Raw genomic sequence first — 72,089 nt, 5'->3', positions numbered from 1 at the left:
GTTCTCCCTCCGGCTGGCATTTCATTCTCCAAGGTTGACGATCTCTGCTCATGCCAGGCTGTTGAAAAGAGAGACGGGACCGCTCGGAAAAGGAGCGGTTAGTTTCGAAGGTATCAGCCAACCTGGCTGCCTCCAATGCAGTGGTTAAGTCACGATCCTGCAGAAAGACTCGAACCTCTGGTCCCACAGAGTCCAGCAGTTATCAATCAGAATAAGCTGTACCAGCTCCTCAAAGGTAGAGACACCACTTGCTTTATACCAGCTGGTAAAAGCTTTGGTTTGCTGTCTCACAAAGTCCACTAGGGATTGACCAAGCTGCCGCCTGCTTAATTTAAAAAGCTTACCGTATTTGGCTGGGATACATGTATATGCTCCCAACACTGTGGTCTTCACTACTTGATAATCAGAAAATTCAGCGTCATTTAATACTGACGTAAATTCCTGTGCCTTACCCAATAATGCTGTATGAACCAACGATGCCCAATGTTGTTCCGGCCACCTCAAGGCTCGAGCCTGATTTTCGAAGCTTTCGAAAAATTGTTCTGGTTCGGCCTCATTGAAGCGGGGAACAAGCTGTACTGCTTTTTGTAAACTAAAATCATTTACAGAATGCGAAAACTGCCTCCTTTCTCTTTCCCCATCAAATTCTTCCCTTGCGAATGCTCTCTGTTCCCTAGTTTGCTCAAGATTGATTTTTGCCAGCTCAAGTGCCAACGACGCTGATTCACCCTGAGACAACCCAGCTGCACTATACTGACCATTTTGCTCCGTAGGTGTATCATCTTCCTCGTGCGAGAACATAGGAGTTTTTGCCCTAGCTCCCGTAGAGGGAGGAGTCTGATGTGCCATCTCTTCTTCTATAAGTTTGTCAGCAATCAGTGAACGCAGTTGCGCAGCTGTGAGAGTGCGTTTGTATTTAATGCCAATGGAACGAGCAATTTGCCAACAACGCTGTAGGGACAATTTAGGTAGGTTATGCAAAGTATATGCCGACACCAGACGTCTGACTCGTCTAGGTGGCATAAGTTATTCGCTATGCACAGTAAGATTGCAGAATACCCCTACGTAACACGTTAATTTGCAGAACACGCTTAGCTATGCACAGTACTATTGCAAAATACGCATACAAGCAAAGCCGGCTGCAAAATTCTCCACACCGAACAGGCTAGTAACAACTGACACGCAAAATTTGTAAAGCAATGCCAGACAGCTACACTGTTCTAGAAGATTGACCTTAGCGAAGCGAGCACACCGAACAAGCTAGTAGCGAGCTGTTGAACGATCACACAATAGCAAGGCTGACCATAAAGCAACTGACACGCAAAATTTGTAAAGCAATGCCAGACAGCAAGCTGCACAATGTTCCTGCTACGAGCTTCACCCTAAGCTCAACCGTTTCTCTAAGTCCAGCTCCAGCTCTCGGACAGGCTACCCATATTACAACCCAGGAATCCAAATGGCCTGTTATCCCGGGTGTAATGGGAGCAAAATAAACACAGCAGAAAAAGTTTAGACTTATATTATCCTTCACCAATTTAGAACAGCAATATGTACACTATGTACAGTGATAAGTATAGTGCACTCCACGATAAGCAAGGCAGAAATAGAAGCCACAAGATAGCAGACCGTGCTTCAACCAGCTCTAGAATGGGAATGACAAGGGCAGACAGGAGAGCGGTACCCACATAACCTCTGCGATTGCCAAAATCATCTTATTGGCTAGAACCTGGTCACTAGTTGAACGACGGGGCCCCATCATCAACTCTTAGCAACCTGGTTCGCTGGTTGGGGGAGATAGCCTGTAAATGAGGGTGTGTACATGCGCCGAATAAAGGTTACGTACTCTTTGCATGCCACACCCATAGACATGTGTCCATGTGAAGATGTGTTTATGTTGTGTTCTTGTCCCCTACGCTAAACTTGTAGGGTGTCATACAGTGCCTTGGAAAATCGAAATTAATTAAGTTTAATTCGAGGATCAAATTTATTATTATTGAATAAAAAGGCACAATACCGTGACTAGGACAATACACAAATAACCCACACATAGGATAAAGAAACTTATTATTATTATTTTATTATTATTATTATTATTATTATTATTATTATTATTATTATTATTATTATTATTATTATTATTATTATTACTATTATTATTATTCCACTAGGTCCTGACGTGACAGGAGGGGATGGAGTATACTCCAGGTACTTGGTTTACGTCCCCAGTGGTAGAAGTGCCTACACCCTTCAGGTCAACGTCTCCTCTACATCCTCCTCCAAGATCGTGGGTACCACCAGCAACACTAAACCAGGTCACTACTCTCCCTATTTTCATAGCATTGACGGGGAAGCGCCTTAGGTATTACACAACACCTGTGAAATGGGATTCAATAAATTTATAATCCAATGAAAGGCAGGTCAAATCTAAAGTCAAAGATTTATTTCCACATGATACAACACGATACAATGTTTGTACAAAGATGGATGACATTTACTTGTGCATGCAATGTGACCAGCTCTTACTGTATTTTCCGGCATATAAGGCGCATTAGTTTTTCCACAAAAAGTCTTGGAAAATCAACCTGCGCCTTATATCCTCAAGGTCAAGGTCAAGGATAGGCTTTGGGTTACGCTTTAGCGTACAGTAAGAGAATAATTAACCCTTGAATATGGTTACTGATTTATCATTATGATACTTCTGTAGTGCGCCTTATATGCTGGAAAATAGGGTAATTTGCACGACTAACAACATAGTCACACAAAATCCCCAGAGCTCACCAACTAGAGGTGGCAGTGTACTACACTATGTGCGAAGGTATATGAAAATTTGTCTTAAACGCACTGTATGCATAGTGGCTTTTGTTTGCGCCTATCAGTGTTCATTTTTTTAGTATACCGTATTATTATTATTATTATTATTATTATTATTATTATTATTATTATTATTATTATTATTATTATTAGGTGCTTGGCGGAAATGAGTGATGATATATAGTTTACAGTGTATAATGTTAACTGAATTTTGCAATGTTCATTTTTTTTCGGCCAAATTGCTAAAAAAAATTTCTTGAGGGTTAATTTGGGCTCTAACCCAACCCAACCTAACCCAGTTCAGTCAAACCCAACCCAACCCAAACCAAGCAAACCTAACCTAAATTAATCGAACGTGATCGTACCGAAATGTCATCTAACAGTTATAGTAAATCCTGATTCATCAGTGGTAGTCACATTACCTTGATTCATCAGTGGTAGTCACATTACCTTGATTCATCAGTGGTAGTCACATTACCTTGATTCATCAGTGGTAGTCACATTACCCTGATTCATCAGTGGTAGTCACATTACCTTGATTCATCAGTGGTAGTCACATTACCTTGATTCATCAGTGGTAGTCACATTACCCTGATTCATCAGTGGTAGTCACATTACCTTGATTCATCAGTGGTAGTCACATTACCTTGATTCATCAGTGGTAGTCACATTACCCTGATTCATCAGTGGTAGTCACATTACCTTGATTCATCAGTGGTAGTCACATTACCTTGATTCATCAGTGGTAGTCACATTACCCTGATTCATCAGTGGTAGTCACATTACCTTGATTCATCAGTGGTAGTCACATTACCCTGATTCATCAGTGGTAGTCACATTACCTTGATTCATCAGTGGTAGTCACATTACCCTGATTCATCAGTGGTAGTCACATTACCCTGATTCATCAGTGGTAGTCACATTACCTTGATTCATCAGTGGTAGTCACATTACCTTGATTCATCAGTGGTAGTCACATTACCCTGATTCATCAGTGGTAGTCACATTACCTTGATTCATCAGTGGTAGTCACATTACCTTGATTCATCAGTGGTAGTCACATTACCTTGATTCATCAGTGGTAGTCACATTACCTTGATTCATCAGTGGTAGTCACATTACCCTGATTCATCAGTGGTAGTCACATTACCTTGATTCATCAGTGGTAGTCACATTACCTTGATTCATCAGTGGTAGTCACATTACCTTGATTCATCAGTGGTAGTCACATTACCTTGATTCATCAGTGGTAGTCACATTACCTTGATTCATCAGTGGTAGTCACATTACCTTGATTCATCAGTGGTAGTCACATTACCCTGATTCATCAGTGGTAGTCACATTACCCTGATTCATCAGTGGTAGTCACATTACCCTGATTCATCAGTGGTAGTCACATTACCCTGATTCATCAGTGGTAGTCACATTACCTTGATTCATCAGTGGTAGTCACATTACCCTGATTCATCAGTGGTAGTCACATTACCTTGATTCATCAGTGGTAGTCACATTACCTTGATTCATCAGTGGTAGTCACATTACCCTGATTCATCAGTGGTAGTCACATTACCCTGATTCATCAGTGGTAGTCACATTACCCTGATTCATCAGTGGTAGTCACATTACCCTGATTCATCAGTGGTAGTCACATTACCTTGATTCATCAGTGGTAGTCACATTACCTTGATTCATCAGTGGTAGTCACATTACCTTGATTCATCAGTGGTAGTCACATTACCTTGATTCATCAGTGGTAGTCACATTACCTTGATTCATCAGTGGTAGTCACATTACCCTGATTCATCAGTGGTAGTCACATTACCCTGATTCATCAGTGGTAGTCACATTACCCTGATTCATCAGTGGTAGTCACATTACTCTGATTCATCAGTGGTAGTCACATTACCCTGATTCATCAGTGGTAGTCACATTACCCTGATTCATCAGTGGTAGTCACATTACCCTGATTCATCAGTGGTAGTCACATTACCCTGATTCATCAGTGGTAGTCACATTACCCTGATTCATCAGTGGTAGTCACATTACCCTGATTCATCAGTGGTAGTCACATTACCCTGATTCATCAGTGGTAGTCACATTACCCTGATTCATCAGTGGTAGTCACATTACCCTGATTCATCAGTGGTAGTCACATTACCCTGATTCATCAGTGGTAGTCACATTACCCTGATTCATCAGTGGTAGTCACATTACCCTGATTCATCAGTGGTAGTCACATTACCCTGATTCATCAGTGGTAGTCACATTACCCTGATTCATCAGTGGTAGTCACATTACCCTGATTCATCAGTGGTAGTCACATTACCCTGATTCATCAGTGGTAGTCACATTACCCTGATTCATCAGTGGTAGTCACATTACCCTGATTCATCAGTGGTAGTCACATTACCCTGATTCATCAGTGGTAGTCACATTACCCTGATTCATCAGTGGTAGTCACATTACCCTGATTCATCAGTGGTAGTCACATTACCCTGATTCATCAATGGTAGTCACATTACCCTGATTCATCAGTGGTAGTCACATTACCCTGATTCATCAGTGGTAGTCACATTACCCTGATTCATCAGTGGTAGTCACATTACCCTGATTCATCAGTGGTAGTCACATTACCCTGATTCATCAGTGGTAGTCACATTACCCTGATTCATCAGTGGTAGTCACATTACCCTGATTCATCAGTGGTAGTCACATTACCCTGATTCATCAGTGGTAGTCACATTACTGTCGCATAAATCATTCCAAAGTGTTAAAACACTCTTCATCTTCACCAAAGTTGCAAACTGTCATGGAAGGTAAATTCTTATAATTTACAGTGGGTAAACATTCCTGTAACTTGCTTGTTTATCAGCAGAATATTAGCAGAACGACTGGGATGAATGCTGGTGCTGAGTCACCGGTGTGTGATAAACTACACAGAAGGGGATGTCCGCTTTAGCGAAAACCCGTTGTATGGAAAGTGACTGATGCAACGGACCATATCCGTTGTATCGAGGAACTCGTAGACACGAACGTCCAGTGTAGAGTACTGAGTCGCTACAGTATTACAGTTCAATACAGTAAATTACAGCGCAGTACCTGAAAACATGAGTTAAAAATTATGCATAATCTTCCTCTCGTAAAAGTATTTGTGTGACTGACATCTCCTAGGATAACAATTCGTACATTAAATCAATATTTGCGCCTGAATTGGGATGCGTTGTTAGGTATAATAAAAAAGTAAGTAAATGGCTGAGTTTCACCAAGTAACTGACGTGAATATTAACCAGTATTATATAAAAAAAAAAGCCAAATATTTGTAAAGTGCTGGAATCTTATCTTAAATTCTTAACTAACTGTGTGTATTGTGTTTCCTGATGGCGGTACAGATCTCACCTGCTGTGGTAGTTCGCTCCCCATACACCTCCTCCCTGCTCAAGACTTCACTGCAAACTATGTTTCTGTGGTTAGTTATTCTTCACCTTCTGTATGTTGTACACACATCTAGGAAACTTTAATGTGGTTGACGAGCATGATCCAAGGACATAATTTTATTATTATTATTATTATTATTATTATTATTATTATTATTATTATTATTATTATTATTATTATCATGGGGAAGTGCAAAGCCCTTAAGGGTCATGCAAGGGGTAACTGGATGGGAGGTAATTAAGTTTAATCTATAGGAGAGGAACAGATCCTTTTTCTTGGATCAAGAGCCTTTCACGGGCATGAAGGCTTCCCTCCTTCCCATAATGAAGAACCAGTGACATTAACGACAGTAGGGTTTAGGAACATTATCCTCGCATATAATATAATGGCACGATGCAGGAATGAGGTAACTGATGCAGGAGTGAGCCAGGTGAGGTAGGAATGAGGCACGTGGTGAAGGAGTGAGGTAGCTGATGTAGAAGTGAGGCAGGTGATGTAGGAGAGAGGCAGGTGGTGTAGGGTTGAGGTAGGCAATGTAGGGATAACTGAATAAGTAAGTTTATTTAGGTATACACAATTACAGTTACATAGAATTATCATACATAGCAGTATATGTGTAGAGAACCTGGGATAACCCAAAAAAGTCAGAGTGACTTATTTCCATTGGGGTCCTTTATAATTACCGAGATGCCTGTAGAGACCTCGGGTAACTATTAGGAGTCTGTTTTATGTTGTACACACTATTATTACTACTCTATTACTACTACTACTACTATTATTACCACCAATATCATAACTACTACTATCACTACTACTATTATTACCACCAATATTATAACTACTACTATCACCACTACTACTATAACTACTACTACTACTATTGCTGCTGCTCCTGCTGTTGCTATCACTATTTCTACTTCTGCTACCACAATTACTTCTTCTGCTACCACCACCACCACTACTACTACTACTACTACTACTACTACTACTACTACTACTACTACTACTACTACTACTACAAGTGAAGGAGGTGGTGTTGCAGATGGGGTCAGCTGTCGTGGTGAAGGTACCAGGTCTGTTAGACATCTTTCCACCAGCTCGGGTCACTGACCTACGTGCCCACACCTCTGAAGACCAGGTCATCCTCACCTTCACTGCTCCCGGGGATGACCTCGACCGTGGGTATGGTAAGTTATCGCTTAACTTTTTTTTTTTAACAAGTCGGCCATCTCCCACCGAGGCAGGGTGACCCAAAAAGAAAGAAAATCCCCCCCAAAAAAATACTTTCATCATCATTCAACACTTTCACCTCACACATAATCACTGTTTTTGCAGAGATGCTCAGAACACAACAGTTTAGAAGCATATACGTATAAAGATACACAACATATCCCTCCAAACTGCCAATATCCCAAACCCCTCCTTTAGAGTGCAGGCATTGTACTTCCTATTTCCAGAACTCAAGTCCGGCTATATGAAAATAACCGGTTTCCCTGAATCCCTTCACTAAATATTACCCTGCTCACACTCCAACAGCTCGTCAGGTCCCAAATACCACTCGTCTCCATTCACTCCTATCGAACACGCTTATGCACGCCTGCTGGAAGTCCAAGCTCCTCGCCCACAAAACCTCTCTTACCCCTTCCTTATCTTATTTAAATAATCGCCCTTAAGTCAACCCTATATTATCGCCTTCAAGTAGTAATCTGTTATCACATAGCGGCCTCAGCTCACAGCTGACGGACCAGGGTTCGATTTCAGGACGAACGGAAGTGTTGGGCATGTTTACTGACACTGCTACCCTTGTTCACCACCTAGCAGCAAGGCAGGCAATATGGTGCGGTATTTCTTCTTCCGTGTTTTCGCACCTGTCAGAAATACCTTCCTGTAATTTCGTACCTTTATGTTAAGCATACATGCTGGTCTGACAAATGGTTATTACCTGGAGTTTACCTGGAGAGAGTTCCGGGGGTCAACGCCCCCGCGGCCCGGTCTTTGACCAGGCCTCATGGTGGATCAGAGCCTGATCAACCAGGCTGTTACTGCTGGCTGCACGCAATCCAACGTACGAGCCACAGCCCCAGCACATGCAAAGTCGTGAAAATCGGGAAGAGCGAAGAGGACTGGAAACAGATACAGGCTCAGGGGACAAAGGCTACAAACCTCCCTCAAAGAGAAGGATCTCGGGGTGAGCACAGTTCCGAGCAGATCACTATGAAGTACACGTCAACCAATTATCCTCACCAGTAAAACACGCGTCTGGCAAATCTAAGGTTAGCTTTAAGAAATCTAAACAAGGAGTCATTCACGACTCTGCATGTGACATATGTCAGGTCCATCTTGGAGTATGCAGCACCAGTGTAGAACCCGTATCTGGTAAAGACTTTCAAGAAGTTGAAAAAGGTGCAAAGGTTTGCAGCAAGTCTGCTCAGCAACACAGCCGGGTGCATGCACTCGCATCTCCGGGTGCATACACTCGCATCTCCGGGTGCATACACTCGCATCTCCGGGTGCATACACTCGCATCTCCATTGTCGGAGTTCACAGACTCGAAGCTAAAGAATTACAACAATACTAATCCTGGAGACTAAAGGAGCTAAATCTGATGACATTAGAAGACAGACCAGAAGTGACACGACAATAAGGTTCCATATACCTAGATAAATTGACAGGGTAGTCAGTCAGACTGTTTGAGAAAGGCGGTAATCAGGTACACGAGGGCACAGCTGGAAGTTAAAAACACAGATGAGTCACAGGAATGTTAGGGATACTTTAAAGTTGACAGGAAGCGGAGTGACCTTCATAGCAAATTGGAAGAGGCAACATCCACACGCAGCTTTAAGACTAAGCATGATAGGACTCACGCAGCCAGGTGAGGAGAAAGCCAGTAACGAAGAGACGGGGCCAGAAGCAGAGGTTTGATCCCTGCAACCACAGGTGAATACACAACATATTAAATAGTGAAGCTTAGGACACCACAGGCATTGTTCTATTATTGAAGCTAGAGATAATTCCAGATAGATAATTACAAGTAGATAAATACAGATAGATAATAAGCACAATAAAGTTTCTAATATTTTCTTTTAATTTGAAATATTACAATAGTGACTGAATTATTCCGAGATACTTGCCACAATAATGCATTACCTTTTCTGTACAGCAATGGAGTATCGTGTGTTTTGGAGTGATGATGGTGATAAGTGGATGCTGGTGGATACTGCCATCTATGTTGTGGTGGAGGGTGGCAGTGTGGCCCAAGTGATGGTGTCGCCACTTTTATGTGACCAGCTAGTGCACTACCGCGTGAGGGCGAGAGACACCCGCATGCAGGAAGGCCAAGATTCCAACGTGGCCTCTGTTCAGTCCTCCTGCAGCTCCCTCACAACTTTCGTCCCAACGGACTCTCCCACAGATGATTGTCCTTCTCACGCTGGTGCTATATGTGGAGCATTCTTCGGGGGACTAGTAACTGGTGTTCTCATTGCAGCCTTGGCTTACTTCCTCTACTTTAGGTTCTGTAAGACATCAGACAAGGCTTTGCCAACCAGTAGTCACTTGAAGCAGAGCAATGTACAAAATAGTACTACCAACCGGCTAAATACCTCCTACACAAACCCTGCTTTCTCGAATGACTCCGGGAACTCACATCGAAGCACACCTGATCAGAATCGAGCGTTGTCATCCCATCCTCCTCCCCGAGAATCCATTCAGACTAGCTATAGAGACAGAGGCTCGAGGAACCTTGCGAAGCCTGAAGCACAGATCACCCAAACCAGATCACCTTCAGGAACCACTCAGACAAAACCACTTTCCATACAGATCAATCAGACCAGTAATCCTATAGTACAGGCCAATCAGACTAGGCCTCTTTCAGCACAGATTCCTCAACATAGGCCTCCTGTAGAGATCACTCAGCCTAGGCCTCTTGCAGCACAGATCCCTCAACATGGGCCTCCTGTAGAGATCACTCAGCCTAGGCCTCCTTCATCACAGATCCTTCAACATAGTCCTCCTGTAGAGATCACTCAGCCTAGGCCTCCTTCAGCACAGATCCCTCAACATAGGCCTCCTGCAGAGATCACTCAGCCAAGGCCTCTTCCAGCACAGGTCACTCATACAAGACGACCTTCAGCAAATGTCACCCTGAATAAGTCTAATTCAGTAGAGGTGAGTCAGACCAGAAAGTTATCGTCAAATCCAAGCGTGCCGCCTCAGCTTCCCAGGCAATATTCAGTACATGCCACACCTCCGGCTGTTCCACCACAAGCGGGATACATCAGCGATGAAGATGATGCTAACGATGACACAGCTTCGCAGACCTCTGAACTAATATACGACACTGCCTACTCTTAACTCCCTCGTGACCTGCTCAGGTTATAAATCAAACTCTGTTGTGCTTCGAACAATTCACTACCAACCCACAAATTAGAAATTAAGTAATGTTTCTGTCCATCATAAACATTATCACCTAGTGACTTAATGGTCGAAAATGGATCAAAACATTCAGTTTCCATTTCCAGGTTAAATAAACCGGAGCTGATGTGTAAATTGTATCATGAATATATACTGTGTATGTTTACTTACCTCATCATATTATTAATGGAATCCGGTACCGACAAATTGATGAGTAAGACACATACAACACTTAGGTATCTTTATTGACGTAATGTTTCGCTTGTGCTGCAGACTTCATCAGTCAAATATAGAAATACAGAGATGAATTACAAACCTGGAGATAGTAGACAGAATGGAGAGGAAGTATGAGTATTTGCTTTAGGATAAGAGACTGATAATTATCTTCCATCAAGTGTGATGGACTGATCACCCCACACTACCTCTCCACTTACTCTACTCTTTCCAACATCGTCAATCATCTCTGTCCAACTGGTGAAGCTTGTGTCTTGTGGTTCAGTTACATGTGTAATTTACAACCTTGCCATTTATTCTTGGTGTAGTCCTGTTGAAGGGCTTATTTTTCTATACTCTCTCCCTATGCCACGTGGTATTTTATATACCATATTTAATATCCTTTCTTTGCTCTCCTTGTGCACACTTTCACTTATATGAGCTTGTGAGAGTAAAGTCTATCTTTTGGGTAGTACGTAAGGTGTTTACACTTGTAAGTCATGCTGAGATGTTGTAGATTAATAAGTTATCACTGCATTGTGATGTTTGTACCCCTCTAAGAAGATTTGGTAAGTCACAGTGCCTTCTTGGGTCACCTTACCAATTTTCACGAACAACATAGCTAGATAAGCCATTCATGAAAATTATGTATGCAGACGAAAATGTGTGGAGGCCTCCATAATTCCTGCCATTAATATTACCTCACAGAAACCCGGCAGTTTTAACATATGCAAGTCAATATCAACTTTCTGTAATACTGAGGCTGCAAAAAGAGCAGCTACTGTCTCTTTAAGCTTCATGAAATCCAAGTCATTCACAGGTGGCATGAAAGAGAAACTGAAACAAATCTGAAAATGAATCAGATACATGATCCATGTCAAGTAAGACATCAGCGGTTCCTCTTTCTAAATCACTTTCCCCAAAACAACCATAATAAATCGTAACCAAAACTTCGTTCTGAAGCCAAACAGGATGGCTTAAATTGTACTGATTCCTTTGTCACATAACACTCCTCCACAAATCGTGCGTGTTGACGGCTATGTTCATCAACCCATTGGTGCAGCTGGTAGTGGCACTGTTGTCATACAAAGTGAAGGCTTCCACATAGAAACTGGAGTATGAATCAACGCTTAAGCTTCCACTCTCAATTGAACTGTTTGCCGTCAAGTGCGTCCATGTATCTAAGGATGATACCTAACTGTAACTGATTATATCTATCGTCCATACATTCTCTTGACTCAGAGAGTTCCAATTGTGGCATGCTTGTGTTAGAAGCCAGACACAGGTATGGTTGACCTGTAGACAATGGAATCAGAGTCCACCTTCAGTGAATTCCATTTCACCAGGAGCTGATCTACTATGAAACTAATGAAGATTAAGCTTCAGGGCCCCTGTTCCCAGAGGGGCCCAGAAGTGACTTTAGTCCACAATGCTTAAAAATGTTGGGTCTACTGTATGAGATGGGGCTGCGAAGGGGCCCCCATAACAGTTCAAGCTTCAGGGCCCTAAAAATGTAGGTCCGCCACCGCATTACACACTAGTCTTCAAATGCATGATATAATTGATGAACTGGCCTTCAAGGAGGGAGTGAATTACAATTTTAGGTTGTCAACTAATAGTTTCAGGACAATACAAAGAAAAGAACTACAACTGAACTTCATTGACTTGAGACTGAATGAAGTTGACACCAGTCAGTTATTGCCCACGAAATCTTAATGACACGATTGCAAACAAAACATGCAGGAGGAACCACGTGTCTATGGTTCATCAAATAATATCAGCAGACCCTTGGATGTCGCTACTGTCTGGATTCTACTGAGCTACAATATCTCTTTTAATTTGCATCAACATTTTATGTAGACATAACTGAAGGTAAACTTTGAAAGTAGTTCATTATCACTGTAACTTGCTTAGTTACCATTGCACGGTGCCTGGTCCCTGGACCCATTATGTGTCTGCAATCTTTTGACTACCATCCACAATATGTTTATAGGGTGTACAATAAAACTATTAAACTAACAAAATCTCTTGTCGTATCCTTGTTGAAGAACTTATTCTTGTCTACCCTGTCTATGCCCCATGGTGTCTGGCATGTGGAGTTCACATCCTCCTCTTGTTCTTAATGTGAATGCATTCACCTATATGAACTTGCGGGACTGAACCCTATCTCCTAGGAATTAAGGTGCCTAAACCTGTAAGTTATAAAGGGGATGTTGTAGTTAAATTCCCTATCACTGGATGTCCATATCCTTCCGAAAAAAATGGTGAGCCACCTTGCTTTGTTGAGTAAGTAAGCAAGTAAGTAAGTGAGTGAGTTAGGTCACTCTGCCAATATTCGTGAATAACTAACCAGGCCAAGTCAGTCAGTCATGAAAATGATCTATGCAGACGGAAATCAATATACATTTTTTTTGTGATCGAAGGACAAAACTTACTAGTCACAGCCTCAAACACCTCGTAATGAATCTTTGTTAACTGGTCAACTGACAGTGCAGATGCATCTACCTGGCTCGAAACACCTCTCACCATCACACCAGCTTGGTCATGATAGATATTTCATACTCTGATTGCCTACAAAGCTTTATTTCCCAGTCTGATGCATGCACAGCTCTGTTACCCAGTCTGATTGCATGCACAGATCTGTCAATATTATAAATGTGCACAATGGCTGCGACAGCCAAGATGAGTTGAACAGTATGACGCATCTTCACTTGGGTTTTCGAAAATATTCTGACCACTGAACGACCATTTCCAAACTCACGGGAGAACGTAAAAAAAGGGAGTATTGCAGTACGCCCACAAGCCCACACTAGGTAGGTCTAACTCACACCCACCCATGCACCCATCTAACCTGTTGAAAGAATATTATTATGGGTGGTAGTAAGTACGTTTATTCAGGTGTACACAAATACAGCATATGTGTAGAGAACCTGGGATAACCCAAAAAAGTCAGAGAGACTTATTTCCATTGGGGTCTTTTAAGCAATAGTAATGTGTCTATGTTGATTATGGGACTTTCCGGGACCCTGCTGATATATAATGATTAATTTATTTGTAAAACATTATTGTTTTTGTAATCATACATTATTTTTGTGAATAAAATTTGGGGTGATTTATAATGATACGATCACAGCCTCGGAGGCCAAGTCAGCCTCATGTAAGGATAAAATTTTGACACGTAAAGAAGAAGAAATGGAGAAAAAGAACAAGAACAAGAAGGAAAAGTTTATTCTCTATAAGGATTACAATGCTGAGTTTACAGAAATTTGGTTATTGTGTGGTTTACATGTAGTAAAATAGTGAAGGAAAAGAAGAAGATAAAAGAAGGAAAGGAATAATAATGAAAATAATAATAATAATAATAATAATCATAATAATAATAATAATAATAACAATAATAGTAATAATAATAATAATAATAATAATAATAATAATAATAATAATAATAATAATAATAATAATAATAATAATAATAATAATAATAATAATAATAATAATAATAATAATAATAATAATAATAATAATAATAAGAAGAAGAAGAAGAAGAAGAAGAAGAAGAACATAAGAACATAAGAACGAAGGAACACTGCAGAAGGCCTACTGGCCCATGCGAGGCAGGTCCAAGTCTCCTACCGGCTTAAGCCAATGCACCCAACCTAGTCAGGTCAGGTCACATTGACTTAAGGGAGGAACACGGCAACCGACCTGGTAGCACAAGCTATCAGGTCTAACTCACACCCACCCACATCTACTCATGTATTTATCCAACCTATTTTTAAAGCTACACAACGTTCTGGCCTCTATAACGGTACTTGGGAGTTTGTTCCACTCATCCACAACTCTATTACCAAACCAGTACTTTCCTATATCCTTCCTGAATCTGAATTTTTCCAACTTAAAACCATTGCTGCGAGTCCTGTCTAGGCTAGATATTTTCAGCACACTATTTACATCCCCTTTATTTATTCCTGTCTTCCATTTATACACCTCAATCATATCCCCCCTAATTCTACGTCTTTCTAGAGAGTGCAGTTTCAGGGCCCTTAGTCTATCCTCATACGGAAGGTTTCTGATACATGGGATCAACTTTGTCATCCTCCTTTGTACATTTTCCAGAGAATTTATATCCATTCTGTAATACGGTGACCAAAACTGTGCAGCATAATCTAAATGAGGCCTAACCAAGGATGTATAGAGTTGAAGAACAACCTGAGGACTCCTATTATTTATGCTTCTTGATATGAAGCCAAGGATTCTATTAGCTTTATTGCGAACACTTATGCACTGTTGTCTTGGTTTCAGATTACTGCTAATCAGAACTCCTAAATCTTTTTCGCAATCCGTAATATTAAGATCTACATTATTTAGTTTATATGTGGCATGGTTATTGTCCTGTCCAACATTTAGAACTTTGCATTTGTCTATATTAAACTGCATCTGCCACTTCTCCGACCACTGCATCAATCTATTCAAATCTTCCTGGAATGCTCGAATGTCCTCGTCAGAATGAATTCGACGGCCTATTTTGGTGTCATCGGCAAACTTGCCGATGTCGCTCTTTATGCCCTCATCTATGTCGTTTATGTAGATTGTGAACAGCAGGGGGCCCAACACTGACCCCTGTGGAACACCGCTCGTGACGCTTCCCCACTCTGATTTCTCCCCATTTATGCAAACTCTCTGCTGCCTATTTGTCAACCATGCCTCTATCCAGGAAAAAATTTCTCCTCCTATTCCATGTGCTTTAATTTTCCTCAATAGTCTCTGATGTGGGACCCTGTCAAAAGCCTTACTGAAGTCCATATACACAATATCATATTCATTACCATGATCTACCTCCTCAAATACCTTAGTGAAAAAAGTTAATAAATTCGTAAGGCAGGAACGCCCCTTTGTAAAACCATGCTGAGATTCGTTGATTAATTTATGCTTTTCAAGGTGGCTACGAACTGCCTCGGCAATTATTGATTCCATAAATTTTCCCACTATGGAGGTTAGGCTTATTGGTCTATAGTTCGAAGCTAAGGACCTGTCACCTGTTTTGAAAATAGGTATCACATTTGCCATTTTCCACTTATCTGGCACCATGCCAGTTTGTAGTGATATGTTGAAAAGATTAGCCAAAGGTGTGCTAAGCTCCTCTTTACATTCCTTTAGAACCCTTGCATACAGTTCATCAGGGCCTGGGGATTTGTTAGGTTTTAATTTATCTATTTGCCTAAGGACCATGTCACTTGTGACCCTAATCGTGCACAGTTTATTATCGTCCTGTTCTACATAATTTATCATTACTGGAATATCGCTGGTATCCTCCTGTGTAAAAACTGAGAGGAAGTATGTGTTAAAAATTCTACACATTTCCTTATCACTGTCAGTGAGCTGACCCGAGGAACTTTTGAGTGGGCCTATCTTGTCCCTGATCTTACTTCTGTATACCTGAAAGAATCCTTTTGGGTTAGTCTTCGATTCTCTTGCAACTTTAACCTCATGTAAACGAAAAAGAAAATGAGAAGAAACAAAAGAAATTATACTAAGTTTCAATAAACAACTTCAGATTTTCACACTTTTTATTAGAGTAAGTTTTTTTTAGGTACATTATTATTATTATAATCAAGGGGGAAGCGCTAAACCCGGAGGATTATACAGCGCCTGGGGGGGATGTGGAAGGCATTCAGGCTTAATTCAGGGAACTGGAGCACAGATCCAATTCCCTAAATCAAGAGCCCCTCACCAACATCAAGGAACCTTCCTTAAGGGGTTTTTAGGTACAAGTACACATAAATACAATTACACAAATTATTATATAAATAGTAAAGTGTGTAAATTATCTAGGATAACCCACTACTGTCCTTGAGTAACTTACATGTAAATAAACCAAGACTGAATCAGTAAATTCAAACAATCTAACTTATTTTCTTTATTGGTAATATTAACCAGGAGGGTTAATCTAAACCATACCCCCGGCCGGGATTGAACACGCGGTCATAGAGTCTCAAAACTCCAGCCCGTCGCGTTAGCTAACGCGACGGGCTGGAGTTTTGAGACTCTATGACCGTGCGTTCAATCCCGGCCGGAGGTATGGTTTATTTGCAATCGTGTCATTACGATTTCTTGAGTCAGGGTTAATCTAGCGCACTCATCTCACACACTGAGGTCCGTGGTTCAATCCCCGGTACAGGTGGAAACATTAGGACGTGTTTCCTTAAGACACCTAAAACAGTAAAATAGGTACCTGGGTATTAATTGACTGGTGTGGGTCGCATCCTGGGATAAAAGTGACCTAATTTGTCAGAAATGCTCAGCATAACAAGAGGCTTTCTATATAGTAGTATGTCATTGATGTCAGACAAGTCTGTATACCTTTTACATGTACTTGTAATAATAATAATAATTATATATCGTAACACTGAGGACCTTTACAGCCTTAATGATCCTAAGTAAGTAAGTAAGTAAGTAAGTAAGTAAGTAAATTTATTCAGGTATACACAAATACAGTTACATAGAATTATCATACATAGCAGCATATGTGTAGAGAACCTAGGATAACCCAAAAAAGTCAGACGGAGTGACTTATTTCCATTGGGGTCCTTACTTATTTCCATATAAGCTGTAAGCCCCATTAACTAACCATTGCCCAAAAAACAGCAGGCTTTCAAATTACACGTATATTTAAGTTAAATAAAACATGATTGATCTTATTTATGGATAATTTTATTATATAGCATCCCAATGGAAATAAGTCACCTTGTCTAAATTTTTGGGTTATCCTGGTGGGTAATTTTCACATATGTTACTATGTATGATAATTTGTGTAGTTGTATTTATGTGTACTTGTGCATAAATATATTTACTCACATTGTGTAGTAAATTGAGGTTGACTTGGACAGGACAGCAGCAGCAGCAGCAGCAGCAGCAGCAGTAGAGGCGGCGGGAAGCAGCACTCTCCGTGCCTCTTACATTTTTCTAGATTTTTTCATCCATTTACGATGGTGTTCCCTGAGAGTGGCACTCGCACGAGGGTTAATGGTGCCACACTGACCCAGCACACTGGGTGCCAGGTGGTGCTGCTAGGAGAGGTAAACCAGGTGAGCTCATATAAGGATCCCCATTTGGAAATCAAAGACCCTAATGTAAATAAGTCACTTTGTCTGACTTTTTTTTGTGTTATCGTCGGTAATCTACATATATATTGCTATGTATGATAATTTATGTAACTGTATTTATGTGTATCTGTACCTGGATAAACTTATTTACTTAGGTATTAAGTAATGCCCCTAAATGATTATTCTTTTGCCTGTGAATGACCATGTATAAAAATTTCGAGGCACTGGCAGTCACTTAAGTTATTTTCACGGAATATGTCCATAAATGGGGAATGTGTCCATAAATGGGGTTAAATCCCAGTGGGGATCAGTAACAAGTGGCGTTTAATATATGGTAGAGGGTTTGGGTTACAAGTAAAAGGACCCGGGTTCGATCTCTAATGGGGGCGAGTCCAGTTAACAAAGACCCCAATGAATATGTCACTGATTTTTTTTTTTTTTGGGGGGGGGGGGAGTTTATCCTTGGTAATTTACACGTTACTATGTATGATAATGTAGTCACCATTAAGGAAGGTTCCTTGATGATAGTGAGAAGCTTTTGATCTGAGGAATTGGATCTGTGGTGCTCTTCCTTGGATTGTACCTGAATGCCTCCCATTCCCTCAGGCACTGTATAACCCCTATGCGTTTAGTGCTCTCCGGGAATAAAAGAAGCAAGATCGCCAACCACCTAGATACCCATCAGCTACAAAACCCAGGACAACACGGGTTTAGAGCAAGTTGCTCCTGCCTGTTGCAGCTACTGGACCACTATGACAAGGTCCTGGATGCTGTAGAGGATAAACAAAATGCAGGTGTAATATACACAGACCCTGCAAAAGCTTTCAACAAGTGTGACCATGGTGTAATAGCACACAAAATGCGTGAAAAAGGAATAACAGGAAAAGTTGATACATGAATCTATAACTTCCTTACAAATAGAACACAAAGAGTAATAGTAAACAGAGTAAACTCCCAGGTGGCCACAGTAAAAAGCTGTTCCACAAGGCACAGTACTTGCTCTCATTCTATTCCTCATCCACATTTCAGACATAGACAGAGATGTAAGCCATAGCTCTGTGTCTTCCTTTGCAGATGACGCCCAGATTGCCATGGCAGTGTCCTCCATCGAAGACACAACAAGACTCCAAGCAGACAACCAAATCTTCAAATGGGCCACTCAAAATAACATGAAGTTCAACGAGGAGAAATTTCAACTACTCAGATATGGAAAGCTTGAGGAAATTAAAAATGTATCAGGGTATACGACAAATTCTAGCCACACAATAGAGCAAAAAAGAACCGTGAAGGACCTGGGAGTGATAATGTCAGAGAATCTCGCCTTCAAAGACCACAACAATATATCTACCTCATCTGCTAGGAAAATGATAGGATGGATAATGAGAACCTTCAAAACTAGGGACACCAAGCCCATGATGATTCTCTTCAACTCTCTTGTTCTCTCTAGTCTAGAATACTTCTGTGCACTAATGGTCCCCTTCAAGGCTGGAGAAACTGCAGACCTGGAGAGTGTACAAAGAACTTTCACGGCACTCTTAAGTACGATAAGGCACTTAAATTACTGGGAACTGTTGAAGGTCCTTGATCTGTATCCCTTGGAATGCAGGCGAGAGAGATGCATGATAATATACACTTGGAAGGTCCTTGAGGGATTGGTACCAAACCTGCACACGAAAATCACTCCCTATGAAAACAAAACTCGGCATGAGATGTAACATTCCCCAGATGAAAAGCAGGGGCACCACAAGTACATTGAGAGACAACACAATAAGTGTCCGGGGCCCAAGACTGTTCAACTGCCTTCCAGCATACTTAAGGGGGATTACCAGTAGACCCCTGGCTGTCTTCAAGAAGGCACTGGACAGGCACCTAAAGTCAGTACCTGACTAACCGGGCTGTGGTTTGTACGTCAGTTTGTGTGTAGCCAGCAGTAACAGCCTGGTTGATCAGACCCTGATCCACCATGAGGCCTGGTCTCAGACTCAGCTGTGGGGGCATTGGCTCCCGACACCCTCTCCAGGTAAGCCCACTTTGTCTGGCTTTTTTGAGGGGGTTATCCTAGGTAATTTATACATATTACTGTGTATATCTTTACTACAAGTACATGTACAAGGTATACAGTCCTAGCTGACATCAGTGACATACTACTATATAGAAAGCTGCTTCTTATACAGGGCATTTTGGGCAAATTAGGCCAGTTTTGTCCCAGGATGACCCACACCAGTCCACTAACACCCAGGTACCCATTTTAGTGATGGGTTTACATGGCCAACTGGTGTAAGGAAACACGCCTGATGTTTCTACCCTCGCTGAGAGTTGAACCTGGACCCTCGCCATGTGAAGCCACCAGGCCACGGTGTACTTATACCTGAATAAACTTACTATCAATGATGGACTGGTAATACCAGACAGTACATTTGAATACCAGTCACACCATTGAATTTTTGGGAAACAAATATGGTTTAATGAAGACATTTCACCTGCTGAGTTTCATCAAGTCACAAATAGATGTTTATGACTTGATGAAGCCCACTGCATGTACAAAATATCTTTAATTCCACCAGTACATGATACAGCTTTTACAGACCTAGTTACCATCATTGACATGCTGTATAGAAAGTCCCTGGTTATGTGGAGCATTTCTGGCAGCTTAGGTTAATCTTGTCTCCCAGGATGGAACCTACAGCAGTTGACTGACACCCAGGTTCCTGCTTGCTGCTAGGTGAACAGGTATAGAAGGTAAAGGTTCCATTAAAGTTCTTTTGTGTGTATTATCATGTCAGTATCTCGTAACATTATTTATCCAGTGGATTATTGCATTCATTTGTTATGAATTTTCAGAACCTCTTGGGTATGTTGTAATGCATGTTTGAATAAGAATGTAAAGGTCATAAACTGTGACATGTATGGGATGGATTCATTGATATATTAGTTATACCAAACACTATATTCTAGGTTAAGAAGTCAGATTAAAATACAGTAGTACAGGCAATTCTTTGTTAGTGCTGTTCATTTGTTTTTGAAAATCAGAGCTAAATGAAAAGCATTTCCCATTTAAAATTAATGTCGAGTCCATTAGTGCATTCCCTGAAACTCTATAAGTAAGTAATATTTTATATCTGTGATACTAAAACAAAAAATATAGTTAACATTTATTAACTAATGCAGTACATTATAGAAAAAATTATTACATAATAAAATATTTAGTGTACAATATAATTATGTATAGTATAAAGAATGCCATGAAATGCTTAGGGAGCTAGTAATTAGAGGTAGGGAGTTTGGGAGACACTGTTGAGTAGTCGGAGCTGTGGCCATTGTCAGGGTTGGGCTTCACTAGTTGCTGCTACTCTCGTTAGATATGGCTGTCATAGCTAAGCATCAGCTGCTCCAGCGAGAAGTAATCGCTGGTGAGAGTGAAGCAAGTGCTCAACAGCGTAATATCACAAATTTAGAGCATACCTGGAGTTTACCTGGAGATAGTTCCGGGGGTCAATGCCCCCGCGGCCCGGTCTGTGACCAGGCCTCCTTAGGTCAGTGTCCCAGGATGCGACCCACACCAGTCGACTAACACCCAGGTACCCATTTTACTGATGGGGAACATAGACAACAGGTGGAAAGAAACACGTCCAATGTTTCTACTCTGGCTGGGAATCGAACCCAGGCCCTCACCGTGTGAAGCGAGAGCGTTAACCACCAGGCCATCTGGAATGAAATGCAAACAGCATATCATTTAAAAAGTTCTATATGAAGAGCATAACATTGAAGACTGACTGTATAATATTTTGAATACATATATACAAATAACTTTATATTTACAGCCTCTCCTCATTTAACGGCAGAATTCCGTTCCTAAGACCATGTTGGTAACTGAATTCATCGCTTAGTGACGAATTCGTTTACTGACGTGGTCTTAGGAACAAAACTCCATCATAAGCGAGGAGAGGCTCTATATACTGTATACTGTATCATGAAATGTTGAGTTCTGGGCTATTAAAATACAAATATAGGAAGGCCCTGCTTTTACAGCAGGTTAGGTTCTGCTTTAGTGATTTTTGCTGTAAGGCAAATCATAGCCTTTTTTCATTTTCAAATGCATAGAAAAGCCTGATAACATGTTTACAGTATTATGTATTAAGTGAGCAATAAAGCTAGGCCTTGAAAATGCATATACGGTACACACATTACTTACCTTAAAATATTTTTGTCCTTAGCTTTTAGTGAGTGGTAAATATATTTATTGCAGGAAGTCTGAATAAATGAAGAATGTGTATAATTGAAAATCGTTGTATTAGCAAAGTGCTGTAAAGTGGGGCCCTCCTGTAATAGGAACCCCCCATGAAAATTAAATTTGTGTATTACTGTGTTGGGTTATCCCAAGTTAAATCATTTTAATTTATCATAATTATATATATACTGCAACAACAACAATCCAAGATATACCTGGTTACCTGGAGGTTATTCTGGGGATCAACGCCACCGCGGCCTGGTCCATGACCAGGCCTCCCGATGGATCAGGGCCTGATCAACTAGGCTGTTACTGCTGGCCGCACGCAGTCCAATGTACGAGCCACAGCCCGGCTGATCTGGCACTGACTTTAGGTATCTGTCCAGCTCTCTCTTGAAGGCAGCCAGGGGTTTATTGGCAATTCCCCTAATGCTTGATGGGAGGCTGTTGAACAGTCTTGGGCCCCGGACACTTATGGTGTTTTCCCTTAGTGTACCAATGGCGCCCCTACTTTTTATTGGGGGCATTTTGCATCGCCTGCCCAGTCTTTTACTTTCATAGGGAGTGATTTCTGTGTGCAGATTTGGGACTATTCCCTCCAAGATTTTCCAAGTGTAGATTATGATATATCTCTCCCTCCTGCGCTCCAACGAGTACACGTCAAGTGCTTCCAAGCATTCCCAGTAGTTAAGGTGCTTGACAGAACTTATACGTGCAGTAAAGGATCTCTGTACACTCTCTAGATCTGCGATTTCACCTGCTTTGAATGGAGATGTTAATGTACAGCAGTATTCCAGCCCAGGAAAATGCAAACTCCCTTCCTGTAAGCTTTTTCACCCTGAAATGTGTACCTCTTCAGTACAGGAAAGACTGTGCTATAACTTAAATTGCCAGGCATACCATCTAAAGGGGACAAAAAGATACAAAACATCCAGGCCATGGGAAAACCTGGGTAGCCACAGCCACTCAAGAGGGAGAGGTTTTTTAGTGCCAGGAAGGAAAAAAAACTGGCAGGAAATGGCAGAAATCGTACACCAAATCCAGTCATTCCTGGAGTGGAACCACAGTCGATGGCCTCCACTCCAAACCAACAGATACAGATACTAATGCCGGAAAAAAAATCCCCCCCAGTACCAACAATACCACCAGTCCGATAACATTCTTCTTTGCAAATATACAGGGTCTAAAGCCAGCAACAAACAACAAAATACCTTTCATCCGTGGACTGCTTGCAGAGGCAAAGGCAATGTTCGCGGCTTTCACTGAGACCCACATAAAGGATCACTTGGACAACGAAATATGGATCCCAGGTTACAACCTATACAGATGTGACAGAGTGAACAGGCAAAAGGGGGGGGTTGGCCTGTACATTGCAGAGTCACTTGTTTGCACAGAACTGCTTAATGCCTCAAATGATGTAGTGGAAGTTTTAGCAGTAAAGGTCGAGAACCAAAACCTAGTCATTGTGGGAGTCTACAAGCCTCTGGATGCAACATCCCAGCAATTCCAGGAACAGCTGTTAAAAATTGACCACTGTCTGGAAAATCTTCCAGCTCCTGCACCCAACATCTTGCTCCTGGGGGATTTCAACTTAAGGCACCTAAAATGGAGGAATATAGCAAATAATATTGTTGCAGTAATAACACCAGGAGGCAGCTCTGATGAAAACTCACACTCACACGAGCTTTTAAATCTCTGCACAAAATTCAATTTAAACCAGCAAATAATAGAGCCTACTAGACTGGAGAATACACTAGACCTCATCTTCACTAACAATGATGATCTGATAAGAAATGTCACCATATCAAAAACAACATACTCAGATCACAACATAATTGAGGTTCAGACATGTATGGGTGGAGCCCCAGACCGACAAAATGAGACTAGTCACGAGGGAGCATTCACCAAATTCAACTTCAATAACAAAAACATAAAGTGGGACCAAGTAAACCAAGTCCTAACCGATATAAGCTGGGAAGATACACTAAGCAACACAGACCCCAACTTATGCCTAGAACAGATTAACTCGGTGGCACTCGATGTATGCACAAGGCTTATTCCTCTAAGAAAAAGGAGGAGTAGATGTAAAATAGAAAGAGACAGGCGCTCCCTTTACAGGCGACAGAAAAGAATAACAGAGCAGCTAAAAGAGGTCAATATATCTGAAATGTGTAGGGAGACACTGGTCAGAGAAATAGCAAGCATCGAACTTAAGCTAAAAGAATCCTTTAGGAGTCAGGAATCGCGGGAAGAACTAAAAGCCATAAATGAAATCGAAAGAAACCCAAAGTATTTCTTCTCCTATGCCAAATCAAAATCGAGAACAACGTCCAGTATTGGGCCCCTACTTAAACAAGATGGGTCCTACACAGATGACAACAAGGAAATGAGTGAGCTACTCAAGTCCCAATATGACTCAGTTTTTAGCAAGCCGCTAACCAGACTGAGAGTCGAAGATCAAAATGAATTTTTTATGAGAGAGCCACAAAATTTGATTAACACAAGCCTATCCGATGTTATCCTGACGCCAAATGACTTTGAACAGGCGATAAATGACATGCCCATGCACTCTGCCCCAGGGCCAGACTCATGGAACTCTGTGTTCATCAAGAACTGCAAGAAGCCCCTATCACGAGCCTTTTCCATCCTATGGAGAGGGAGCATGGACACGGGGGTCGTCCCTCAGTTACTAAAAACAACAGACATAGCCCCACTCCACAAAGGGGGCAGTAAAGCAACAGCAAAGAACTACAGACCAATAGCACTAACATCCCATATCATAAAAATCTTTGAAAGGGTCCTAAGAAGCAAGATCACCACCCATCTAGAAACCCATCAGTTACACAACCCAGGGCAACATGGGTTTAGAACAGGTCGCTCCTGTCTGTCTCAACTATTGGATCACTACGACAAGGTCCTAAATGCACTAGAAGACAAAAAGAATGCAGATGTAATATATACAGACTTTGCAAAAGCCTTCGACAAGTGTGACCATGGCGTAATAGCGCACAAAATGGGTGCTAAAGGAATAACAGGAAAAGTCGGTCGATGGATCTATAATTTCCTCACTAACAGAACACAGAGAGTAGTCGTCAACAGAGTAAAGTCCGAGGCAGCTACGGTGAAAAGCTCTGTTCCAGAAGGCACAGTACTAGCTCCCATCTTGTTCCTCATCCTCATATCCGACATAGACAAGGATGTCAGCCACAGCACCGTGTCTTCCTTTGCAGATGACACCCGAATCTGCATGACAGTGTCTTCCATTGCAGACACTGCAAGGCTCCAGGCGGACATCAACCAAATCTTTCAGTGGGCTGCGGAAAACAATATGAAGTTCAACGATGAGAAATTTCAATTACTCAGATATGGTAAACACGAGGAAATTAAATCTTCATCAGAGTACAAAACAAATTCTGGCCACAAAATAGAGCGAAACACCAACGTCAAAGACCTGGGAGTGATTATGTCGGAGGATCTCACCTTCAAGGACCATAACATTGTATCAATCGCATCTGCTAGAAAAATGACAGGATGGATAATGAGAACCTTCAAAACTAGGGAGGCCAAGCCCATGATGACACTCTTCAGGTCACTTGTTCTATCTAGGCTGGAATATTGCTGCACTCTAACAGCACCTTTCAAGGCAGGTGAAATTGCCGACCTAGAAAATGTACAGAGAACTTTCACGGCGCGCATAACAGAGATAAAACACCTCAATTACTGGGAGCGCTTAAGGTTTCTAAACCTGTATTCCCTGGAACGCAGGAGGGAGAGATACATGATTATATACACCTGGAAAATCCTAGAGGGACTAGTACCGAACTTGCACACGAAAATCACTCACTACGAAAGCAAAAGACTTGGCAGACGATGCACCATCCCCCCAATGAAAACCAGGGGTCACTAGCACGTTAAGAGACCATACAATAAGTGTCAGGGGCCCGAGACTGTTCAACTGCCTCCCAGCACACACAAGGGGGATTACCAACAGACCCCTGGCAGTCTTCAAGCTGGCACTGGACAAGCACCTAAAGTCAGTTCCTGATCAGCCGGGCTGTGGCTCGTACGTTGGTTTGCGTGCAGCCAGCAGCAACAGCCTGGTTGATCAGGGGCTGATCCACCAGGAGGCCTGGTCACAGACCGGGCTGCGGGGGCGTTGACCCCCGAAACTCTCCAGGTAAACTCCAGGTAACTCCAGAGAGAACAAGTGATTTGAAAAGGATCATCACTGGCTTGGCATCTCTCGTTTTGAACGTTCTCATTATCCATCCTATCATTTTCTTTGCAGGTGCGATCGTGGCACTGTTGTGATCCTTGAAAGTGAGATCCTCAGACATTACTGCTCCCAGGTCTCTTACATTATTTTTCCACTCTATTGTATGGCCAGAGTCTGTAGTATACTCTGTTCTAGTTATTATCTCCTCCAGTTTTCTATAACGGAGTAGTTGGAATTTGTCCTCATTGAACATCATATTGTTTACCGTTGCCCATTGGAAAACTTTGTTTATATCGTCTTGGAGGTTAACCGCGTCCTCAGCAGATGACAGCTTCATGCAGATCCTAGTATCATCCGCAAAGGATGATACGGTGCTGTGATGTATATCTCTGTCTATGTCTGATATGAGGATAAGGAATAAGATGGGGGTGAGTACTGTGCCTTGTGGAACAGAGCTCTTCACCATGGCAGCCTCCGATTTAACTCTGTTGACCACTACTCTGTGTTCGATTTGTTAGGAAGTTGAAGATCCATCTCCCCACTTTCCCAGTTATTCCTTTAGCACGTATTTTATGGGCTATTACGCCATGATCGCATTTGTCAAATGCTTTTGCAAAGTCTGTGTATATTACATCTGCATTCTGATTTTCTTTGATTGCATCCAAGGCCATATCATAGTGATCCAGTAGTTGTGAGAGGCAGGAGCGACCTGCCCTGAACCCATGTTGCCCTGGATTGTGCAGATTTTGGGAATCCAGGTGATTTGCAGTCCTGCTTCTTAGCACTCTTTCAAAGATTTTTATGATGTGGGATGTCAGAGCTATTGGACTGTAGTTCTTAGCTAATGCTTTGTTGCCACCTTTATGGAGTGGGGCTATATTCGTTGTTTTAAGTGACTGTGGAATTTCACCCATGTCCAAGCTGCTCCTCCATAGTGTAATTAGGGCAGGCGAGAGGGGTTTCTTGCAGTTCTTAATGAAAACAGAGTTCCACGAGTCTGGACCCGGGGCTGAGTGCATGGGCATGTTGTCGATGGCTTTTTTGAAATCTATCGGAGTTAGGGTAATGTCGGAAATCTGGCATACATTTATGGAGTTTTGAGGCTCATTCATGAAGAAATCATTTGGGTCGTCGATCCTCAGACCGATTAGTGGTTCACTAAACACAGAGTAGTACTGGGATTTCAATATTTCACTCATTTCCTTGTTGTCGTCTGTGTAAGTCCAATCCTGTCTAAGGGTCCGATACTAGATGTGGTATTTGCCTTGTTTTTGGCATATGAAAAGAAATATTTTGAATTTCAATTTCACTAATAGTTTTAAGCTCCTCCTGTCTCTCCTGGTTCCTGTAAAAGTCATTTAACTTAAGTTCGATAGTTTCCACTTCTCTGGTCAGCGCCTCCTTTCGTGTATCAGATATTCTAGCACTCCTGAGGAGCTCAGTGACTCTTCGTCGTCTTCTGTAGAGGGAGCGTCTTTCTCTCTCCAGTTTACTCCTGCTCTTCTTCTTTCTTAGGGGAATATGCCTAGAACATACTTCGGCTGCCAGGAAGTTGATCCTTTCAAGGCACTGGTTTGGATCCATGTCATTTAAGACATCTTCTCAACATGTTTCGTTTAGGACATGGTTTACCTGGTCCCAGTTGATGTTCTTGTTGTTGAAGTTGTATTTTGTGAAGACATTTTCACAGGTACATACATTCTGCTGATCAGGACCCCTATGCATGTACATCTGGACTTCGATTAGGTTGTGATCGGAATTAGCTGTTTTTGATATTCTTATGTCTCTTATCAGGTTCTCATTATTTGTGAAGATAAGGTCAAGTGTGTTTTCTAGTCTTGTTGGCTCCACTATCTGCTGGCTTAAGATGTGTTTTTCGCAGAGACTTAGTAGCTCGTGTGTGTGTGTGTGACCTTTCATCTGCGCTACCTTCGGGGATTGTTTCAGCTATAACATTATTTGCTACATTCTTCCATTTTGTATGCCTTAGGTTGAAATCATCAAGCAGTAAGATGTTTGGGGATGGAGCTGGAAGGTTTTCCAAACAGTAATCAATTTTCAGTAGCTGTTCCTTGAACTGTTGTGAGGTTGCATCTGGTGGCTTATATACAACCACAATGACTAGGTTTTGGTTCTCGATCTTTATTGATAGAACTTCAATTACCTCATTTGTGGTGTTCAGCAACTCCGTGCAGATGAGGGACTCTTTGACATACAGGCCAACCCCCCACCTTGTTGCCTGTTCTTTCTGTCGCATCTGAAAAGGTTGTAACCACTTATCCATATTTCACTGTCAAAGTGATCTTTTGTGTGAGTCTTTGTGAAGGCTGCACACATTGCATTAGACTCCTCTAGAAGTCCACTGATAAAAGGTATTTTGTTGTTGGTGGATGGCTTAAGGCCCTGTATATTAGCAAATATGAACGAGGTTGTATTCTGTGTTTGTTGGGGGATTTTGTTATTGGCATCAGTAGTTGTAATTCTGGAGGGCCATGGGTGGCCACTGGCTGCGCCTCCAGTCCAACAAGGCTCCAAGGTGGTGGATTATTTTTGTTATTTCCTTCCATTTTCTTTTTCCGTTTCCTGTCAAAAATTTTCATATACAGTATCTCTTTATTCCCATTAATCTGAGAAGTTTCTTTGTGGGTATTTTGAAAGATATTAATTGCAGGATCTGTTTGTTAGCCAAATGAAAAGAAATATAAAGAAAAACACACTATTCCTATAAGTGATACATAATAAATTGCCTTTAGTGACAAATTAGCTTCAGGTTAAACTTTTTTTAATATTGTTATGTGGTTGACAGATGGACTCCTCGGGCAAGGTGCTAACAGTGAAGGCTAGTGATGGGCAGTCAGTACAAGTTATCTTACAGCAGCCTGCACAGGTAATGTCAGGAATTTTAACAGTAACTTCTGTCCTCAAGATTAATGAAGGTATACAGGTCTAGTGCTTTCCCCATGAATATAATACTTTTATAAAGGTATAACAAGTAGGTTTATTTTACCTGAGTTTGAATCCTACTTCAGTTTGTTTAAAAACTGACAGTGCCCTTGGAATTAAATCAGATGCCATAAGTGCTTCAGCACTGTCAATGTTATCCTCCCCATCCTCCCAACACAGTTCCCGTAAGTAAAAGACACGTATACAGTGGAGCCTTGGCTTACGTTTTTAATGTGATTTTGCTTATATCCCGATCTGCTCATATGCTGAGTCAATTTTCCTCATTTAAATTAATTGAAATGCCGTTAATCCATTCCAGTGGAATTCCTACTCTTGGGAGGCAGGACAAAAATACTTCAGTATGACGCTTATATAAACTCTGCAGCTTATTTATCTATCACATTTCATCTGTGATAAATGGTTTAGAAAATCGACAAGTTGAAAATTGAGACACCTATGCAACGTGTGGAAATCTTCATTAAGGAACGTTTTGCCACAGTGGCTTCATCAGTCCAATACAAAGTAGAAATTGGTAAGGAGAGGAGGAGTTTGAGGTAATCAGTTCCTCAGCCTGGAATTGATGTGTTCAGTCCATCACTTGAGTGATAGACTGAACACGGGATGCAAGCTTCCACTTGAGGGGGAAGCTCGCATCCTGAATTTTTGTTTGTATCCAGAAACAAAAAGTCAACCAAGTGACTGCTCGTATCCTGAAAAACTCGTATGGTGGGGCGCTCATAAGCCGAGGCTCCACTGTACACTGATCAGGACATTTATTAAGGAAATGTTTTGTCATATGTGGCTTCTTCAGTCCTAATGACGGAGGAAGCCACTTGTTACGAGACATTTCCTTAATGTCTTGATCGGTATGTGTCTTTTACCTATAACTTGGTGTCACCACCACCATACCAGTTCCACAGTTCTTATTGGATCTTTTAAGGGGGATGTTTTGATGCTGGTGAAGGAATTGCAGGTGCCCTCCAATTTTCTTGGATTAAACTTGGTTGTCTCCCATTTCCCTAGCTTTTTGTCCCCTGCAAGCTTAGATAAAGATACTGTATTTCAGCATGATACAATGTTTGTACAAAGGTGAATTACATTTACATGTGCATGCCAAAAGCACCTTAATATGCAGAGCATTTTGGGTAAACTTAAGACTAACTTAAGATTAAGAAGGTAATGACAAATGGTTTTACATATACAATCTCTTAGGTGATTGTAAATATAAATTTAGGAGTTACAATACGTACAAGAAAATTGAATATCGTATTAGTACATATTTATATTAAGGAGATACAATCAATGTTTTAAAGGTTGAGAGGATTACAGATATTAAGAATAAGGTTATAATGTATACATATTTTAGTGGCACTGAGAATATGGATATGTAGTTCCCATATTTAGCTGGTGTTGGGATATGTTAGGGAGAGAAGTAGTTTTTTAATGGTAGTTTTGAAGATACTGGCTCAGACAGTGACTGGAGATTTCTGGCAGTGTTTTCCAGATTTTAGGCCTTTTAATGTACATTGAATTTTTAGAGGTTTAGACAGACCCAAGGTATGTCATAGAGAATTTTGTGCCTTGTATTATGTCTGTGGGTCCTGTTGCAACTATCAAGAAAGTTTCTCGTCGGGATTAATGTTAGAATTTGTTCTGTAAATGTAGAATGCACGGTAGTAAGAGTGGATGTTTAGTATAGTGAATAGATTTAGGTCTTTGAAGCGTTGGGGAGTGTGTTGTCTAGCAGTGGACTGTGTAATCATTTGTACTGCGGCTTTCTGTTGAGTTATTATTGTTTAAGGTAATTTGTTATGGATCCCCAGGCACAAATAGCGTAGGTGAGGTAGGGGTAGATCAGTGAGTGGTATAATGTAAGTAGTGTTGCTTGTGGTACATAATAACGTATCTTTGAAAGGATGACAACTGTTTTTGACACTTTTTTTGTGTGTTGGATATGGATGTTGAATTTCAAGTTGCTGTCAAGGTGCAGCCCCAAAAATTCTCCCTCATTATGTTTAGTAGGTATAACATTCATACGAGTATTGTCATTCATATCGTTTAGTTGGACATTATTTGCTCTGCTCCCAAACATAATATAGAAGGTTTTGTCAATGTTAAGTGTAAGTTTATTGGTAGTCATCCAGGTTTAAATTTTTAAGAGCTCTTCCCCATAATCTATTCATTTCAAGAGGCACTTCAACAATCTTGTCAGCATCTTCAAATCCGCCAACCAGTGTCTGTAGAATTCTCTTGAAATCTATAGATCAGTGACACATTGGGACTAGTTTTTTTTTCCACACAGCATTCATTGGGCCTTCTGTGCAATCTTCCCAGTATGTCTAGAGGTTTACAGTGTCATCCATGATAAATTTTTCCAGAAGTCCCTAGTTGCTGGTTTACATTACCATTGAAGTCATAAGAAGCCTTGAGAGTGACTGTAACACCTGGATCCACTGACTTAATCAAGGATATTATGTCTTTGGGGAGAAATGTAACCCTAACAATTATGGAAAAGTCATTGAAAACTGAGGGGCAAGTCTTCATTATTAGTCATTAAGCAAGATATGGACAATCTTTATGTATAAACACAGCACAATGTTCTTCGTTGTATTCGTGGTTTGAGTGAAAATTTGTACACTGAAGTGCTCCACGTCACACTACATTCCTCACGTGTAAATATGAGAGAGTTTGGGAGGTTTGAATTTGTGTCCTTTCTTGAATTTGCTGCATTTAACAGTGATTATGTAAACACTAGTGAAGGACTCTTGATTCAAGGAATTGTAGCTACCCTTCCCTTCCTTGGATCAAACTTGATTATCTCCCATTTCCCTCAGGCACTGTATGACTTGTGAGTTCAGCTCTTTTTATGAATACAGCCTCTCCTCACTTAATGATGGAGTTGTGTTCCTAAGACCATGTCGTTAAACGAATTCGTCGCTAAGTGAGGAGCATACTATAATGGTAATTAATGGGTATGTGTCAACCATCTTTGATATTACAGTATTTTAATGTCACCTTTGCACCATTTATAACATTTCTGGTATATTTTTAAATGTTTATACAGTAGTGTACTGTATATTGTAATAAACCAAATACGTAAAAGAAATCGGCTCTTATGTACATCATTTAGGTATGCATACTGGTCAGAGAGCCCTTCGTAAGTCCCGAGCCCTTGGTAAACAAGTACGTCAGTAAGTGAGGAGAGGCTGTATACTGCAGTAATAATTCATTTTAGCTTCTGATAAGCTTTTAAAATACAATATTACAAACAAAGCAGTGAAAGTTTTTGAGGCCCAAATATTTTATGTATAACAAAAAATGCACAATGCCGTGACTGGAACGATACACAAATAACCCGCACACATAAGAGAGGAGCTTATGATGACGTTTCAGTCCAACTTGGACCATTTACAAAGTCACACTAACGAAAAGGAGAGCAGGATGGTTATATATAGGCAGGAGGTGGCAGTAGTAGTAGTGGTGGTAGTAGTAGTGGTGGCAGTAGTGGAGGTGGAAGGAAGTAGTGGTGGGGTGGTAGTAAGAGGAGGAGGAGTCAGTCGAATACTAAGAAAGAGGAGCACTGCAATTGAGCTAGGTGCCCACAGAGGGTAAGAGCAAGAACACCTAGGGGGGGAAATAATTAAATAAATAAAGAAGGAACAAATACAAAGGGCAGAAGAAAGACAACCCAAAGGAGAAAAAGGAAAGAGGAAAGGGGAAGAAGAAGAAGGAGAAGAAGAAAAAGGAGGAATTAGGTTAGGTCACGAGTGTTCTGAAGTTTGGAGCATTTTACATTGTAGTGGGAGAGGAAGGTATCTAAAGAGACGAAGCCGGGACTAAGATTCATACAAGGAAAGTTGTGTATTAGGGAGGATTCAACCAGACAGCGACTGTTAGTTGGAAGTAGGGAAGATAGTTTTAGCGAAAGACCAGTCAGTAGGATGGCTGTGATCTCTGACATGACAGAAAAGAGCATTGTTAGTGTTGGCAAGCCTAACACTGCTTTTGTGCTCCCTAAGTCTGTCAGAAAGAGATCGGCCAGTTTCTCCAAAGTATTAAAGAGGACAGGAGGAGCAAGAAATAGAGTAGACACCAGGAGCATTTGTAGAGGGAGGAGAGGTATGAACGAGATTAGTGCGAAGAGTGTTAGTCTGGTGGAAAATAAGTTTGATGTCTAAGAAACTGAGAGAGTTGTTGAAATTAGAAAGACCGGAAATGTAGGGAAGGCAGAGGACAGAAGAGTTCCCAGGAGTAGAGAGTTTGGGAGAGAAGAAATTACATTTAGCACGTGAGAAGGCAGAGTCTATGAAATGGGAAGGGTAGCCAAGACGGGAAAATGAATTATGAAGAGTTGGAAATTTCTGATTGAAGGAACTGAGGATCACAAATGCAGAGAGCATGGAGAAAGAGGGAGATAAGAACACTTTTCTTGACAGAGGAAGCATGATAAGAAAAGTAGTGAATGTATGTACCACTGTGCATAGGCTTGCGGTAAACGGAAAAAGCAAAACCTGTATCCGAGCGGTGGACATGAACATCAAGAAAAGGAAGCAAGGAATTAGATTCCCATTCTGCTTTAAACTTAATGGAAGGGCAAGATTATTAAGAGCATTGAGAAATGGTTGGAAGAGACAAGTCATGAGGCCACAGGGCAAAGATGTCATCTACATAGCGGAGCCAGAGTGAAGGGCACACATCGATAGTAGGAAGAAGAACAGTTTTGAAGTATTCCATGTAAAGATTAAAAAGGACAGGAGAGAGAGAGAGAGAGAGGAGAAGGTTTGAGAATAATATTTCCTTTGGAAGGAAAAGGAATTAGTCCACACAGAGGCGGATAAGATCAAGAAAGACATCAGTAGGTATAAGGAGATGAAGAAACCCTTCATTGGCCTTCTCTCTAAGAAAATCAAGGAGATCATCAAGAGGGAAATTGGTAAAGAGGGACTCAGTGTCAAGACTAAGCATCTTACAGGTTGGAGAAAGTGAACCTGTTCAATGAAGTCTTGAGAGTGAATGAGGTGGCCAGGACAAAAAGTACCAAGAAAGGGAGTGAGGATTTTGGCCAGCCAAGAAGCAAGAGAATAAGAGACAGAACCTCAAGAGGATATGATAGGACATAAGAGGAATATCAGGTTTTGGGAAGGCCATAGAAATAGGGCGGAGAGGGACAGATGACATGAAAACATTGACCAAGGCCAAAGTCAGGAGGACAGAGGTCGGAGAGAGTCCTTAGTTTCTTGTTAAAAGTTCTCTTGATGCGATCAAGAGGGTTGGAAACGAGAGGAGTGTAGGTACGTGACTTTGTAAATGGTCCAAGTCGGACTGAAACATTGTCGTAAGCTCCTCTCTTCTATGTGCAGGTTATTTGTGTATCTTATTATGACTTGTATTGGCATTTGTGTTCTTTGCACAATTTTTTAAAGTGCTTGGAAGATAATATAGATAATATTGTGGAGAATTTTATTTTGTTTTTTACACTTTTAATTGCTGTTTTGTTATTTTCCCAGGAAATTTTAGAAGGTTTGATTGAAATTCATGGAGTAGTCGAAGGGAGACAAGTGATATGCCAGTCTTACATAACCTTCCCTTTGGATGATGCCAGGAATTTTGGTGAGTTTTGGAAAACAGTGTAATACTGTACCATACAAGCATTATACAGTGGCCCCCCGCATAACGATATTATTCCGTTCCTGAGAGCTCATTGTTATGCGAAATTATCGTTATGCGAATGAATTTTCCCCATAAGAAATAATGGAAATCAAATTAATCCATGCAAGACACCCCAAAGTGTGAAAAAAAATTTTTTTACCACATGAAATATTAATTTTAATACACACAAACTGAAAAAGACATGCACAGTTACATGACACTTACCTTTATTGAAGATCTGGTGATGATTGATGGGATGGGAGGAGGAGAGAGTCTTAGTGTTTAGAAGGGGAATCCCCTTCCATTAAGACTTGAGGTGTCAAGTCCTTTTCCGGGGTTACTTCCCTTCTTCTTTTAATGCCACTAGGACCAGCTTCAGAGTCACTGGACTTCTGTCGCACAACATATCTGTCCATAGAGGCCTGTACCTCCCATTCCTTTATGACTTTCCTAAAGTGGTTCACAACATTGTCAGTGTAATAGTCACCAGCACGGCTTGCAATAGCTGTGTTAGGGTGATTGTCATCAAAAAAGGTTTGCACTTTAAGCCACATTGCACACATTTCCTTAATCTTTGAAGTAGGCAACTTCTTCAATTTCTCTCTCCCCTCCTCCGAAGCAGTTTCCTCAGGTGTGGCCTCATGCTGATGAAGATGATCTAGCAGCTCATCAGTGGTTAGTTCTTCATTGTCCTCCTCCACCAACTCTTCCACATCATCCCCACTAACCTCCAACCCCAAGGACTTTCCCAATGCCACAATGGATTCTTCAACTGGCATAGGATTCCCAGGGTTAGCCTCAAACCCTTCAAAATCCCTTTGGTCTACACATTCTGGCCACCGTTTCTTCCAAGCAGAGTTCGAGGTCCTCTTAGTCACTCCCTCCCAAGCCTTACCTATAAGGTTTACACAATTGAGGATATTAAAGTGCTCTCTCCAAAACTCTCTTAGAGTCAATTGAGTTTCTGAGGTCACTACAAAGCACCTTTCAAACAGAGCTTTTGTGTACAGTTTTTTGAAGTTTGCAATAATCTGCTGGTCCATGGGCTGCAGGAGAGGAGTGGTATTAGGAGGCAAAAACTTCACCTTAATGAAGCTCATGTCCCCACAAAGTCGCTCTGCCACGTCTGTAGGATGACCAGGGGCATTGTCTAACACCAGGAGGCACTTAAGGTCTAATTTCTTTTCAGTTAGGTAATTTTTCACATTGGGGGCAAATGCTTGGTGTAACCAGTCATAGAAAAAGTCCCTAGTGACCCATGCCTTACTGTTTGCCCACCACAGCACACACAAATTAGCCTTGAGAATATTCTTTTGCCTGAACGCTCTGGGAGTTTCAGAGTGATACACTAATAAAGGCTTCACTTTGCAATCACCACTAGCATTGGAACACATGAGAAGAGTAAGCCTGTCTTTCATAGGCTTATGTCCTGGGAGTGCCTTTTCCTCCTGAGTAATGTAGGTCCTGCTTGGCATTTTCTTCCAAAACAGGCCTGTTTCATCACAATTAAACACTTGTTCAGGTTTCAGTCCTTCACTGTCTTATGTACTCATTGAATTCCTGCACATATTTTTCAGCTGCTTTGTGGTCCGAATTGGCAGCCTCACCATGCCTTATCACACTATGTATGCCACTACGCTTCTTAAATCTCTCAAACCAACCTTTGCTGGCCTTAAATTCACTCACATCATCACTAGTTGCCGGCATTTTTTTAATTAAATCCTCATGCAACTTCCTAGCCTTTTCACTTATGATCACTTGAGAGATGCTATCTGTTTTTCATTTATCCACACCAATAAGAGTCTCTCAACATCTTCTATCACTTGAGATCTCTGTTTCGAAAACACAGTTGAACCTTTGGCAAGAACAGCTTCCTTGATTGCCGTTTTCTTGGACGCAATAGTAGCGATGGTTGATTGGGGTTTAGTATACAACCTGGCCAGCTCGGAGACACGCACTCCACTTTCATAGCAATGATCTCTTTCTTCATCTCTAGTAATTCTCACCCTTATTCCTGTAGGGTTGGCACTAGAAGCTTTCTTGGGGCCCATGGTCACTTATTTTGCAGATAAAATCACCAAAAACACTGTAATAATATGAAATGTTCCGATTGTATGCTTGGATGTTACCGCGGAGGCTGGCTGGTAAACAGTGCCACTGGCGGAACATGTGAGGCTGGCTCAGGCCGCACATTAGACGTGTCTCGGACGAATAGCGTTGAGCGGGTTTTTTAGCAGTATGCGAGGCAAAATCTTAGCGATAAAATGTATTGGTATGCGGATTTAACGTTATGTGATGCCAACGGTATGCGGGGGTCCACTGTAGTTACTGGAATATGATTACAATAGAACCCCTATATCCGTGGATTCAGTTTCTGTTTCAGTTATCCACAGTTTACCTTGGCCTGATAATAACCCTTAATTTTGCTTAATAATGGCACCAAAGCACAAAAGTACTGATGCTGTAAGTTCTTCAAAGCCTAAGACAAGTTGTGAAGTGCTTCCCATCAGTGAAAATGTGCTATTTCTTTACCTGTTGTGCATAATTTACCAATTAAACTTTATCATAGGTATGTATATAAACAAAAAACAACATATATAGGGTTCGCTGCTAACCGTGGTTTTGGGTATCCATGGTAGGTCTTGGAATATATCCCCCAGGGATATGGGGGGACTATTGTGATAGGGTCATTGGGGCATTTTGGATTAATGCTTTTATTAACTGTACCATTCTTTTTTTTTTTTTTTTTGAGGTGGGAGATGATATTTTCTTGAGAAGGCCTATTCCTATTGACATGATGTATACAACATGTGTATGCATTCATAAATGAAGCTTTGTGTTGAATTGCAAATTGGAGCCCTCTTCGTTGTTGTTTTGGAAACCTATTTTAATTTGAGGGATTCCACATTTGTCTCCTAGAGTGAAGTATTAATGGAACTGCTCCAAACACTTGCTATTTGCATTCCTTAATATCAAATGATGTGCTGTATAATTTCCATTGCAAGTGTGACACTACAGTTTTCCACTAAGGTTTTTCTTTTTCATCTATTTTTAAACAGTTTAAGATAATTCAAATTTATTACTACCCTGTAAACCTCATGAAGCAGTTTTTGTTATTAAATATTAATTAAATTTTTTTGGCAGTTTTCTAAAATGTCAGAGTTGTATTAAAATTATTGTATGAACATATATTTATAGGAATATCATTTGCTGTGTTAATTTTTAGCATTTTAATGTACTGAAGAATGTTTATACCATTATGAATTCTATTTAACCCTTTCACTGTCGAGACCCCTGATTACAAACTTGCTCTCAGTGTCTTAAGAATATTTTTTGATTGTTTTAAAAGAAAAAAAAAATGTGATCATTACTTACCAAGATGTAGAGGTGTGAAGTTGACAGAAAGTGAACTGCTTATGGCAACATTGGCACCTACCATTCACTCGGTAATACATGTATTATTTTTACTTTTATTCTAATTTTTTCTTTTCTAATATTTTATTTTTTCAAGTAACTTTCGTGGCCTGTGAGACCAATATAATGCATATTGTATATATATCCACTCATTGTATGCAACACAATAACCGCACAAATATTGTTATCATTATATTGTTTACACAACTTGTTTACACAAATCAACAATTAAAAAAGTTGTTTATTACTATTGTTCTATAATATGTATATACAGTGTCACTGGACACGTTCCTATAAGTGCTGCAGCTTCTGGGACTCTTTGAAATGGTGTTATGAGCGGTGCTGTTTTACACTCCACACACATAAAACGAGTATCTCTGCATTTTTGTGGGTGGGTTGTTGTGGTTTTGGTTATGCAGGTTGTGTGGGTGGTTGAAGGTGGCCATTGTTGTGGATGTGCTGAGTCAGTGGCATGGCTACCAGCCAGGGGTGCTGCTGGTGCTACATGAGGACTAGCGCAGTGCGGTGTCATCGTGCCTCGTTGTGCTCCGGGTTTTCTCATGTTTTCACATAAGAACATAAGAAAGAAGGAACACTGCAGGAGGCCTGTTGGCCCATACTAGGCAGGTCCTTTACAATTCATCCCACTAACAAAACATTTGCCCAACCCAATTTTCAATGCCACCCAAGAAATAAGCTCTGATGTGAAAGTCCCACTCAAATCCAACCCCTCCCACTCGTGTACTTATCCAACCTAAATTTGAAACTACCCAAAGTCCCAGCCTCAATAACCCAACTAGGTAGACTGTTCCACTCATCAACTACCCTATTTCCAAACCAATACTTTCCTATGTCCTTTCTAAATCTAAACTTATCTAATTAAAATCCATTACTGCGGGTTCTCTCTTGGAGAGAGATCCTCAAGACCTTATTAATATCCCCTTTATTAATACCTATCTTCCACTTATACACTTCGATCAGGTCTCCCCTCATTCTTCGTCTAACAAGTGAATGTAACTTAAGAGTCTTCAATCTTTCTTCATAAGGAAGATTTCTAATGCTATGTATTAATTTAGTCATCCTACGCTGAATGTTTTCTAACGAATTGATGTCCATTCTGTAATATGGAGACCAGAACTGAGCTGCATAATCTAGGTGAGGCCTTACTAATGATGTATAAAGCTGCAGCATGACCTCTGGACTTCTGTTGCTTACACTTCTTGATATAAATCCCAGTAATCTATTTGCCTTATTACGTACGCTTAGGCATTGCTGTCTTGGTTTAAGGTTGCTGCTCACCATAACCCCCAAGTCCTTTTCGCAATCTGTATGGCTAAGTTCTACATCATTTAACTTATAAGTACTAGGGTTATGGGCACTCCCAAGCTTCAGAACCTTGCATTTATCTACATTGAACTGCATCTGCCACTTTTCTGACCAAGAATAGAGTTTGTTTAAATCCTCCTGAAGTTCCATAACATCTACGTTTGAATCAATTATCCTACCTATCACGGTCGCTTTTACGTGCTAGAACTTTAATTTGTGCCATCAATCCTATACGATACATCCCTCTAGCGCCTGGAACCAATCTTGGGCGGAAAACATTATATACCGAGTCAAAAAAGGAGAATTAGTGTGCACTACCTAGCAGAGTTTACTGCCAGAGGGGAATCATAGGCCTGTGTTCCATGTGCAAAATAATAATAATAGAACTTTTCTTTGTCAGAGGAAAGAAAGTCTCCCTGATAACATTGTGTATACATAGTGTATAGTGTATACTACAGTGGCTCCCTAGTATATAGATGATAAAGACTAAAGTGTCATTTGAAAACAGGTGAATTTGTAAATGAAGTGATAAGCCTATAGAGGCAGGTGCCAGAAGTCGCCAGAATCTTACCACAGTGGTCAGCTGTTTTAATAATCTTCCTGGCCTGCTAGTGTACTCGCATATAATCTAGTGATACCAGTGAATAGCAGAATACAGTGTTGTAGTAGCAACTAACCAGTATTATAATGGTACTTAGTGGAGTGGAGTGACTTTTATTAGTTTCTTTTTTCTTGAAATACCAGACGTATACTGTGATTTTCATATAACCTGTAGTTACCAGCGGTCGCAATATACACAACGAGAAGCAATTATTACTACAGAAAAAGCGTCCTTCCTCCAAAATTTCCACCAGTCAACTATAGTGATAATATAGCATTTATTGTGGTGGAGACGAAAAAGAAACTAGAAAAGCTAGATACAGCGATTGATAAACAAGGGTTGAGGCTCGACCGTTCGTCATTGTAGGAGCTGCCAGAAATCACCGGTTCTTCAACACGCAAGTTATACTTTTGTATCAATCAAATCACATATTACTCGGGTAGATAATTTCAAGTAGATCCTTCATGTGCTAGCCCAAATCACCGACCAGTATGTTTTAAATAAGTGACCCACTCATCAGATCAGACTGGTTCCGAACCCTTGACTGGTCCGAACCCTTGACTGGTTTCAAACGGATTCGTTAGACAATAAAGCAGACTGTAAACGGATGGGGTTGTAGGCGCCCTTATCAAACACAAACAATAAATATAAATCAGGAACGTACACGGTAAGCTGTCCAATATACAAGTACAGTTAGAAATAGAAATACAAATAGCTAGAGCTTCATTTAAGGAGGTTATTAATAAAGTATTCAAGAGGTTGCTAGTAGAATTACAGTAAATCAACCATTCAAATCATTATGAAGCCCTGTGTAGTCTGCAGTCAATCAAACAAACGGGCTTCCACATGGATAAATTGTCATTTTTGTGGAAATTGGTGTCACGCCCCTTGTGCAGATATCCAAGAACTAGCTACAAGCAGTATTAAAACAGGGAAGTGTTTTTGGGTATGCCCAAATGAGGTAAATCTGTGGACTAAAATCACAAGGGTATTAAAAGAGGATAATATCAAAGCTGCTTTCATAGAAAACCTGGAAGCTTTCTACAACAGATGGGAACATAAAAAGTCTGGGCTGAATGGTACTGCCCTTGATACTGGCCATGTAGTCAGAAACTGTAAGGCTGGAGGTGATGTCCTGGTAGTCAGTAAATGTGGGGCTGATAGTGCTGTCCTGGGAGACAGTAATAGTGAAGCTGGAGGTGCTGTCCTGGGAGACAGTAATGGTGAAGCTGGAGGTGCTGTCCTGGGAGACAGTAATGGTGAAGCTGGAGGTACTGTCCTGGGAGACAGTAATGGTGAAGCTGGAGGTACTGTCCTGGGAGACAGTAATGGTGAAGCTGGAGGTGCTGTCCTGGGAGACAGTAATGGTGAAGCTGGAGGTACTGTCCTGGGAGACAGTAATGGTGAAGCTGGAGGTGCTGTCCTGGGAGACAGTAATGGTGAAGCTGGAGGTGCTGTCCTGGGAGACAGTAATGGTGAAGCTGGAGGTGCTGTCCTGGGACCAGACAGTAATGGTGAAGCTGGAGATTTTGTCCATGTAGTCGGGAATTATACGCAGGAAGGAATACATATAAATGACCTCATAGGGGACAGGAGCCGTAGTGGGGAAACAAGTGTAGTCAAAAATAAGATAAAACCAATATTGCAAACTAGAAATACCACAGGAAATAGCAAACAAGAGGACTCCACTAGCAATAGTGAGGATATATTACCAAAAACAACTGGTGGGAGCTACATTGTTGGTGCTAGGGAGGATAGGAATAAGACAGGGAAACATGCACCAACAGGGAATACAGTCACAGAAACCCAAGGCAAACGGAAACCGAGCCTGTGCACATACTATGCACTTGGTATCTGCAGACATGGGAAATCTGGGAAAACAGACGGGACGTGCAACTACGACCACCCTAGAAAATGCCATGCCCATATGACAACAGGAAAATGCAAACTCCCTTCCTGTAAGCTTTTTCACCCTGAAATGTGTACCTCTTCAGTACAGGAAAGACTGTGCTATAACATAAATTGCCAGGCACACCATCTAAAGGGGACAAAAAGATACAAAACATCCAGGCCATGGGAAAACCTGGGTAGCAATAGCCACTCAAGAGGGAGAGGTTTTTTTAGTACCAGGAAGGAAAAAAAACTGGCAGGAAATGGCAGAAATCGTACACCAAATCCAGTCATTCCTGGAGTGGAACCACAGTCGATGGCCTCCACTCCAAACCAACAGATACAGATACTAATGCCGGAAAAAAATCATTCCCCCCAGTACCAACAATACCACCAGTCCGATGACATTGTTCTTTGCAAATATACGGGGTCTAAAGCCAGCAACAAACAACAAAATACCTTTCATCCGTGGACTGCTTGCAGAGGCAAAGGCAATGTTCGCGGCTTTCACTGAGACCCACATAAAGGATCACTTGGACAACGAAATATGGATCCCAGGTTACAACCTATACAGATGTGACAGAGTGAACAGGCAAAAGGGGTGGGGGTTGGCCTGTACATTGCAGAGTCACTTGTTTGCACAGAACTGCTTAATGCCTCAAACGATGTAGTGGAAGTTTTAGCAGTAAAGGTCGAGAACCAAAACCTAGTCATTGTGGTAGTCTACAAGCCTCCGGATGCAACATCCCAGCAATTCCAGGAACAGCTGTTAAAAATTGACCACTGTCTGGAAAATCTTCCAGCTCCTGCACCCAACATCTTGCTCCTGGGGGATTTCAACTTAAGGCACCTAAAATGGAGGAATATAGCAAATAATATTGTTGCAGTAATAACACCAGGAGGCAGCTCTGATGAAAACTCACACTCACACGAGCTTTTAAATCTCTGCACAAAATTCAATTTAAACCAGCAAATAATAAGAGCCTACTAGACTGGAGAATACACTAGACCTCATCTTCACTAACAATGATGATCTGATAAGAAATGTCACCATATCAAAAACAATATACTCAGATCACAACATAATTGAGGTTCAGACATGTATGTGTGGAGCCCCAGACTGACATAATGAGACTAGTCACGAGGGAGCATTCACCAAATTCAACTTCAATAACAAAAACATAAAGTGGGACCAAGTAAACCAAGTCCTAACCGATATAAGCTGGGAAGATATACTAAGCAACACAGACCCCAACGTATGCCTAGAACAGATTAACTTGGTGGCACTCGATGTATGCACAAGGCTTATTCCTCTAAGAAAAAGGAGGAGTAGATGTAAAATAGAAAGAGACAGGCGCTCCCTTTACAGGCGATGAAAAAGAATAACAGAGCGGCTAAAAGAGGTCAATATATCTGAAATGCATAGGGAGACACTGGTCAGAGAAATAGCAAGCATCGAACTTAAGCTAAAGGAATCTTATAGGAGTCAGGAATCGCGGGAAGAACTAAAAGCCATAAATGAAATCGAAAGAAACCCAAAGTATTTCTTCTCCTATGCCAAATCAAAGTTGAGAACAACGTCCAGTATTGGGCCCCTACTTAAACAAGATGGGTCCTACACAGATGACAGCAAGGAAATGAGTGAACTACTCAAGTCTGAATATGACTCAGTTTTTAGCAAGCCGCTAACCAGACTGAGAGTTGAAGATCAAAATGAATTTTTTATGAGAGCCACAAAATTTGGTTAACACAAGCCTATCCGATGTTATCCTGATGCCAAATGACTTCGAACAGGCGATAAATGACATGCCCATGCACTCTGCCCCAGGGCCAGACTCATGGAACTCCGTGTTCATCAAGAACTGCAAGAAGCCCCTATCACGAGCCTTTTCCATCCTATGGAGAGGGAGCATGGACACGGGGGTCGTCCCAGAGTTACTAAAAACAACAGACATAGCCCCACTCCACAAAGGGGGCAGTAAAGCAACAGCAAAGAACTACAGACCGATAGCACTAACATCCCATATCATAAAAATCTTTGAAAGGGTCCTAAGAAGCAAGATCACCACCCATCTAGAAACCCATCAGTTACACAACCCAGGGCAACATGGGTTTAGAACAGGTCGCTCCTGTCTGTCTCAACTATTGGATCACTACGACAAGGTCCTAAATGCACTAGAAGACAAAAAGAATGCAGATGTAATATATACAGACTTCGACAAGTGTGACCATGGCGTAATAGCGCACAGGAGGATTTAGACAAACTCTACTCTTGGTCAGAAAAGTGGCAGATGCAGTTCAATGTAGATAAATGCAAGGTTCTGAAGCTCGGGAGTGTCCATAACCCTAGCACTTATAAGTTAAATAATGTAGAACTTAGCCATACAGATTGCGAAAAGGACTTGGGGGTTATGGTAAGCAGCAACCTTAAACCAAGACAGCAATGCCTAAACGTACGTAATAAGGCAAATAGATTACTGGGATTTATATCAAGAAGTGTAAGCAACAGAAGTCCAGAGGTCATACTGCAGCTTTATACATCATTAGTAAGGCCTCACCTAGATTATGCAGCTCAATTCTGGTCTCCATATTACAGAATGGACATAAATTCGTTAGAAAACATTCAGCGTAGGATGACTAAATTAATACATAGCATTAGAAATCTTCCTTATGAAGAAAGATTGAAGACTCTTAAGTTACATTCACTTGTTAGACGAAGAATGAGGGGAGACCTGATCGAAGTGTATAAGTGGAAGATAGGTATTAATAAAGGGGATATTAACAAGGTCTTGAGGATATCTCTCCAAGAGAGAACCCGCAGTAACGGATTTAAATTAGATAAGTTTAGATTTAGAAAGGACATAGGAAAGTATTGGTTTGGAAATAGGGTAGTTGATGAGTGGAACAGTCTACCTAGTTGGGTTATTGAGGCTAGGACTTTGGGCAGTTTCAAATTTAGGTTGGATAAGTACATGAGTGGGAGGGGTTGGATTTGAGAGGGACTTGCACATCGGAGCTTGTTTCTTGGGTGGCATTGAAAATTGGGTTGGTCAAATGTTTGTTAGTGGGATGAATTGTAAAGGACCTGCCTAGTATGGGCCAACAGGCCTGCTGCAGTGTTCCTCCTTTCTTATGTTCTTAAGTTCTTATGTTCTTAAAATGCGTGCTAAAGGAATAACAGGAAAAGTCGGTCGATGGATCTATAATTTCCTCACTAACAGAAGACAGAGAGTAGTCGTCAACAGAGTAAAGTCTGAGGCAGCTACGGTGAAAAGCTCTGTTCCACAAGGCACAGTACTCTCTCCCATCTTGTTCCTCATCCTCATATCCGACATAGACAAGGATGTCAGCCACAGCACCGTGTCTTCCTTTGCAGATGACACCCGAATCTGCATGACAGTGTCTTCCATTGCAGACACTGCAAGGCTCCAGGCGGACATCAACCAAATCTTTCAGTGGGCTGCAGAAAACAATATGAAGTTAAACGATGAGAAATTTCAATTACTCAGATATGGTAAACACGAGGAAATTAAATCTTCATCAGAGTACAAAACAAATTCTGGCCACAAAATAGAGCGAAACACCAACGTCAAAGACCTGGGAGTGATCATGTCGGAGGATCTCACCTTCAAGGATCATAACATTGTATCAATCGCATCTGCTAGAAAAATGACAGGATGGATAATGAGAACCTTCAAAACTAAGGAGGCCAAGCCCATGATTACACTCTTCAGGTCACTTGTTCTATCTAGGCTGGAATATTGCTGCACACTAACAGCACTTTTCAAGGCAGGTGAAATTGCTGACCTAGAAAATGTACAGAGAACCTTCACGGTGCGCATAACGGAGATAAAACACCTCAATTACTGGGAGCTCTTGAGGTTCCTAAACCTGTATTCCCTGGAACGCAGGCGGGAGAGATACATGATTATATACACCTGGAAAATCCTAGAGGGACTAGTACCGAACTTGCACATGAAAATCACTCACTACGAAAGCAAAAGACTTGGCAGACGATGCAACATCCCCCCAATGAAAAGCAGGGGTGTCACTAGCACGTTAAGAGACCATACAATAAGTGTCAGGGGCCCGAGACTGTTCAACTGCCTCCCAGCATACATAAGGGGGATTACCAACAGACCCCTGGCAGTCTTCAAGCTGGCACTGGACAAGCACCTAAAGTCGGTTCCTGACCAGCCGGGCTGTGGCTTGTACGTTGGTTTGCGTGCAGCCAGCAGCAACAGCCTGGTTGATCAGGCTCTGATCCACCAGGAGGCCTGGTCACAGACCGGGCCGCAGGGGCGTTGATCCCCAGAACTCTCTCCAGGTAAACTCCTGGTAAACACCAACACCTGCTGTTGCATGTATATTATCCATCCCAATTGTAACTACCCATTACCATACCATCTTCCCCACAGCCATACTATCTTCCCCACCAACCATGCTGTCTTCCCCACCAATCATGCTGTCTTCCCCACCAACCATGCTGTCTTCCCCACCAACCATGCTATCTTCCCCACCAACCATGCTATCTTCCCCACCAACCATGCTATCTTCCCCACCACCCACATGGAAATAAGTTGCTTTGACTTTTTTTAGGTTATTCTAGGTTCTCCACACATATGCTGCTATGTATGATAATCTATGTAACTGTATTTGTGTGTACCGGAATAAACTTATTTACTTACTTATTCTTTGAGACATGGGAAAATATGAGTTTCCTCTTTAGCTGTGGTACAACTGAACGTGAATGAGACGTTGTTAGGTAAGACACCTATGCAACAGTTAGGTATCTTTATTTCGAAACGTTTCGCCTACACAGTAGGCTTCTTCAGTCGAGTACAGAAAAGTTGATAGGAGCAGAAGAGACTTGAAGACGATGTAATCAGTCCATCACCCTTAAAGTTTTGAGGTGGTCAGTCCCTCAGTCTAGAGAAGAGCATTGTCTCAGTCTGAAACAATATGTACTCGACTGAAGAAGCCTACTGTGTAGGCGAAACGTTTCGAAATAAAGATACCTAACTGTTGCATATGTGTCTTACCTAACAACCTGTCGGTATTTTATACCATTTTACATGAATGAGACGGCCCAGCACCAGAGGTGGAAGGTTAATGGTCGTCTGGGTTTTCAGCACTATTTCTGGTATCCTGAGCATTGCTTTCGATCACAAAATCCTCAAAACCATGAAATTCATCTTCACTGACACTTCCATCTGTGTTGGAACTATCACTTGGGAAGGGAAGAGTCCCATTTTGCTGGAGAGTGAGATATTCCTTACCTCTAGGCATGGTGAACAAGGCGTACTGAATTGGCACTCCCACAATGCACTGCAGCCTCCCCGATATTTTTTATACTGAGCACCCTGACCACGCAGACCCGTTCTCTCACATGTAGGTCTACCAGCTTTCTCCCGCTAGATTTGAAGCCGCTAGAATTTTGGTACAATACTACGGCACCAACAGTGGCTTGCAAGCCGTAATATTACAGCACCAACAGTGAAAGGGTTAAAGCACAGTATTTATGGTGGATGGATGGGTAATTCTGGGAAATATTTCTTAAATGATCTTGGTAATACACTTAACACGGGTATTTTTTTTTTAATAATACAGTCGAATCTCACCTAGGCAGGGCAAGATACGGCCGTTATTTTTAAATTTAGGAATTTATACAGGAAAAGGGGTTACTAGCCCCTTGCTCCTGGCATTTTAGTCACCTCTTACGACATGCATGGCTTACAGAGGTAGAATGGCCATCTTGCACATTAAGTAACATCTTTGATACAGAAGGAAGCATACATGGCTGATTCATTTACACATTTCAATTCAAGATAGCTACTGTATTAACCCTTTGAGGGTTTCGGCCGTACTAGTATGGCTTACGACCCAGGGTTTTTGACGTACTAGTACGCCTAAATTCCAGTGCCTTCAAATCTAATGAGAGAAAGCTGGTAGGCCTACATATGAAAGAATGGGTCTATGTGGTCAGTGTGCGCAGTATAAAAAAAATCCTGCAGCACACAGTTCGTAATGAGAAAAAAAAAACTTTGACCGTGTTTTTGGAATAAAACAGCGACTTTGCACTGTATTTTCGTATGGTATTTATTGTTGTATTCTAGTTTTCTTGGTCTCATTTTATAGAATGGAAGACATATTACAGAAATTGAGGTGATTTTGACTGGTTCTACAATGAAAAGTACCTTGAAATTGAGCACAAAGTAACAGAAATGTTCGATTTTTATCAAAGTTCAAAAGTAAACAAATCATGCCAAGCATCCAATACACATCAACTGGTGAGTCTAATATTCTTTCACAAGTGCGCTGATATTATTTATACCATTTCTACACTAATGCAGTACTCTGCATAACAGGAAATCTTCTATTTTTTGTAAGAATAAAAATTCAAAGTGAAAAGCCAAAGAAATATAAGAGAGGCCTGGGGAAGTGACTAACGAACAGAGAACTTGTTATTTTAGTGCCAGGAATGTCTTTTTTGTTTATTCTGGACCCTATTCGGAAATTGGCATCTTTTGAAATTTGTGAGAAATTGGCAAAATTGCTAAATTCTGACCACTTTATTGGATGGTTGAAATTGGTAAATGGGTGGTTTCTTGTACTCATTCGATAGAAAAAATGGAGTTCTAGCGAAATTGTTATGATTTTTGTCGACTAGTACAATGGAATTGGTTGAAAATAGGGCTCAAAGTGGGCAAAATCGCCGATACGTAAACATCGTCAAGACTGCTAACTTCGCGAGAGCATAATTCCGTAAGTTTTCCATCAAATTTCATACTTTTGGTGTCGTTATGATCGGGAAAAGATTCTTTATCTTTTGATAAGAAAAAATAATTTTTTTTTTTTTTTGAAATTTGGCCGACCCTGAGAACAAGTTTTGGAGAGGGCCTGTCGATCCTCAAAGGGTTAATATAAAATAAATGCAATTTCTAGAATAGAAATTGCATTTATTATAGAATTGATGAGGGAAAAAAGGTGAGTGGTGCGTTGAGGTATGTGTGGAGTCAAAAAACGTTATCTATGGAGGCCAAGAGGAAAATGTATGAAAGTATAGTAGTTTTTTTTTTTTTTTTTTCAACAAGTCGGTCGTCTCCCACCGAGGCAGGGTGACCCAAAAAAGAAAGAAAATCCCCAAAAAGAAAATACTTTCATCATCATTCAACACTTTCACCACACTCACACATTATCACTGCTTTTGCAGAGGTGCTCAGAATACAACAGTTTAGAAGCATATATGTATAAAGATACACAACATATCCCTGCAAACTGCCAATATCCCAAACCCCTCCTTTAAAGTGCAGGCATTGTACTTCCCATTTCCAGGACTCAAGTCCGACTATATATTAACTATAGTAGTACCAACACTTATATGGGTGTGAAGCTTGGGTGGTAAATGCAGCAGCGAGGAGACGGTTGGAGGCAGTGGAGATGTGCTGTCTAAGGGCAATGTGTGGTGTAAATATTATGCAGAAAATTCAGTGTGGAAATTAGGAAAAGGTGTGGAGTTAATAAAAGTATTAGTCAGAGGGCAGAAGAGGGGTTGTTGAGGTGGTTTGGTCATTTAGAGAGAATGGATCAAAGTAGAATGACATGGAAAGCATATAAATCTATAGGGGAAGGAAGGTGGGGTAGGGGTCATCCTCAAAAGGGTTGGAGAGAGGGGGTAAATGAGGTTTTGTGGGCGAGGGGCTTGGACTTCCAGCAAGCGTGCGCGAGCGTGTTAGATAGGAGTGAATGGAGACGAATGGTACTTGGGACCTGACGATCTGTTGGAGTGTGAGCAGGGTAATATTTAGTGAAGGGATTCAGGGAAACCGGTTATTTTCATATAGTCGGACTTGAGTCCTGGAAATGGGAAGTACAGTGCCTGCACTTTAAAGGAGGGGTTTGGGATATTGGCAGTTTGGAGGGATATGTTGTGTATCTTTATACGTATATGCTTCTAAACTATTGTATTCTGAGCACCTCTGCAAAAACAGTGATAATGTGTGAGTGTGGTGAAAGTGTTGAACGATGATGAAAGTATTTTCTTTTTGGGGATTTTTTCTTTTTTGGGTCACCCTGCCTCGGTGAGAGACGACCGACTTGTTGAAAAAAAAAAAATGCCATTTCTCATTTTTTTCTTTTTTGGGTCACCCTGCATCGGTGGGAAATGGCTGACGTGTTAAAAAAAAAATAAAATTCATTTGAAACTCAAACCATAAGGTAAGTGTGTTTCTATGAAAATTTTTTGCGATTTCTTTATTAATAAATTAAAGTTTCTTTAAGTAAAAGTCAAGTTTTGGCAATACTGTACATACGTATTTCTCATTTTCTTATCGCAATTAGACAATACCTTCCTACAATAGAAACATTAAACTGGATTCAAAATTGCTTCCTTGCATCTATAACTGTGTTTACCTTGCTATTAACAGAGAAAGAACAATTTTTAGATGTTTGACTAACTTCCCTTCAAAAATCAAAATTTCATTGTTGAACATATTTTCTGGATTCTTACATTAAAAGGATATACTGAAGCTGCCAAAGAAGCTTGAAATGTCTTGCTCATTTTGCAGGGCTGGGCTCTGGGGATAGAAAAAACTCAGAACCCGTCAAAGTCATATTACTGCGAGAGAACTTTCTTATTGTATATGGAAAACATGGCAAATGTAAAAGTAGGCTAACTATACAGTGGTACCGTGACTTATGAGTGCCCCAACTTATGAGTTTTCCGAGTTACGACCGTCGCTCTGTCGATTTTTTGCTCGAGTTGAGCCAAAATCCGATTTCCAAGCGAACTTCAGATACACTGCCAGTAGTTGGCGTGCCGAATGCCACAACATCCACCCAGCATCCAAGTGTTTTGTGCTTTTTGTGCAGTTATTTTGCCATATTTCTTTTTTCTAACCATGGGTCCTAAGAAAGTAAATGCAAAGGACAGTGCTGAGAAGAAGAAGAGTATGATGTCCATTGAATTAAAGCACGAAATCATGGAAAAGCATGAGAAAATTGCTTTTCTTTCACTGTTTTCCTTATGAAACTAGTGATCTAGTGCAGTTAGCCTTACAAACACACTGTTTTCTCTTTTAACCCTTACAGGGTCCAAGGCCAAAATCTGAAGTGGTGCTCCAGTGTCCAAGAAATTTTGAAAAAAAAAAAAAATAATTTTTTCTTACAGAATTAAAGAGCATATTTTTGTGAAGGTAATAAGACAAAAAAAAAATCTGATCAGTACTTACCGAGATACAGTGCCAAGAAGTTTGTCAAAAATGATGTGGTGGTGGCAACATCGACGAATTCCACATACGCGCATTACATTATTTTGTGGTTTTAGTTGTTTTTTCTTTTCTTTTCCAATTTTTTTCTATTCCTACTAACATTTGGGGCCTGAGAGACCAATACTGTATATAATGTATATATATAAACTCACTGTATTGAACACAATAACCTGCACTAAAGTTATTATCATATTATTGTTTACCACTGTTGTTTATTACAATAAACATGCACAAATATTGTATAATACTAATGTTCTATCATATATTTACATGTTTACAATCACTGGACATGGTTTTAGAACTGCTGGAGCTTGTGGAACTCCTTGAAACAAGGCACCATGCACAGAGGCACCTTACATTCCTCACACATAAACCGAGTGTCTTTGCGTCTTTGTTGCCGTCGTTTTGTTTGTGCACAGACAATGCATCTCTTCTGAGCAAATTTCTTCTGAGCTGAAGGAAGCTGTATTATGAAATGATCACCTTCTCTCCTCAAACGCTTGGGTATATCCTGAGGAATTCGAGGACCATGTTGTATAGCAGGTGTTGTTACCTGGTACTTCATTATGAGTTGTCTGACAACAGACAAACAAAATTCACCATACGGTGGTCTGTTGCCAGTCTTTTTTTGGTACATATTATATGCATTGAGCATTGAAATGTCCATGAGATGGAAGAAAAGTTTCATGTACCACTTGTAATTCTTACGAACACAGTCAACAAAACCAATCTGCATGTCACACTTGTCAACCAAGCGCATGTTTTGTGTATAATCAATCACTGACACTGGTTTTCGAATATGTTCATTAGTCACTCGATCAACTTTGCCACTGTCTTGCATTTCATTACGGTGAATGGTTGTCAACAATGTGACATATCGTTTGTCATGCCACCGTAATGCCATGATGTCATTGGCAGTAAACACCTGCACGTCATCACCACGAGCACCTGCGTTGAGCCTGGGCATATGTTTACGATTAGAACGCACTGTGCCACACACATCTGTCTTGTTCACTCGCATGAAATCACTGAGTAATGGGCTTGTGTACCAGTTATCGGTATATAATGTATGCCCCTTACCAAGATAAGGTGCCATCATGTTTCTCACTACGTCACCTGAGATACCCAATAACATCTTAGTATCTTTCAATGTTTTATTACCCGTGTATACAACAATATCCAACACCAGGCCACTGTCACAATCACAAAGTACAAACAGTTTTATACCAAAGCGTTTCCTCTTGCTCGGTATATATTGCTTGAATGACAGTCTACCTTTGAACAAAATCAAAGACTCGTCAATTACAAGATTCTTGAATGGATAAAAGTATATCCTGAACTTTTGTTTGAGATACATGAAAACATTTCTAATCTTGTATAACCTGTCACTTCTGTCAGGTCTGGTTTTGTCAGAGAAGTGCAACATACGTAAGAGTAAGATAAACCTGTTCACTGGTATGATTTCACTGAAGACCGGGGTAGAAATTAGCCGATCTGTGGACCAGTATGCTTTTATATTATGCTTATAGACGTGAGGCATAAGCATTATTGTTGCAAAAAGCAAATACATTTCTGCAACAGCCGTCTCTTTCCACCTGTGTAGTCTTGACTGTGGTGACCTCTTCAAGGGGGGCTCCTTGGCGTGGTGAAGAGGCTCTTGGTCTGAGGAATTAGACCTGTCGGTCTACTTCCTCAGACCGAACCTAATTACCCCCCAATCCCCCATTCCCTATCCCATCCTCCCCTTTTTCCTTTCCTCCTCCTCCTCCCCACCCCTCCCTTTTGCCCTTCCTTTTTGGTCTTTTTTTTTTTTTTTTCTTTTCTTTTTTCTTTTTTCCACAGGCACGCTAGTTCCTAGGTAGGGGAAAGGGTACCGGGGTCCATCCCATTCCGTTGAGGTTCTTGGCGGTGGCGTAGTTTGCCGTGGAATCTGGATTGCCTGGGGATGTCCCGATCCCTCTCCGGTATCCCGGAGGGTGGCTTTGGGTGTCTCTCGGGCGATGGGTGTATCTCTGGAAGCCACCTTTCGGATTCCGGGGGTGGTGGCCGAAGGAGGTATGCTTTGTGGCGGATTTCCGGCCGCCCTCTCTTTTGTCCACCGAGGTAGCTCGGCAGATGTGAGGTTGCTATCCCGGATTGCCGGTTTACTGGCATGATGGGTAGGGTATGGCACGGGTTCCATGCTGCATCTGCGCTACTTGCGGTGCTGAGGTCCTCTTGGGCGCGGAGGGAGATTTCTGGCCCTTTCATTCCTCCTAGGAACTATCCCTCCCCGGTCCCCCCTTTTTTTATTCTTTTTTTTTATTTTCTTTTCTTCTTTCTTTTTTTTTTCTTAAAAACAAAAAGAAAGAAGTAACCTAACCATGGCAGCCCTAGTCCATTAACCTGCTACCCCCGGGCCCCTTCTTGATACCGCACCCCGTTCTGACCCCGCCTCGTCTTTGGACCACTCTTCGGACACTCCTCATGCCTCTGTACCTCTTCCCGGTGCTGTTTCCTCACCCGCTTCAGGTACTGAGGCCTCGACTGACTCCTTCGATTTATCGGACCTTCGCTCTCCTCTGACTATGCTTCCGGCCTCTCCCTCTACGGTGCGGCAATTTTCGAATCGCCGGCCCGTTCCATGTCGGACCAACTCTGGTCCCACGCCTAAACGCCAACGACAATTACCTGCTGATGATACTTCTCCACCTTCTCGTTCTTCTCAGAAACGATCGACACGTCCTTCACTACCTTTCCACGCTCAGTTTCAGACTGAACAATGGACTAAATTCTTCACTTTACGACCGACTTCCTCTACTGCCTATCTTTCTGACCACAGTATTGGCAAGGCACTCCTACGCCATGTTGGTAAAGATATTTCTTTTCATGCTCTTAAGAGTGGTACGCGCATCATCACCGTACAGAATGCTACCCAGGCTCATGAGCTCTCTCGTCTTTCCCATATCGATACTGTTTCTGTCACTCTTGAAAAACATCATTCCCTCAATTCTTGTAGTGGTACCGTCATTCTGCCCCATACCATAGTTCAACAAAATTTCCAGACATGTGGCACTGACATTCTTGAACAGCTGGAACTCCAAGATCTCCCAATCCTCAAGGTAGACACTTACGTTCTTCCTGCCCGCGGGCGGAGACGATACCCTAGCAATGTGGCTCGTTTAACTTTTGACAGCCGAGAACTCCCATCCTCAGTTTATATAGCAGGACATCAGTTACAAGTTCGAAAGGTGATCCCTACACCACAACAGTGTAGAAATTGCTGGCGATTTGGCCATCCAGCAAAATATTGCAGATCTATCACCGAATGCCCAGTCTGTGGTGCCGATGACCATTCTAATACGTCTTGCAATCGATCTCCCTCTTGCCTTAACTGTCATGAGGCTCACCCTTCGTACTCTCGCCGTTGTCAAGTCTATTTAAACGAGCGGGAAATCCGTTACCTCAAAGAGACAGAAGGTCTCCCTTATGCCATGGCAGTTTCTCATCTCCGCCTCCAAGGGAGACTCCCACGTGTTTCTTATTCCCGTGTTTCAAAACGTCCCCCCACTTCTGGTATCCCATCTTCTACACCCACCTCTGTGGTTACCTCTCCCATAGTCACTCCTGTATCTAATCCTTTTGCTGTCCTCGGCTCAGACGTCCCTACTTCAACGCCTCAGTCTGATCTCGCTTCTTCGTGTTCTCTCTCACAAGCCTCAGTATCGACGAGACCTCGTATGACACCTCCTCCCAATCGTCCCTCTACTTCTCAAAAGTCAAAAAAAAGGTCCGTTAACACCTCCTACCCATCTTCCACCTCCTCATTTTACCCTCCCTGTCTCTGTCCCTGGTTCTCCCCCTCTCACTGGCTCTGTTACAAGTGTAGAGGTTCACCCTCCTCCTCGTACTGTACCTTCCTCCCCTGTTCCCTCCCAAGTTTCTTCCTCTTCTGCCACCTCCCAGGTTCCTGCCTCTTCTGTCCCCTGCCACGCTTCTCCAGTTCCCTCCACCCTTCCGTCCCCCCCTACCTTGGTACAGTCCAATACAGTTCCAATCTTTACTCATCCTCCCCCTACCATTTCCAATATTGTCTCCCATACGACGTCTCTGAATTCCGAAACACTTGAAGCAATCTCTGAATATATTGCAGAGACCAAACCATCAATGGACACTGATCCACCTTCCGCTCTTTCTCTCTCCTCTGCTCCATCTGCGCAACTCCTTTCTTCACAGCGCACCATTCCTTCGCTGCTTGAACGTTTTCCACTGCCTCCGCATGTGGACTTTTCTAACCCCTCTAGTCCGTAGGAACCCTTACCTGCGGATTTCAAGTATCTTTATCATTGCCAATCATGGCCTATTTACAGTGGAATATACGCGGCCTCAGGGGTAATCGGGGTGAGCTTCAGATGTTACTCTCCCAGTTTGCCCCTGTTGGTGTTTGCTTACAGGAACCAAAATTACACTCTGCTGTTATTTCTCCCATCTCAGGCTATAATTTATTGTATTCTTCAGATCCTTTTCCTGATGGGACCTTTAATGAAAGTGCCCTTCTTCTATGCACTGATATTCCGTACCATCAGCTATTTGTTCATACTTCGCTGCATTACACAGCAGCCCGTATCCACTTACATAGGTGGTATACGCTCTGTTCTTTATATCTCTCTCCTTCTCGGGCATTATCTATTCCGGATATTGCCTTTCTTGTTTCGTCATTACCGCCACCGATTCTGTTACTTGGTGATTTTAATGCCCACCATTTCCTCTGGGGGGGGTCTCACTGTGATTCCCGTGGAATTCAGTTAGAGGCTTTTCTTGCCACCCACCCCCTCCATGTTTTAAATACAGGTACTCACACCCATTTTGATCCTCGGACTCATACTCTCTCTTGCATCGATCTCTCAGTCTGCTCTTCCTCTGCCGCATTAGACTTCACTTGGTCTGTTCTCCCGGACTTACATGACAGTGATCATTTCCCAATCATTCTTACTTCCCCTTCATATTCGCCACCTCTTCGCACCCCACGCTGGCAATTTGATCGGGCAAATTGGAACCTTTACTCACACCTAACTGTTTTTAAAGAGGTTCCTTCTTCGTCCTCCATCGATGAGCTTTTACACCTCTTCTCGTCCTCCGTTTTCACTGCAGCTTCTCATTCTATACCCCAAACTTCGGGCAGGCATTCTCAGAAATGCGTGCCTTGGTGGTCTCCTGCTTGTGCTCGTGCAGTACGTTTGAAACGCACTGCATGGGGCAGGTACCGGTACAATAGAACCACAGAGAGACTCCTTGATTTTAAACAGAAGCGTGCGATCGCTCGCCGTGTCATCCGTGACGCTAAACGCACTTGCTGGCGAGATTGTCTCCACCATCACCTCTGCTTCCTCTATGAGTGCAGTCTGGAAAAAAGTACGAAAACTGAGTGGTAAATATTCTCCTAACCTGGCTCCTGTTCTGCGGGTTGCCGGTGTTGATATAGCAAACCCACTAGATGTTGCCAATGAAATTGGCAATCATCTGGTCCGTATTTCTCAGGGACTCCATCTATGCCCCTCATTTCTTTCCTCAAAGTCTGCCAGAGAGTTAGCACCCTTGGACTTTTCTTCTCTCAGAGAAGAACAGTATAATGTGCCTTTTACACTTCAAGAACTGGAGGCAACACTCTCAGCTTGTCGATCATCGGCAGCTGGGCCCGACGACATTCATATTCGTATGCTACAACATTTACATCAGTCAGCCCTTGCAGTCCTATTACGCCTTTACAATCTTATTTGGTCACAAGGAGTTCTTCCACAGCTGTGGAAATCCGCCATTGTTCTCCCTTTCCGCAAACCAGGCACTACGGGACATGAAACCTCCCACTATCGTCCCATTGCTCTTACCAGTGCAGTTTGCAAAGTAATGGAACGCCTAGTAAATAGACGTTTAGTGTGGTATTTAGAGACACACAACAGTCTCTCCACTCGTCAATATGGCTTTCGTAAGGGACGTTCTACCATAGACCCCTTACTACGCTTGGATACGTATGTTCGTAATGCCTTTGCGAATAACCACTCAGTTATTGCCATATTTTTTGACCTTGAGAAGGCATATGACACAACTTGGAGGTATAATATTTTAGCCCAAGCCCACTCCTTAGGCCTTCGAGGCAATCTACCATCCTTCCTTAAGAACTTTTTAACTGACAGGCATTTCCGTGTTCGGGTTAATAATGTGCTCTCCCCGGACTTTATCCAAGCTGAAGGTGTCCCCCAGGGATGTGTTCTGAGCACAACACTTTTTCTCCTTGCTATTAATGATTTGGCCTCTAGTCTTCCATCAAATATTTGGTCATCACTCTATGTTGATGACTTCGCTATTGCCTGTGCAGGCGCTGACTGTCACCTCATTACAGTTTCTCTCCAACATGCAGTCGACCGTGTTTCCAATTGGGCCACCACACGTGGGTTTAAATTTTCCAGCACTAAAACCCACCAAATTACTTTCACTAGACGCTCTGTCATCTCCGATCATCCTTTGTACCTCTATGGCTCCCGTATCCCTGAACGTGATACAGTCAAGTTTCTGGGCCTCCTCTTTGATCGTAGGTTATCCTGGAAACCTCACATTACCTCTCTGAAGGCAACTTGTCACAGCCGGCTGAACCTTCTTAAAACCCTTGCTCATCTTTCATGGGGAGCTGATCGTCGAATCCTCCTTCGCCTACATTCCACCCTTATTTTATCGAAACTTGATTATGGTGACCAGATCTATTCAGCGGCATCTCCTGCTACTCTCTCTAGCCTTAACCCCATTCATCACCAAGGATTACGTTTATGCCTTGGTGCTTTTCGCTCTTCCCCTGTCGAGAGCCTCTATGCAGAAGCGAACGTTCCATCCTTATCCAATCGCCGTGATGCCCATTGCCTGCGCTACTATGTACGCTCTCATGATCTCCGCAATCCTTCCATTTATAGAATGGTCACTGATATTAGTAGACATTCTTTATTTGTTCACCGCCCCTGTTTACTCCGTCCCTTCTCTCTTCGCCTTCATTCGCTCTTGTCTTCTCTTCAACTACCACCTTTCTATGTACATGTAGCATCTCACTTTTCCCTACCCCCCTGGGAAGTTCCAGCTGTTCGAGTCTGTTCTTTCTCCCTCCCTTGCTCGAAAGCCCAACTGTCTACGGTCGCTTCCCGCTCTCTTTTTCTTGACCACTTTCACTCTCATTCTCATGCCATTGCTGTGTACACAGATGGCTCTAAGTCTTCTGACGGCGTAGGATTCGCAGCAGTGTTTCCGGACAGCGTCGTACAAGGGCATTTACTATCTTCGGCTAGTATTTTTACTGCTGAATTATATGCCATCCTTACAGCACTTATCCGTATTGCATCCATGCCTGTGTCATCATTTGTGGTTGTCTCAGACTCCCTTAGTGCTTAACAAGCTATACAAAAATTTGATACACCTCACCCCTTAGTCCTCCGTATCCAACTTTGGCTACGCCGCATCTTTACCAAGCATAAAGATATTGTTTTTTGTTGGGTCCCTGGTCATGTTGACATACAGGGCAATGAACAGGCAGACACTGCTGCACGGTCAGCAGTACATGACCTACCAGTTTCCTATAGAGGTATTCCATTTACGGACTATTTTGCTGCAATATCTACCCACCTTCACACCCGTTGGCAACAACGTTGGTCTACTATGCTCGGCAACAAACTTCAATCTATTAAACCGAGTATAGGTTACTGGCCGTCTTCTTATCACCAGTGTCGAGGTTGGGAGACTACTCTCTCCCGTCTTCGCATTGGCCATACTCGTCTTACTCATGGATATCTCATGGAGAGGCGTCTTGCTCCTCTCTGTGAGAATTGCCAAGCTCTATTATCAGTCAGCCACATTCTGTTGGACTGCCCACTTTATCAACGAGCACGCAGAATTTACCTCTGTCGTCGTCTTTGCTCCGCTGCTCTCTCTTTACCTTCCCTTCTCGCTGATGGACCCACCTTTCATCCGGACTCATTGACTTTTTGACAACAACTGACTTACTTCACAAATTCTGATACCTTCTGCCCTTTCTACTTCAATCTCTTGCTACCCTCTACCCCCGTACTATCCCCTGCCCCGCTGTTTTCTGTAACCTGCTGATCATCCCTCCTCCCTTCTGCCATCCAATACCCTCACTTCCTTCCCTACCCTGCAGCGCTGTATAGCCCTTGTGGCTTAGCGCTTCTTTTTGATTATAATAATAATATAAGACATGTTACAAACATAAAACAAGACTACCTTACTCTCCTACATTATCACATGGGTAGTAAATTATGTATGATTACTGTAGGTATAATCGCCTGTAAAGTTGCATGCAAGTTTTTTTCAGTAGTTTGAGCTACATTTTTTCTTCTTTCTCTCGTATTTCTTTTTGTTCAAAGTTTGATTTTTTTTTTCATATTTTGTTCCACTGGAAGTGTCAAAAGGTGGAAAGAAAGTCACCGCCTCTGTGATCCTAATGTACCTAGAAGATAATTATTGATTATTAGTAACATTTTAAAGCAAATAACTCATAGACCAAAAGGTAGCATTTTTTTTTTATGTGCTCTGTTCTGTCATTAGTTTGCGTTTATCATTAGCAACAACAACTGATGTTGAATATACTGACTGACCTTCCATTTCAGATATGCAATCATATGACCAAGCTGTTCGACTGATCCATACCGTGAAAGACAACCCTTGGAAGTCTGATTAGTCTCCTCAACACATCCTGGTGAAATGAGTGATTTTTTTCCCTACCCATTATATTGTGAACAATATTTTCTAATATCAGTGGAGGTACATGTTGGATTCATGTGTCATTTATGTGTATTGATTACATAAAACAAATCATATATTGTTTATTTTTCTTCCTTCCTAGATAATAACTATAAGTGTATATAAACTGTGAAAAGTATGGTGAGTGTTCTACAGATTGCTCATTATGAGTGGATCAGATGGAGTGTTGAGTGATCATCGGGGAAATATTTTGTGGTAATGGATTTTGGAAGCCTTAATGAAGGTGTTCAGTATGTTGAATGATACAGCAGCTAATGACAAAGTGAATCTGCTGAGGAGAGCACAGAATATTGAGCATTTTATGACATGACCCCTCAAGGGAGGGGCTTTTATGCCAGTGAGGGGCTCTTGACTCGAGGAACTGGACCTATCCTTTCTTTGGATTGAAGCTGATTGCCTTCTGTTTGCAAGAGGCTGTATTACCCCTAAAGATTTAATATTTCTACCTGATTATTATAGGAAGTTGTATTATTGAATGATGCACAGAAGTACATCAAGTTGTATTGTTGAATGATAAGCAGAAATTTTATAAATGATCCAGTAAGACTATACCTACTGTAGACAAGTAAAGGAAGTACCATAACCACTGAGAGACTGGATCACTAAGAACAAGCATACCTGACTGGATTGCCAACTGCATAGCAGAGTGGATTGTATTACCAGTACAAGTCACAAAAACTGCCTGAACTGTGATCATTGTAATTTGTTCATCTGTGAGTTTTGTATAGCTTTACCTTGTAGCTGTCCCTTTAAATGGAATATGCCTTGATGCCTTGGTCTCTTAATCCACAAATGTGAGCTACTCTCCTCTTGAATTGAACCTGATTATCTCCCATTTGCCAGGTTTTGTATGATATGTGTTTGGCACTTCCTCATGAATGTAATTATTACAGTCCTCAGGGGTCATACAGTTTATGAATGTAGCTATAATTTGTCTTGTCTTCTGCTCTGTTTCTTCCCTATATTTCCAATCTTCTAAATCTTAATGACTCCCTCCGTTCCTCAGATGTCAAAGTAACCTTTCACCAGAGTAATACCCTTCGTAGTAATCAAGTTTGTCCCTCTCCTGATACTGATGCTTCCAGAGTCTACTCCATCTCCTGCTCCTCTTTTCCTCTCCAATACTTTGGAGAAAGTGGCTGCTCTTTCTGACAGACTTAAATAGCACAAAAGAAGTGTTAGACTTGTCGATACTAATAATGCTCTTTTCTGTCAAGTTAGTGATCACATTCTAATGTCAAAACTGTCTACCCTTCTAACCTTCATAAATATAATTTTGTTGAAGTATTCCTTATACACAAGTTTCCTAATATGAATTTTAGTCCTGGCTTTGTCTCTGTAGATGCCTTCCTTTCTCATTACATTGTCAAATGCTCCAAGCTTCAGAACACTTGTGACTTGACCTGATCTTTATCTCCTCTCATTTCTTCTTTCTTATATTTTATTTGCCTTTTCTTTCTTCTGCTGAGGTGGGTTCTGTCCTATGAGTTTTTTCTCTGGGTTTTTGTCCTACCCTTGTGGGCCATTAGCTCTCCTGCAGTGCTCCTTTTTTTATTCTTCAACTACCTCCACTACTATTACAACTACTACTATTACTGCTATATGACTACTACTCCTATTACTGCTATATGACTACTACTCCTATTACTGCTATATGATTACTACTACTATTACTGCTATATGATTACTACTACTATTACTGCTATATGATTACTACTACTATTACTGCTATATGACTACTACTATTACTGCTGTATGGCTTACTATTACTGCTATATGACTACTACTACTACTGCTATACAGTGGACCCCCGGTTAACGATATTTTTTCACTCCAGAAGTATGTTCAGGTGCCAGTACTGACCGAATTTGTTCCCATAAGGAATATTGTGAAGTAGATTAGTCCATTTCAGACCCCCAAACATACACGTACAAACGCACTTACATAAATACACTTACATAATTGGTCGCATTCGGAGGTGATCGTTATGCAGGGGTCCACTGTACTACTACTGTTGTTGCTGCTGCCACCAATGCCTTCTGACTTTTGTGTCACTACCACTACTCTTATTGCCACCTCTGCTCTTTTGTGCTATTTGAATTATGTACTGGGGTTCCTTGATGCTTATAAGGGGCTCTTAACCCAAGGAATTTGACTTGACGTCCCCTTTCTTTGATCAAACCTGATTGCCTCCCATTTGCCAAAGTGCTATATCGACACCTGTTGGAGGGCTCCAACAGGTGTCAAGATAGCACTTTAGATCAAACCTGGTGACCAGTACCTCCCATTCCAAAGGCATAACCCTACAAATTTAGCACATCTCCATTAAAATAAAGTGGATATATTCTTGTTGTATATAAGGCAGAGGATGATGGCAAGAAAAGAGGTTTGAGAGTGAGCACAGGTAATGAGTGTAGGTCCTCTAGTGAGGTTTCTTGATGCTGGTGAGGGGCTCTTGATCTAAGGAATAGGTCCTGTGCTGACCTTCCTTGGATCGAACCTGAATGTCTCCAACACTATATGACCCCTATGGGTGTAGTGCTCCCCATGAATGGAATAATTTTTAAGGATTAGTGACTGAAACACTGATGTTACTAGCAATTGTGTTTAGCGTTCCCCACAATTATAATAATACTAGCGATTGTAGTCCCTCGAACACTAGTGACTGAATCACTGATGTTACTAACATTTGTAGTTCCTTAAACACTAGTGACTGGACCACTGATCTTCCTAATATAAATGACTTTCATGAGAATATTATATTCCATGTGTCACTGTGACTGATGGGAAGTTAATGAGAAGTGAAAAGGCTACAAGCACATGTATAAGGTATATAGATCTAGCTGACATCGGTGACATACTACCCCTCAAGGGAAGTTCTTTGACCCTGGTGAGAGGCTCTTGATCCAGGGAATTGGAGCTGTGCTCTGGGTCCCTGAATCGAGCCTGAATACTTTACATCCCCCCACGTGTACTGTATAATCCTATGGGTTTAGCGCTCCCCCATGATTATAATAATGACATACTACTATATAAAAAGATCCTGGTTATGCAGAGCATTTCGGGCAAATTAGGTCAGTTTTGTCCCAGGATGCGACCCACACCAGTCTACTAACACCCACCCCTCAAGGAAGGTTCCTTGATGTTGGTGAGGGGCTCTTGATTTAGGAAATTAGATCTGTGCTCCAGTTCCCCGAATTAAGCCTGAATGTCTTCCACATCCCCCCCAGGCGCTGTATAATCCTCCGGGTTTAGCGCTTCCCCCTTGATTATAATAATACTAACACCCAGGTACCTATTTTACTGCTAGGTGAGCTGTATAGCCCTTGTGGCTTAGCGCTTCTTTTTGATTATAATAATACTGCTAGGTGAACGTGGACAGCAGGTGTATTAAGGAAACACATCTTAAGTGTTTCCACCCGTACCGGGGATCGACCCCTGGACCTCAGTGTCAATTATATAAATTAAATAGTATACGTAAAAATAGCAAATATGGAAAATGTTTTAAGGAATGCCAGCTTAAATCTTAAATCTTCTTACCCATGATTCATAAAGAAAAGATGTTGGAAACATGTTTGGCAATGGAGTTGGTGGGAAGGACTATGTATCTCTTCCCGGCAGTGTCTTCTCTGGGTGTGTTGAAGATGTTTAGTGCTCGCCGTCTGCAGTCTCTGATGAAGTGACGAGGATAGTGTAGTTTGGAAAATACCTGTTCAATTATAGTGCATTCTTCCTCAAGGAACTCGTTGCTGCAGATTCTGAGTGCACGCAGGAAGAAGCCTATAATTACACCACGTTTGGTTTTGGTGTCGTGGTGAGAGTAGAAGTGGAGAAGACGTGGACAGCAGGTGTATTAAGGAAACATCTTAAGTGTTTGCACCCGTACCGGGGATCGACCCCTGGACCTCAGTGTCAATTATATAAATTAAATAGTATACGTAAAAATAGCAAATATGGAAAATGTTTTAAGGAATGCCAGCTTAAATCTTAAATCTTCTTACCCATGATTCATAAAGAACATGTATAATGTACGTCAGGCCAAGGGAGGTTTGTTGATGCATGTGAGGGGGTCGCTTTATCCAGGGACTGGAATTGACCTCCCCTTCCTTGGGTCAAAGATGAGTTGCCTCTCATTCCCCCAGGCACTGGCAGCGCTGTATGACCTTAGTGGGTTTAGCGCTTGGTTTTGATTATAATATTCCCCCATGCACTATGGCCCTTACGAGTTTAGCATTTCCCCAGTATTATTAATAATATATTAACATTAAGTCATAAGCTATCAAGCTTTTAAAACAGATCTGAAGGTTGGCAATAAGATTAATAACGAAGTTGAAGGAAGTATACTACAAGGAGAGACTTGCGGAATTTTAACAGCATTAGAAAAAGGGAGGACCAGGGAAATATGATCATAACATACGAAGTATTCAGTGACAGGTTGTTTGAGATGTTAGGGAGAGGAAGCCCGGGGGGGGGGATATAAATGGCAGCACTAGCGCCAGTCTCAGCGTAGTAAGTGCGACGCTAGAAATGAAGGAGGCAGACTTAAAATTAGGTATGATCGGGTTCTAGAGGTCAGTGATCAGTAAAACCAATTGAGCCGAAATGCTGTTTTTTGTATAATCAGCGCTGTATGACCCTTGTAGGTTTAGCGCTCTTTTATGATTATACTACTACGGATAATCTGTATAATCAATGATTCAAAATAAAGAATTTGAATCTGGCATACACATACGTAAATAAAATTAATCTAAAAGAGTTCAGAGGCGGGTCCAAGAGTTATGAATCGACCCCTGGAAGCACAACTAGGCGAGTACACGCTCACACACACACACACACTCAAATAACGCAGAGAAAATATAACATAACCTACAGCGGGAGAAATCCCCGTTGCAATTTGGTTGAAGCTGCAAGTCGTTCTGCAATGATCCACAGTTATGTTACAGCGGCTCTCACACACCTCACGCCAGAGGACATTCCAATCACCATATTCCCGACATCAAATTTGGATGGCGGCAGCATGCTGTAAGAGCACTTCAATAACTGCCCAGCTGGATGGTTAGACGGCGATGCCAACGAGAAGCCCGAGGCTTCATTCACAAGTGTTCTTGCTCCTTCAGTTGTTACCCGGGTTCTAGCATAATAATAATAGCAATAATCTTTATTTCTACAAGTACATGTACAAGGTATATAGGTCTAGCTGACGTCAGTGACATACTGCTATATAGAAAGCCCCTTGTTATGCAGAGCATTTCTGGCAAATTAGGTAAATTTTGTCCCCAAAATGCAACAAACACTAGTCGACTAACACCCAGGTACCTATTTTACTGGTAGGTGAACAGGGACAGCAGGTGTCTTACGGAAACACGTCCTAATGTTGCCCTCAATCCTTCAAAAAAAAAGGCTCCTTGATGTTGGTGAGGGGCTCTTGAACTAAGAAATTGAACCTAATGCTCCAATTCCTTGAATCAAACCTGAATATTTATTCCATTTCCCCGAGGCACTGTATGACTCCTATGGGTTTAGTGCTCCCCCTCATGGATGTAATAATATATAATCATTGCTTTGAAGGTTTCTATCATTCGCGGTTTCTTTCATCACTTTTATCGCCATCCACCGTAGCAGCCAGCATCCATCGTGGCAGCCAGCATCCATCGTAGCAGCTAGCATCCATCGTAGCAGCCAGCATCCATCGTAGCAGCCAGCATCCATCGTGGTAGCCAGCATCCATCGTAGCAGCTAGCATCCATCGTGGTAGCCAGCATCCATCGTAGCAGCTAGCATCCATCGTGGCAGCCAGCATCCATCGTAGCAGCTAGCATCCATCGTGGTAGCCAGCATCCATCGTAGCAGCTAGCATCCATCGTGGTAGCCAGCATCCATCGTAGCAGCTAGCATCCATCGTGGCAGCCAGCATCCATCGTGGCAGCCAGCATCCATCGTAGCAGCTAGCATCCATCGTGGTAGCCAGCATCCATCGTAGCAGCTAGCATCCATCGTGGTAGCCAGCATCCATCGTAGCAGCTAGCATCCATCGTGGTAGCCAGCATCCATCGTAGCAGCTAGCATCCATCGTGGCAGCCAGCATCCATCGCAGCAGCTAGCATCCATCGTGGCAGCCAGCATCCATCGTGGCAGTCAGCATCCATCGTGGCAGCCAGCATCCACCGTGGCAGCCAGCATCCACCGTGGCAGCCAGGATCCACCGTGGCAGCCAGCATCCACCGTGGCAGCTAGCATCCACCGTGGCAGCCAGCATCCACTGTGGCAGCCAGAATCCACCGTGGCAGTTAGCATCCACCGTGGCAGCTAACATCCACCGTGGCAGCTAGCATCCACCGTGGCAGCTAGCATCCACCGTAATAGCTAACATCCACCGTAGCAATCACCACCCATCGTGGAAGCCATCACCCACCGTGGTAGCCACCACCCACCGTGGCAACCACCACCCACAGTGGCAATCACCACCCACCGGGGCAGTAAGTACAAGTGCTCTAACAAGTGTTCAAAGTGCTATCATGCATATTTCTGAGTGAAAGTTGACTATGGCGTGCATGACGCTCTCACAAGTGTTAAAAGAGGCATTACTCCCGTCCTTTGTGACAAAGCTTTGAAATGCAAAATTCTATCAACTTTTTAGCGAACCGACAGTTCTCAATTTTTTTTTTAATGTAAGTAATAATGGTGACACAAGTTAACCAGCTCGTGGAAGTCATTTTAAAAAAAGAACTCTTGCTTTCTGTTTTTTGTTAAAATTTTGAAATATAGTTTTATTTTGCAAGCGTTAATATATGTAGTTCCGAATGATGATCATTTCTGCAGCATTGCAAGCTAGCTCCTGATAATGTGTTGATTTAACTCCCCTTATGGTTATTGTATATATATATATATATATATATATATATATATATATATATATATATATATATATATATAAACAAAAAAAGGCACAATATCGTGACTGGAACGATACACAAATAACCCGCACATAAAAGAGAGAAGCTTACGACGACGTTTCGGTCCGACTTGGACCATTTACAAAGTTACCGCTCAGATATGTGAAGGCTTACTCAGCTCTGTAACAACTTCAGACAGTATTACGAAAGCTGGCTCCTCCTCAGGAAAATTAATGAAAAAAACTAATAACAGACAATGATAAACACTTTATTATTTAGAAAATATAAAATATAAAACACTTAAATATGAAATATTGATCCTACCTTAAAGAAAATGAAAAATGAAAAATATAAATGATATCTGAATTCAACTCTAATGCATATAAAACTTGGGTGTCTTGTGTTGGTGACACTGAGTGTTGTTGAAATCGTAGCTGCTGATGATGATGGGGATGGGTCGCAGGTGTTGGTTACAACCCACTGGCTAGTTCTTCACAGTATAGCCTTGAATAATCCGTCCAGATGACAGGAAAGCAGGTTTTTTCCGCTGCAATGATGAGGGGTTATATCCTGCTACTTGCATACACAAACAGGTAAGTGGATCAGAATTTGTGACATCTCTGAACGTTAGTCCGTCTCCTTCAATTCTACTCGTTGATTGGCAGGTGCCCCTCTCTGTCATCCAAGCTGGAAAGATAGACAGGTTACCCAATGCTTAAGAAATCACTCTCCATGATAAGTACAATACCCAAAAGACGTGGTGATTATTACAACAGTCAACTTAGAGCAAGACTGAAAGGACTAAGTTTATTATTGGTCAAAAGTGAAGCTTTCCACCAATAAATCCACTAGAATACAAGGCAGGCATGTACTTACAGTAGTGTTGGGAGCTGTGAGTCGAGTGATTTACTGTTTGACCAGAGCCCCACACGTCACCTTTCGGGGCGGGGGGAAGAGGGAGGGGAAGGGATAGCGGGAGCTAGACTGACCCTACCTTAACAAGCAGCCGGCAGTCAAACTATTGCTTTCGGGGTGGGGGAAAAAGGCAGGAATAGTGGGAGCTAGACTTACCCTACCTTAACAAGTAGCCGGCAATGAAACTATTGTTACTATATACTCCATCGCTACTCCTATCTATTGAACTTTTCCCTCACACTCCCCTATACCAAGACTTATAGTCAAGGAGTATAAGAAGAATAGGCGAGGAAAAAGTTCAAACAGGTGGAAGTTGCGTAAGGCAACAAATCTTCTACTGACTGTCACGACTTAACCAGTCAGAGAAATAATTGGATGAACCATTGATATACACAATATGGAACTTAAAAGCCTGGAGTGCCAATGTCCACCTCAAGAGGCAACTGTTGGTTCCCTTAAAAGTTTGTAGGTTTATCAAAGGTTTGTGGTCCATTTCTAAAATGAATTCTTTTCCCAGCAAATAAAATTTAAGTTTGGAGATTCCCCACACAAGGGCTGAACATTCCTTTTCTATTGTGGAGTATGTCTTTTCTGCGGGAAGGAGTTTCCAGCTTAGGAAGCATACAGGGAAGGGTGTACCATCATGGTATTGTAGTAACACTGCACCTAAGCCAGTATTGGAGGCATCAGTTCTTAAACAAAATGTTTTATTAATATCTGGAATCTTAAGTATAGGGTCTTTCAAAAAGATACTTTTAATCTCATTAAACTTTTCCCGAGTTACGTCGGAAAGTTCAAGAGGTTCCTTCACAGACTTTTTAAGGAAGTCGGATAAGATGCCTGTAAGATCAGTAAGGCTCAGGATAAACCGTGCATAAAAATTTACAGAACCAAGAAAGCTACACATGAGCTTCTTGGTTTTGGGGAATTTAAATTCTAATAAAGCTTTGATCTTACTGGGGAGAGGTTGCAGAGAGTTATTAGAAAGTATCAGTCCAAGATATCTAACCTTGTTATACCCAAGGAAGCATTTCTTCGGCTTGGCAGTGAGGCCATGTGAGCATAACCTACGCAAAACTGATGTTAATGTTTGGATATGTTCGCCCCACGTAGATGTCATTACGTAAATGTTATCAAAATAAACTGAAACATTTGGCATATTACCCAAGACCTTTCTCATCAGTCTCACGTAGGTAGCACAGGCAGTTACCAAACCGAAGGGCATAGTTCTATACTGCATCAGTCCTTTGTGTGTAGGAAAAGCGGTGTACTGCTTAGAAGAAGGATCTAACATTACTTGATGATATGCCTGCGCAATATCAGTCATTGAAAAGAAGGAAGCGTAATAAAATTTGTGTAGATCGCTATCTATTGAGGGCATAGGCTCAGCATCCCACCGAGTTATAGCATTAAGGCCTCTGAAGTCAATAGGAAGTCTATATGAATTATCCTCCTTTTTAACCATGACTACTGGTGAGCAATATGCAGATACTGAAGGTTCAATGATCTTTAGTTTTAATAATTTGTCTACCTCTCGGTCAAATGCATCCCTAAGGTGAACTGGAACTGGGTATAATTTTCGTTTGATAGGATTTTCAGTCACTAAGTCAATCTTATGGACTACTGTGGAGGTAACACCTGGAATATCAGTAAAGACGTCTGAAAAGTTACTCACACATTGAAGTAGTTCATGTCTATTATGGTCATCCAAAGATTCATTAATATTAATGTTGGTTGCGCCCGAGTGGTCAAGAGTCACCAAGTCATGTAGTTCTTCATCATAGTCTAAGTTAGAGGTGTCAATTACGCATACCTTACATTCTTCAGTTGTTTTATCAAGTTCGTGTGGAAAAACTAAGTCTAAGTTATTAAGGCAGTTAACCGAATTTCTTCAGTAATATTTCTTAAGGATGTTGATATGATAAAGCTTAGGTTTCCCCTTGACTTCTATGAGGTAGTCAACTTTTCCACAAATTTTTAATACTTTATATGGACCTTTCCATGCTACTAATAATTTATTTGACTTGATAGGCAAAAGCACCAGAACTTCATCCCCTACTTTAAAACTTCTCCTCTGACTTTTGGAATCAAAATAGGTTTTGTATTGGTCCATTGACAAGCTTAAGTTTTTCGAAACTATGTCAGAGGTCTCCTCAAGTTTGGATCTAAGGTCAAGGAGAAACTGGTAAGAAGACTCAACCTCAGCATTTACCTCCTCATTAGTCCATAAGTCATGAAGGATGGACAATGGACCTCTGGCCTGTCTACCACAGAGAAGTTCAAAAGGTGAAAACCCCAAAGAGTCACTGGGAACTTCCCTCATGGCAAACAAAGCACAGGGTAGGTAACGATGCCACTCCTTAGGTTAAAGGGAGCAAAGTTTCCTTAAAATGGACTTGAGAATCGAATGCTGGTGCTCAATCCTCCCATTACAGCTGGGATGATAGGGTGTGGTGAAGAGAGGCTTCACTCCCAGAAGTTGGTATAGATGTTGCATTAAGTCAGATGTGAATTGTGTCCCACGGTCAGACAAAATTTCTCTAGGGATGCCCACTCTGGAGAAGATGGACAAAAGGGCTTCAGCCACCTCTGTAGTAGTTATGGTCTTTAAGGGAACGGCTTCAGGAAAACTCGAAGCATAATCAACTAATGTTAATATATATCTATGTCCCACAGATGAAAGTGGAGATAAAGGACCAACGATGTCAATAGTTACTCTTTCAAACGGTACCGTAAAGATAGGCATTTTGACCATAGGTACTCGCCTGATACCTCGGGAGGATGACAGTTGGCAAACTTTACACGATCTACAATAGGTAGTGACATCTGAGGACATTTTTGGCCAAAAATAAGTTTCCCTAATTTTATTTAAGGTTTTACGATGCGAGAAATGTCCGGCCACTGGCAGGTCATCAGCCATTTTAAGAATAGTCTCTCTGCATTGACTTGGAACAACTAAGATGGAATAGTCTATCTCATCTGAATTTAATTTGAATACTGACTTGTACAAGATACCTTTTATGTATTCAAATTTATATGAAAAGTTTTTCCTTTGGATAACTTGATTTTGTTTAGCAGCATTATGGCAATTCTGAAGAGAAGGGCAATTATATTGTACATTGACAAAGGAGTCCTTCGATATATCTAAAGGCTTAAAGTCACGGAAAATCAAAGGATGGACAGTAGGAGAAGCCTGGGCTTTGGTCTGAGCCCTAGTCAAGACATTTATGGTATCGGAGGTGATATATTCACTTTCATCTAACAAGTGAACCGGATATCCTACTACCTCACTATGGAGAGTAGCATCACTAGTTTTTAATCTCACATGAATCTCGCGAGATATTGTCTCATCTGAACTTTCGAGGGGCTTCTCTGACTCTACAGGAAGAGGATCTGAAACACTTATGTCCATCTTTGGTGATGAAAGGTCAACCTCAGAAGGAAGAAGGGCACCTCTTACATTACCTATTAGTACTGAGCAAGAAGTGATGGGAGCTAGTACTGCTTCAGACCAACCTGTGAACCATTTAGACCTAATGTAACAATGGATGGTAGGAAAAGTGTCTGTACGGCCCAAGTAGTCTGAAATTATAGCAGAGGAATGAGTTTCTTTAAGATTAGGGAACAGCTTATCAGAAATGACTATACATGTGCATCCAGTGTCTTGTAAAATGGTAGATACATTAAGTCCATTAACTGTTCCTGAACAGAAGGGTGCTTGGTCATTACAGTCTTTAAAACACCTTCCAACTTTTTGGACCTTCTTAGGACAATCTGGACGTTTATGTCCCTTAACACCACACAAATGACAAACAGGAATAAAAAGTCACTTTACTTTCCACTAGAGGCTTTGATTTCTTAAGGTCTGATGAACCCTTGCCCTTAGGGTTCGATCCCTTTAGGTCTTTATAGGAATTGTGAACCTCAGCATACAGGTCAGTAGCCTCAGCAACTTCCTCAGCTTTAATCAGGTTACG

At 41.6% G+C, this 72,089-nt stretch overlaps 2 protein-coding genes across 4 annotated transcripts in view; both read left to right on the top strand.

Moving 5' to 3' along the window:
• LOC128700573 (calcium-activated chloride channel regulator 2) overlaps window positions 1-12,414 on the top strand; it is a 49,758-nt gene extending 37,344 nt beyond the window's left edge. For all 3 annotated transcript variants that reach the window (XM_070098892.1, XM_070098893.1, XM_070098891.1), the window contains 4 exons: window positions 2,169-2,312; window positions 6,201-6,277; window positions 7,289-7,433; window positions 9,407-12,414. In XM_070098892.1, coding sequence (XP_069954993.1) covers window positions 2,169-2,312; window positions 6,201-6,277; window positions 7,289-7,433; window positions 9,407-10,599 — 1,559 coding nt within the window. In that variant the 3' untranslated portion in view covers window positions 10,600-12,414. The remainder of the gene's footprint in view (window positions 1-2,168; window positions 2,313-6,200; window positions 6,278-7,288; window positions 7,434-9,406) is intronic.
• Window positions 12,415-17,765: 5,351 nt separating this feature from the next.
• Window positions 17,766-60,360, top strand: LOC128700479 (replication protein A 14 kDa subunit). Its single transcript, XM_053793711.2, has 4 exons — window positions 17,766-17,957; window positions 29,226-29,306; window positions 34,870-34,972; window positions 60,151-60,360. Exons 1-4 carry the CDS (start codon window positions 17,859-17,861, stop codon window positions 60,219-60,221), a joined length of 354 nt encoding a protein of 117 aa, XP_053649686.1. The 5' UTR covers window positions 17,766-17,858; the 3' UTR covers window positions 60,222-60,360.
• Window positions 60,361-72,089: the final 11,729 nt, after the last annotated feature.

The sequence above is a fragment of the Cherax quadricarinatus genome, chromosome 65 (assembly GCF_038502225.1).
Source record: "Cherax quadricarinatus isolate ZL_2023a chromosome 65, ASM3850222v1, whole genome shotgun sequence".
Lineage (NCBI taxonomy): Eukaryota > Metazoa > Arthropoda > Malacostraca > Decapoda > Parastacidae > Cherax > Cherax quadricarinatus.
This window is presented reverse-complemented; position numbering and strand designations above follow the sequence as displayed.

Excerpts from the sequence above, each read along its gene's own strand:
- LOC128700479 (XM_053793711.2), top strand. The coding sequence starts at position 17,859 with ATGGTGTTCCCTGAGAGTGGCACTCGCACGAGGGTTAATGGTGCCACA. Across the intron at positions 29,307-34,869 it reads TCTTACAGCAGCCTGCACAG|GAAATTTTAGAAGGTTTGAT; the intron begins GTAATGTCAGGA and ends TTATTTTCCCAG. Across the intron at positions 34,973-60,150 it reads GGATGATGCCAGGAATTTTG|ATATGCAATCATATGACCAA; the intron begins GTGAGTTTTGGA and ends CTTCCATTTCAG.